This window comes from Sminthopsis crassicaudata, chromosome 2, assembly GCF_048593235.1.
Source record: "Sminthopsis crassicaudata isolate SCR6 chromosome 2, ASM4859323v1, whole genome shotgun sequence".
Taxonomy (NCBI): domain Eukaryota; kingdom Metazoa; phylum Chordata; class Mammalia; order Dasyuromorphia; family Dasyuridae; genus Sminthopsis; species Sminthopsis crassicaudata.
This window is the reverse complement of record NC_133618.1, coordinates 453,847,830-453,919,918: the sequence shown is the minus strand read 5'-3', so window position 1 is coordinate 453,919,918 and position 72,089 is coordinate 453,847,830. Positions and strand designations below refer to the sequence as shown.

General features: G+C 36.9%; 1 protein-coding gene across 1 annotated transcript; it reads left to right on the top strand.

The window, feature by feature from the left end:
* The first annotated feature begins 19,842 nt into the window (after nucleotides 1–19,842).
* On the top strand, nucleotides 19,843–49,878 carry NSFL1C (NSFL1 cofactor). The gene is made up of 9 exons (XM_074292881.1): nucleotides 19,843–20,001; nucleotides 21,496–21,593; nucleotides 27,341–27,415; nucleotides 30,745–30,910; nucleotides 31,254–31,346; nucleotides 32,809–32,918; nucleotides 36,329–36,466; nucleotides 47,470–47,634; nucleotides 49,205–49,878. The coding sequence occupies exons 1-9, from the start codon at nucleotides 19,900–19,902 to the stop codon at nucleotides 49,365–49,367; spliced, it is 1,110 nt and encodes a 369-aa protein (XP_074148982.1). The 5' UTR covers nucleotides 19,843–19,899; the 3' UTR covers nucleotides 49,368–49,878.
* The last annotated feature ends 22,211 nt before the right edge of the window (nucleotides 49,879–72,089 follow it).

Genomic DNA, 72,089 nt, shown 5'->3' with positions numbered 1-72,089 from the left:
ACCAGAGTCCAAATCTGGTCTCAGACACTTAACACTTCCTAGCTGTGTGACCCTGGGCAAGTCACTTAACCCCAGCCTCAGGGGAAAAAAAAACAAAAACAAAAACAAAAAAATATGCATGGGTAATTGTTTTAACATTGACCCTTGCAAAACCTTCTGTTCCAAATTTCTCCCTCCTTCCTCCTACCCCCTTCCCTAGGTAGCAGGTAATCCAATACTTGTTAAATATGCTAAAATATATGTTAAATCCAATATATGTATACATATTTATACAGTTATCTTGCTGCACAAGAAAAATTGAATCAAGAAAGAAAAAAAAAAACAAAAACCTGAGAAAGAAAACAAAATGCAAGCAAACAACTACAAAAAGAGTGAAAATACTATGTTGTCATCCACACTCAATTCCCACAGTCCTCTCTCTGGGTGTAGATGACTTTTTTCATCACTCAACAATTGGAACTGGTTTGGATCATCTCATTGTTGAAGAGGACCACATCCATCAGAATTGATCATTGTATAGTCTTATTGTTGCCGTGTATAATGCTCTCCTGGTTCTCCTCATTTCACTTGGCATCAGTTCCTGTGAGTTTCTCCAGGCTTCTCTAGAATCATCCTACTAGTCATTTCTTAAAGAACAATAATAGTTAATAGCATTCATATGCAATAACTGATTCAGCCATTCTCCAATTGATGGACATCCACTCAGTTTCCACTTTCTTGCCACTACAAAAAGTATTGCCACAAGCATTTTTGCACATACAGATCCCTTTCCCTTCTTTAATATCTCTTTGGGATATAAGCTCAGTAGAAACACTGCTGCATCAAAGTGTATGCACAGTTTGATAACTGTTTGAGCATAGTTCCAAATTGCTCTCCAGAATGGTTGGATTCATTCAAATCCCACCAACAATGCATCAGTGTCCCAGTTTTCCCACATCCTCTCCAATATTCGTCATTATCTTTTCCTGTCATCTTAGCCAATCTGAGAGGTATGTCTCAGAGTTGTCTTAATTTGCATTTCTCTGCTCAATAGTGATTTGGAGCACCTTTTCATATGACTAGAAATAGTTTTAATTTCTTCATCTGAAAATTGTCAGTTCATATCCTTTGGCCATTTATCCATTGGAGAATGGCTTGATTTCTTATAAGTTAGAGTCAATTCTCTATATATTTTGGAAATGAGGCTTTTATCAGAATCTTTGAATGTAAAAATGTTTTCCCAGTTTATTGCTTCCATTCTAATCTTGTTTGCATTAGTTTTGTTTGTACAAAAACTTTTTAACTTAATATAATCAAAGTTATCTATTTTGTGATCTTCTTTGGTCACAAATGGAAGAAGCATTTTTAACTGAGACTTTAAAAAGCCTTTCCAGGGCAGCTAGATAGTGCAGTGAAATAGAGCACCAGCCCTGAAGTCAGGAGGACCTGAGTTCAAATATGGTCTCAGACACTTAACACTTCCTAGCTGTGTGACCCTGAGCAAGTCACTTAACCCCAACTGCCTCAGCAAAATAAAATAAAATGGGGTGATAATAAGCATTTAACCCCAATTGCTTCAGAAAAAAAAAAAAAACCTTTCCAAGAGGAAGAAATGTAAAGGACCAGATTACAGGCATAGAACAAGCACCTAGCTAGAGACAGAGAAGAGTTGTTGTCAAAAAGGAGCAAAGTAATAGCATATTTGGTTAGAGAATAGAATATATGAGAGAATGAAATAATATTTCTGCAGGAGAGCATTTTATTCAGAGTCAGAGTAAGAACATTCACATAGGATTCTCTTTAAGTCAAAGTTTTACCAAATCAGTTGGGCCAAATCACATGGGTAACTATTGGCATTTAGGGTTAGGAAGAAGAAAGCTTTTAGACCAAAATTTTGGCTCTAATCCATATTAAGAATACTAAAGATGCTAAAAACAGAATCTTTTCCAGACAGTAGTATAGTCACAGGATCTGTTAAAAACTGAGTAAGTCAAACAGCAACTTGGTTACCTGAGTTCAAGGAAGTGTTTCCTAAGCAAGTTGTTCCTTCTGTGAGCTCAGTAAGTCTAAATATACTTATGTTAATGATTTTAGAAAATGTTTGTGCTAGTAATTTTCATAAACTAGTCAAGGGTTCAGGGTCAAGGTCAGCATGTCCCCTACAATATGGCATCAATCTGAAAAGACAAGCTAGAATTAGTTTGTTGTTGTTGCTGTTGTATCTGATTTATCATGATCCTATTTGGGGTTTTATAGACAAAGATACTGGAGTAGTTAATCACTTCCCTCTCCAGCTCATTTTACAGATGAGAAAATGGAGGTAAACTCGATTAAGTGACTTACCCAGGATCACACCGTTATTAAATATCTGAGGCCAAATTTGAACTCAGAAATATGAGTTTTCCTGACTCCAGACCTGTCACTCTATCCACTGTACCACCTAGTTCCCTGAGCTAGCTTGTAAAGAGCTATAAATATATAACCCAGGCATTGTTTAACTCCCTAAGGATAATATGGAGCTACTAAAGCTTCATTAGCAGTACAAATAAGTGCTTTAGGAATACCAATTTGACAGTTAGTTATATGGAAGATGCACTAGAAAAAGGAGAGAATAGACGCAGAGAGACTAATTAGGAGACTGTTACAATAATTCCAGAAAGTTTGTAGGCAACCAAAAAGAACCAATGGACAATGGAAGATTGAAAATTGGGGAGAAAGAAAGGATGACCAAATGCAAGGAGACAGAAAGGAATGAGATCAAAGGCATAATGAGAAAAACTAGCCTTAGTGAAGAGAAAAGCCAACTCATTCTCTGAGATTGGAAGCAGTCATGGAGAACATGGGAAATGATGCTGAGGACTTTTGAAATGTAGAACTGGACAGTAGAATCAGCTTGTTGCATTTAGCCTCAATTTTTTTTTTTTTTTTTTTTTTTTGCTCTGCAAAATATCTCTCTCCCAGAACCTAATCTAGTGTTCTGTACCTCCATTGTCTGCAACATTCTCTGCTAAATAAATATTCATTGTTCTTTTTTTAATTCATTCAATAAGCCTTTATCAAATACCTGTTTATGCGCCAGGGATTATATTAGGTTCTGGAAATACAAAGACAAAAATAAAAATGTTCTTACTCTCAAAAGGCTCACTTTCAAAAAGGTATTATTTAAAAAAAAAAAAAATTGGAAATCACTTTAACTGAAGCTTCCCTCATCTCCCAGTTTTCTTATCTGCAAAATGGGGAACATTTAAATTCACCATACTCACCAAAATTGAATCCTATTAAACAACCATTAAATTCCTACTGGAGATACAGATAAAAGTGAAGCAAAACTTCCCCCCTCTCAAAGCAAATATTCTGCTAGATGGATTATCATCCATGTACAAATAAATGCCAGACAGAGAGTGACAAGTGGTGTAGGGAAAACATTGATTTGGATGCCTGAAGGAAAACAAAACAAGGCCTCTGAACCTCCCCCAACAGTCTTGATAAGAAAATCTCCCATATAAGTATGGACCCAGACTAGTAAAAAGGACCATAAAAGAATTGAAAAGAATATACTAATCCCATCAAATTGAACAATTGGCTCAGATTAGTAATTTGGGCAAGAAAGTAAGAGTTCAAAAGACAAGGAATCCAAATTGTTAAACCTAATCTAGGGGTTTTGCCAGTCAAATGAATGAAGATGTGGATCTAATTCACCAAAAGAAAAAAAAAAAAAAAGTTGGTATAGTTCCTGAGGCTATGTATGGGCTAATTGAGGTGAGACATCTCTATTTTATAGAAGAAACAACATGGTGACTACAATTCAGCAAAAGAGCAGTAGGTATCAGCAGTTAGTTGTACACAGCAAAAAGATCTGCAGAGAAGTTAGTACAAATATATCATAAATATGTAAGTCTGCAGTGGGGCATGGTGTTGCATATTTCTAGTCCCTTTTTGGGGGGAGATTAAGACTGATGAATTGCACATGCTTTGAAGTTTTGAGCTTCAACAAGGCTAAAGTTTACCTGGCATCAGAGTTAAATCTAGGACTGATATGGTGACTTCCTGTGGAGTTGAAGCACCAGAATGCCTAAGATTGGTTAAACTATATTGTGTTGAGAAGACAGAGCAGGGTAAAGCTTTCTTATCAATAAATATCTTTGAAAATTATGCATGGATGATAATCTGGCAGAGAACAACTATAGCTTGCCACTAAATGGGAAAAGTAAAAAATTTAGTCTTTGGAGACAGAGAGGTTGCCACTGAAACTTAGCTCTAAGAGTCAGTTTTCCTCTATATGAATCCCTTTCCATGTATATTCCCAGACAGAACAGGCTCTCTTTCCCATGTGTCTCCTTTTCTCCTGTGTTCCATCTTCCATTAATGACATATGAATCATTGAGAAAGTATACTCTTTTGAATATGGTTTATTTTTCTTGTCATTTAATTAAATACCTTTTACTTTAAACTGTTTTCTCTTATTGTCCTGGTAAAAGAGAAGTAATGACAGAGATTAGTAAAGTGTGATTTTGAATTGAGATTGAGCCTAGCTTCAAAAGGTTCATATTTGAAGGGAATGGGCTGTAGGCTAAATAGAAAAAAGAAAGATCCTGCCAAAATGTTCTAATAACACTTGAGAAGAATCTGTATTATGAAAGAAAATAATTATGACAGTAGATGAGGAGGAAAGTTATTCTAGGAATGGAATATGATCTGTGCAAAGATTCCGAGATGGGAGACAGCATATTGAGTTCAGTGAGCAGTCCAGTTTGTCTGAAACATGAAAAGTAATAACGTAAAATAAATCTGTAAAAATGGTTTGGAGCCAGATTGAGAAAGATTTTATATGTCAGATTTATGAGTCTGTATTTTAACCTACAGGCAGTGGAGAGACACAAAGTTTCTAGATCAGACTAATGAGGTTTAGATTTGGGGAACCCAAATGAAATTAGGGTTTCTGGTGGTCAGGGACTTAAATGAGATCTAGTGGCAGGTTTGGGGTTCAGGGAATCAAAGGGAGCTCCCCTGCAACCCCTTGGGATTCAGTGCAAGAATAGGGAGTTTTGGGGACTCTCTTCTAGTGGCGCAGAGTTTCTCTGTAAAGTAATTTACAGACCCAAAAACCTAGATTGATAAAAGAGATTTATTATGGATTGGAAGTAAGGTTAAAGTCTAGTTAGGGAAATGGGTAAGGGTAAAGAGAGGACGGCACTGGAAAGAGTATTCCAGTAGGCAGATCTATGGAAAATGGAGTTTTGCACTGAAAATGCAGTTCTCAGTGGGCAAAAGATCCTGGCAGTAAAAAGAATTACCAATGTTCAGTTGGTGGAAGTTCATTATATTGCTTGTCTTGGTGGGGGTTGGATAACCTGAGCAGATCGTCAGAATGGGGGCTGGGAGAGCCCAAGTTGGCTCGGATCCAATGGGGGCTGGGACAAGCCCAGATCTCCTATTGGAATTCAAAGGGGTGCTTTTGACCAGGATTTATGAATCAAAGGGCCTGGAATGCCACAGCTAGGAGGGGCTGGGAATCTGAAAGGAATCACAGATCAATAGGAAATACAGCTTCTTAAAGGAACCATAACTCTCTTCAAGACAATAAACATGGGTTAAAAAAATAATAATAATAACTTGTATTTTAAGATTATTTTGGTAACTATGTGAAAGATGAATTGAATATGAAAACAACTGGAGACAGGGAGATTTATTAAGAGACTTTTATAATAATTCAGTCAAGAAGAGATAAGCACTTGAACTAGGGTAGAAGGTATGGAAGGAAAGCATAGAGGGGAAAACTGAAAAATGTTAGGGAGGTAGAATCAGTAAGTCATGAGGAAACATGGTGGGGAAGTAGGGCTAAGGAAGAGGATAGTGTAACAGAAAGACAAAAGCCAAAGATAATTCCAAGGTTTTGAACCTAGATGGCTACTTTAATGGTGGTGCCATTAACAGAAGATTTGAGAAAGATGATGGATTTGAAGATGAAATATTTGAGATATTGACAGGACACCTACAAACAGATTTGTATGTGTGCTGGAATTTATGTACACCTGGAATTTAGGAAAGAAATTACAGTGGAATATTTAGATTTGAGATTCACCTACAAATTTGAGAAACACCTACAGACACTAATGAGATCATCAAAGGAACAGAGGATGAAAACAAGATCTAGGACAGAGCCTTAAGAAGCATCCATATTTAGAAAATGATTAATAAGCCAACAAAGGAAAAAGACAAGGAGCAATCATAGAAGTAGAAAGAAAACCAGGAGGGAGCAATGTCATTAATGTCATTAAAAGTAAGTCAGGTGGGGAAGCTAGGTGGCATAGTAGATAGAGCACCAGCCCTGAAGTCAGGAGGACCTGTATTCAAATTTTATCTCAAACACTTAATATTCCTAGCTGTGTGATCCTGGCAAATCATTTAACCCTAATTAATTGCTTCAGCAAAAACAATAATAATAATTTTTTAAAATAATAAAATTCAAGAGAAAAGATGTTGGAGGCAGAAGGGTTGACTAGCTGGCATCAGTGGCAAAAGCTGCAGAGCCCAGTCAAAGAGAATAAGAATTCAATAAAGGTCACTAGATTTAACAATTAGAATGTTACTGGTAACTTTTGCCTGAAAAAATCAGCTGATATCAAAATGAGGGATTGAGGGAAGGAAATGGAGGCATCCAGTGAAGATTCTCTTTCTCGGAGTTCAGAAATGAAAGAAAGGAGAAGTATAGGACAACATTTGAGGAGGTGTCAGGGTCAAATGAAGGATTTTTTTAAAGATGGGGGCGACCTAAACATGTGGGGAAGTGGACAGTGGGGGAAGAAATCAGTAAAAGAGATGAAGGAAATAAGCATTTACATTACTTGGCCTATGTACCAGGTACTGTGCTAACTGCTTTTTACAAATGTGATTTCATTTGATCACTGGTAGGCAAGAAAACACCAAGGATGGGAGAAAGTCGTGACATCGCAAGTTACAAGAGGAGCCAAGAGAGGACTGGATTAGGAACACAAAGGGAGAGATTAGCTTTGGCAAGAAAAATCACATCATGATCTGAGACTGGAATCAAGGAAGAGATGTATGAAGACTGAGAAAGGTTTCTAAGGTTATTATGAAAATCATAAGTGAGATGATATGTGTAAAACATTTTGGAGATCTTATGAATGTCAACTATCAAATCATTTAAAGATTTCTACTAACTCTAACACTATGCTTCATGTTCTAACAGTCCAATTGGCTCTAACATTCTATCTTCTAGGTCTCCTTTCTGCTCTGATCTCTCATGTTCTTAAAACTTCTCTCTGGTTCTATTAAGAGAAAGGAAAGGAAAAATAAGAAGTGAAAGGAAAGGAAAAAGAGAAAGCAATAATAAAAATAGAGAGAAACCTTAGAAGTAAAATTGGTGCTTGCTTCCCCTCCCCAAGCCCAGTTTTGCACTGTTCATTTCTTGTTCATTTCTGAAGACTTATTTTAAGTGCCACTGGTTCCAGAAAGAATCCTCACTAGACTTCATTACCTGGGTCTTCATGCAAGTTGGGATTGCAGGACCAAGTTCAATGTAAATTGGGCCAGAAGAAAGACATTAGGGACATTGTCTTTGGCCTTGACCTCATTAGACAGAATGGTATAAGTGGATAGAGACCTGTTCTGGGTGTCAGAAGACCTGGAACAAAGTCCTGATTCTAAAAAGTTATGTGGTAAATAAAAAAGAAAGAAAAAATAAAAATAAAAAGTTATATGACTTTAGAGAAATTATTTAGTATTTTGGGTCTCAATTTCTCCTGTAAAATAAGAGTCATACTTGATTCCTACTGTTAGAACTTGGAGTTCTAATGTTCAATAATTCTGAGTTTAAGAGTAAAGAAGAATGTGATGAAGATATGATGGAGTTTCTCCTAAGCATTTCTTCTCTTGACCTTATGATCTCCTGTGATGCGAACGCAACCCAGTCAGTCCATCCTATCTCATTGTCAAGAATGATGAGAACTTTGAGTCCATCCTATTCCTATAGTCACCCACAAAAAGAGGCCAAATTCCTGGGACTATCTTGTTAGCATATCTAAAGCGTACTCAACTGTCTCATCATGCAGTTGCTCACACAGACAATGTGCATTCCAGTTTGTTCTCAATTATGACCCTCCCTAACTCCTCCCCAACTCTCTAGACCCTGCCCTTACTTCCCATCTCCCTCTTCTCTCTGACCTTAAATAGCCCCCCTTCACTCACAACCCACACTAAATCATTTAATTTTGCCTGTAAGCCTTTTCACATCAATAAAGGGCCCTTGTGACTATGTTCATTATGTTATGAATTCTTCTCATTCTCATCCCATGCTCCTACAACCTGGTTTTTCATCACATCTACCTGCTATTTCATCATCCAGGTCATATTTAAAAAGCAACTAAGTGACACAGTGGATAAAGTGCCAAACCTGAGTTCAAATCTGGCCTCTGATACTCATTAATTATGTGACCCTATACAATTTAATCTCTGTCAAAGTTTCCTCATCTGTAAAACAGAGATAATAATAGTAACTACCTCCTAGGATTGTTGTGAGGATCAAATGAGATACTATTTATAAACCACTTAGCACAGTCCTCCGCACTTAGTAGATACTATATAAATATTCGCTTTATTTTATTTTGCCATCCTGATACAGAATGCAGCAGCTCTAATTCTTTTTTGTTTCATTTTATCTTCCCAGAGAAGATCATTAGTGTGAAAAGTGATGGTAATGTGGTTCCACAAAACCATTTGATGAGGGTTGGGTCTGTAGAGAAGTGTGGCAGGGATGGGTGTGCAAGCCTAGTCTCCAAGGCTCAGGTGGGTTCATAGGGAAGGAAATTTGCTTACTAAAAGGCTGTGATAAAAAGGCTTTTATTGTTAGAAAGACACCAAGATAGTGCTCTTGGCAGACAATATCATTCTCAAGAGAGATGATTTTGCAAAGAGACATTTTCTGAAGGCCTACTTTATACAGAAATAGAGCAATAGAATAGAATAGGCAAGACCACTTAAGTTTGTATCTGAAAAGATACATTCTCTGGATATTTTTCTTCCTGGTTCTAGAAGGTATGGGACCATTTAGATTTGTATATGAAAAGAGTCATTCTTTGGAAGTTCTTCCCTGTTCCAGAGAATGTAAATCCATTTAAGTTTGTATAAATTTTGTTGGTGATTTTACATAACTTCACAGGGCTGTCTGGTTTCGCTCTCATCACAGTCACTGCCATCCACCTAATTAGTACAAGTTCCATCTCCATCTTTAAGACCTGATGAGTGAATATCTCCAGTCCAAGACAGAAGCTTAAATTTCCTTCCCTATATAAAGTTCCTTCTCCAACTTGGAATGCTGGATACACACACACACAGTCCCAGCTTTCATGCAAGGAATCATCCTACTCCAACCATAAAATTTAGCACGTGTTATAAACTGTCTTAGCTTGTTCCTTAATTACTGAATGTGTGTAAACTAAACTGTGAATCCCTTAATGGTAGGGAATAGAGAGTTTTAGGACTAGAAAGAACTTTAAGCAATATCAGTCAGCAAATCAACAAACATTTGTCAAGTGCCTACTATGCCTCAGACACTGTACTAAGCAATGGGATATAAAAAAAGGCAAAAGAATGCCCTCAAGAAGCTTACAATCTAATGAGGGAAATATCATGCAAACAAACACATACAAACAACAACTCTATATAGGACAAATAACAGATAATAACAGAAGGAAGAGAGATTGGCAAAGGATTCCTGTAAATGATGGAATTTTAGCTTGAACTCAAAGGAAGCCAGAGAAGTCAGAAACAGAAACAGAAGAGGGAGAGCACTCCAAACATAAGGAGTAGCCTGAGAAAATGCCCAGATCCAAGAAAGGGAGTGTCTTATTTGTGGACCAGCCAGAAAGCTCATGATACTGGGCACTGAATGGAGAAGCACACACTGGGGAGTAAGGTGTAAAAAGATTAGAAATATCCAAAGGAGGGTGCATGTGGTGCAGTGGATAGAGCACCAGCCCTGAATTCAGGAGGACCAGAGTTCAAATGTGATCTCAGACACTTAACACTTCCTAGCTGTGTGACCCCGGACAAGTCACTTAACCCCAGCCTCAAAAAAAAAAAAAAAAAAAAAAATGTCGGAAGAGGATAAATTATGAAAGGATTTGAATGCCAAACTACTTTTTGTATCTAATCCTAGAGATAATAGGAAGCTATTGGAGTTTATGGAAGGAGGAAGAGACAAACAGACATAAACTTTAGGCTGAATGGAGAATAACTTGACATGGGGAGAGACTCAGGCTGGCAGACCTATCATCAGACTATTGCAAGGGTTCATGTATAAGATGATGAAGATGTGTACACCAGAGTGGTGGCTGTGTCAGAAGAGAAAAGAGGAAGTATTCAAGAGTTTGGAGTTGAGGATGACCTCTAGATTTTGAGCCTGAAGGACTAGAGGATTGGTATTTCCCTCTTTGGTAAGAGAAAAGGTACAAGGGAGGAGGATTTATGGGGAAAGATCATAAATTCCATTTCCAACTTTTTGAACTTAAGATGTCTACTGGGCATCAGTTTTTAAATGTGTAATAAGCAAATGAAGTTGTGAGATTAGAAGCCAACAGAGAGTTTGGGACAGGATAAATTTGGGAGCAGCTAGATGGAGCAGAAGATAGTGCACTGTGCCTAAAGCCAGGGAAGGCCTGAGTTCAAATTTAACCAGACACTTATTATCTATGTGATCCTGATGAGGGAAAGGAAAGGGGGAACCTTGTTTGCCAGAGCAAAGATAATCCCATGAGGCGCAGTGTTCCCTGTAAATGAACTTACAGGTCCCCAAAACCTAGATTGATAAATAAAAGATTTATTGTAAAAATTTGGAAGTAAAGTTCAGTTAGAAAGGCCAGAGATGGCCACTGGGCGGGCAGGAACCCTTACATAGCCAGAAGGATATCATGTGTTGCTCCTGCAAAGAGAGAGCTCCAGTCTTGGCTCTTTTATACCTAAAAGGAGATTGGTGGTACCCCAAGTTCTTGGTGGGCTTTTCAGTTAGCTCAGATCCGGTGAGGCTGGGAGAAGCTGAGCTGATAGTGGGGGCTGGGCCCAGATATTCAGCCATGGGTTGGGCAATCAGAAAGGAATCTTAAAGGGACCTCAACCCCCATCAATCCTATTTGTCTCAGTTTCCTCCTCCATAGAATGAGCTAGAAAAGGAAATAACAAACTACTTCAGCATCTTTGACAAAAAATAGATCACAAAGCAACATATACAAGTGAAACTACTGAACAGCTACTAGTAGACTTGAATATCATCAGCATGGAGATGGTAATTAAATCCAAGGGAACTGATAATAGATCATCAAATGAAGTCATATAAAGAGATAAGAGGGCCTAGCTCAGAACCCTGAGAGATACCTTGGTTAGGGAACATGCTCCAGCACAGGAGATAAAGAATCTTTAGATTTAATGTTTAGCTCATTCATTCACAGAATCAAAGAATCTTTGAATTAGAAGGAAGATCAGAGAGCATTTCATCTAACTCCTTCAGTCAGAATCCACTTATTGTTACATGCTCTCTAAATGTTTATTTGATTTACTAAGCAAGTTATTTAAAGCCCTCTAGAGGCTTATTGGCTAAAAAGACTGTTTTTATTGTTGGTTAGGGCTGTATTCCACTCCTCTCCCATACCTCTTAATACTCCTATCTTTCCCATCACCGAATTCCATCCTGGTCTAGAAAAGTCTAAAAATTAAATCCACCAATTCAATGAAGAAGACCTAAAGATTTGTGCCTCCAATGTGAGTGGATTCAAAGGAATTTCCTCATTTAATAAATTGAGGATCATTAAGGGCCCTTCTAATTCTAGAACTACTCATTTATGGGCTTATGAGTGAAACTAGGAAGCAACCAAGCCACAAAAAGGGTTTAATCCAAGTATTAGAGTTAGATTACTGATAGGGCAATCCTTAAAGGCTGGGTCTGACATTGTATTAATTGCTGCCCCAATAAAAAGAAAAAAGAAAACAAAGTCCTTAGGAACTTGTGTTTTAATTGAGAAACACTACAGAAGTAGAAGAGTGGTGACCAAGGAAGCTAAGTGTTGAAAGTGGATAGAGTACCAGGCATGCAGTCAGGAAGACATGAGTTCACACACTTACCTGGGTAAGTGTATTGTGGGCAAGTTGCTTAATGCTGTTTACCTTAATTTTCTTATCTCTAAAATGAGCTGGAGAAAGAAATGGAAAACCCTTAGAGTATCTTTGCCAAGAAAACACCAAATAATATCATGAAGAATTAAACCCAGTTGAAAAAATACTGAATAACAACTGACCAAGAAGGAATCTAGTGAGCTAATGGGAAAAGAACAGAAGCAAATGAGTAAGGTGGGACAAGATGGCCTGGGTGATTAGATAGCATGTAAAAAAGAAGCATCTTCTGGAACTAGATGGACCAGTTTATATTTCATCATCAACTCAAGGGCAAAGAGTGCCATAGATGAATGGATGAGTTTTCCCTAGAGACTTAAGGTCATAAAACTATAGGAATAGATTTCGAGAACTAAATAGGGACCTTAGAGTTCAATCCTCCATTCTATAGTTTGGAAGATCACAAAGGCAGTGCATAGAAAAGGTATACTTCCAGAAGAAGAAATGTATTATCCAACTGTTCCTTGACCCAGTACTCATTGTACTGTCATGGCTATTGATCATTGAATTTAGAGATGGAAAATACTTTATCCTTACTCAGGAAATAGGTAAGTTGGAGAGGCACTGAATTACTAAATGCAGAGCTGAGGGAAAGTAAAATTTTAAATGGGCAAAGGAAAAGATTCTAAGAAGCCAGGAGGAAAAAAAATATATATTTTATGTCTTGCTTGTTCAAACCTCTGGGGAGAAACCCAATAAGTCCCTAGATGTATCTGCAAGCTTCTCAGAAGCTTTTTTAAAATGCTCAAAATTATAGAAGACAAGGTCAGTTAGAGAAAGAAAAAATTTGAAGACACTGGAAAAACTATTAAGATACATTTTGAAAGAGAATTGAAAACTTACATACTATCCACAGGAGAAACAAAAGAGTTCAAAAATCCCATTGCAATGAAGAGGCTTCTTTGAACTTTTTAAAAATTCTGCTCTGAGGCAAAAGAACTCTAGGAAATGACTATGAACCACTACATAGAATTCCCACTCCCTCTAATTTTGTCCGCCTGCATTTTGGATTTCCTTCACAGGTTAATTGTATACTATTTCAAAGTCCGATTTTTTTTTTTGTAAAGCAAAACAACTGCTTGGACATGTATACATATGTTGTATTTAATTTATACTTTAACATATTTAACATATATTGGTCAACCTGCCATCTGGGCGGGGGGGAAGAAGGGGAAAAATTAGAACAAAAGGTTTGGCAATTGTCAATGTTGTAAAATTATCCATGCATATATCTGGTAAATAAAAACTACTAAAATTAAAAAAAAAAAAATCTGTTCATCCAAAAATCAAAGCAGAAAATCCTGGTCTTTCTATTGGAAATGTGGGCAAAAAAAATTGGGAGACATGAAATAACATTGTTCCAGATGATGAGCAATATCATGAAAAGAAGGCTGCTAATCTGAAGGGAAGATATGAAAAGATTATCACTGCCCCTGCTAGTAGGTAAAACAAAGAGGAGTTGTCAAAGCTGAGAAGGCCATGAAAAAGCAGAAAAAAAAAAAGAAAAAAAAAAAAGAAGGAAAATGAAGATGATGAGGAAGATGAAGAAAATGACAATGAATAAGTTAGTTCTAGAATAGTTTTTTTCTTTCTTATTTATAAAGCATTTAAACCCCCTGTATACAAATCACTCCTTTTAAAGAAAAAAAAAAATGAAATTTAAAGCTGGATAAGATGTGTTTTTTTAAATTGCACAATGTGTTTTTTAATAGCTAACACACTACTATCCTTAGAGAGCCTTGTCAAAGTTTTTTGTTGTTTTTTTTTTTTTTAATAGCCATTAGCCTTGTTTAGTATAAATGGGGGTAGAGGTAAATTTGCATATGGAAATTTAAAGAGATTCTTATTGGTTTTTAGCACAAATTTGTTTACATATGAGGATATAAGTAATTTTCATCAGCATAATGACTTAACATGTTCTATTAACAGAAGAATATAAATAGATTGCAAATGAAAACCACTGTAGCTATTTTGTTGGTATTATGAATGCTTCTAAATAATTCTATTTATTTTTAATTTAAATAAAATCTTATGATGCTATAGTCACTATATTCATTCATTTATATAAACATCATCAGGCATTTGTGAGAGTTGTTCAGTTTTTTAAAATTCTTCATAATCCCATTTGGGTATTCTTGATAGACACACTGAGTGGTTTGCTATGTTCTTGTCCAACTCATTTGATAAATGAGGAAACTGAGGTGAATAGGGCTAAGTCACCTGCCCAAGATCACACAACTAGTTAGGGTCTGAGGCCAGATTCGGACATCAGGCCTGGTGCTCTAGCCACTGCGCCACCTAGTGGCTCACTTAAGAGAGCCGTGAAAAATTCACAGCTTGGTAGGGGGAAATAAATCAAGCAAGCAGGCATTTATTAAGCATCTGCAGCACATCAAGCCCTGGGAATAGGGCCATAAAGTGCTGTGAGCTCAGAGTGAGCTGCCATGGTCATTGCTGGCTGGAGGCCCAGGTCAGGAAGGGATAAAAGTGGAAAATTAAGGAATTTTTTTTAGAATTCTTCATAACCTCATTTGGGTTATCTTGATAGAGACTCTGGGTTAAACCTCTGTAATGCCGGAGAAACAGAGACAAGCTAGAGATTAGAGAGTTTTTAATATTTTATTTGGATTTCTGAGAGGGAGAGATTTTCTGGGACCAAAAGATCCATTTTAGCCCCAGGGTGATATTTCAAAGCATTCAGCAGCAGCAGCAACAGCAGCAACAGCAGCAACAGCAGCAGCAGCAGCAGCGTTGAATGTGAGATTCCAATGGTTTTTATACACGTGGCTCTAAGAAATATGGGTAGACAAAGGCAGGGACAGAGTCAGAACACTGAGAGGGGGAATTTCCAAAAAGGAAAACTGGTTCTGACAGGTTGGAGGTAAGACCATAAATTCTGATAAACTGGGAGTAGTTAGAGACAGAAAGTCTGGAACTTAGAGATAGAGGATACCAATTAGGACATCTGGAGTTTTATCTTTTGGAATGTCAGATCTCTATGGCCCTAATTATCTCAGTTCTAATGGTCAGGAAGGGGGGTTGCAACCAGGGGGATTTAGGTACAACAATTCAAGGAACTGAGGCAGAACAATTTAAGGAAACTGAGCAGGACAATTAGGGAAACTGAGGCAGTACAATAAAAGGAAACTGTGGTACAACACTTTGAAGATAGGTAGGAATTCTACATATGGGCAGGATGAGAAGGGATTCTAGACATTGAAAGTGGGTAGAGAAGATAGCACTTAGCTAGAGGAAAAGCTTTGCTGACTGATTAAAGCAAAGATGATGCAAGACTCCCAGCACTGGTCCCTGAAACCTTTTTGTGTCTTGGGAGAATCAACAGGAAGGAGGGAGAGGCACTCTTTGGGAAAGGTGGAGCTAAGATGGGAGGCATCTCTAACTGTCTCTGTTTGTCTGTCTCTCCCTCTCAATCTCTGTCTCTGTTTCTTTTTCTCTTTTTTTCTCTCTCCATCTCTCTGTCTCTCTCCCCTAAATTCTCCTTAAATAAAGCCTCTATGTTTTCACCTATTCACCCAGACTCCTGAGGACCTCCTGCCCCACCCTCTACAGGACAGAGGTCCCTTGCCCTCTCCCTTGAAAAGTGACACTGGATATACAACTTCTGTATTAAACTCCTTTTAGAATCAAACCATCTCTTCCTCCTCTTCCCTCTCCTTTACCTCCCCAGCCTCCCCATCACTTCCCTCCTCCCAAATCTGCTCCTTCCTTCTTACTTTTTCCCTTCTCTTTTCCCCCTCCTCCTTTTCTGACACCCCCACCTCTCCTTCCTAAAGTATTTCTAGGACTTGTGAAGTGAGGACAGAATTATATCCCTGTGACAAGGCACATAAACATAATTAGAGAAAATGATGTAAGGTTATAGTGAAGCACAGCATTTGGAGGCAGATGATCTGCCCTCTTCTTAGGTGACCATGAACAAGTCATAAAATTTTCTTGAGTCTCAGTTTCCTTCACTATAGAGGATAATAATACTTATTCCACTTACCTGGAAAGAATATTAAAACTATTACCTGGATGATTTCAGAAAGGCCTGGAGAGACTTACATGAACTGCTGCTGAGTGAAATGAGCAGGACCAGATCATTATATACTTCAACAACAATACTATATGATGATCAATTCTGATAGACGAGGCCCTCTCCAACAATGAGATGAACCAAATCAATTCCAATAGAGCAGTAATGAACTGAACCAGCTACACCCAGCGAAAGAACTCTGGGAGATGACTATGAACCACTTCATAGAAACCCCAGTCCCTCTATTTTTGTCCACCTACATTTTTTATTTCCTTCACAGGCTAATTGTATACTATTTCAAAGTCCGATTCTTTTTGTACATCAAAATAACTACTTGGACATATTCGATTTAATTTATACTTTAACATATGTAACATGTATTTGGGCAACATCTGGGGGAGGGGGATGGGGAGAAGGAGAGGAAAAATTGGAACAAAAGGCTTGGCAATTGTCGATGCTGTAAAATTACCCATACATATATCTTGTAAATAACAAGCTATAATAAGAGTAAATAAATAAATAGACAAAGAAAAAAAAAAGACTATTACCTGGAAAAGGCTGTGTCATCAGTCAGTAAGTCAATAAACATTTGTTAAGTACCTACTATGTGCCAGACTTTGTGCTAAAGGATAGCTTAGTTAGTAACAGAGTCTCATATGAAAAAGTGTTCCAAATCACTATTGATCAGAGAAATGCAAATTAAGACAACTCTGAGATACCACTACACACCTGTCAAATTGGTGGAACAAATAATGATGAATGTTGGAGGGGCTGTGAGAAAACTGGGACACTGATGCATTGTTGGTGGAGTTGTGAATGAATCCAACCATTCTGGAGAGCAATCTGGAACTATGCTCAAAAAGTTATCAAAATGTGCAAACCCTCTGACCCAGCAGTGCTACTACTGGGCTTATATCCCAAGGAAATACTAAAGAAGAGAAAGGGACCTGTATGTGCCAAAATGTTTATGGCAGCCCTTTTCATAGTGACTAGAAACTGGAAACTGAGTGGATTCCCATAAATTGGAGAATGGCTGAATAAATTGTGGTATGTGAATGTTATGGAATATTATTGTTCTGTAAGAAATGACCAACAGGAGGAATGCAGAGAGGCTTGGAGAGACTTACATGAACTGACGCTGAGTGAAATGAGCAGAACCAGGAGATCATTATACACTTCAACAGCAATACTGCATGAGGATGTATTCTGATGGAAATGGATATATTCAACATAGAGAAGATCTAATCCAATTCCAATTGATCAATGATGGACAGAATCAGCTACACCCAGAGAAGAAACACTGGGAAATGAGTGCAAATTGTTTGCATTTTTGTTTTTCTTCCCAGGTTATCTTTACCTTCTGAATCTAATTCTTCCTGGGCAACAGCAAAAAAAAAAAAAAATTAATTTGGTTCTGTATACATCTATTGTATCTAGGATATACTATAACATATCTAACATGTATAAGACTGCCTGCCATCTAGGGGAGGAAGTGGAGGGAAGGAGGGGGAAAATTCGGAACAGAAGGGAGTGCAAGGGATAATGTTGTAAAAAAAAAAAAAAAAAATTTACCTATACACATGTACTGTCAAAAAAATGTTATAATTATAAAAATTAATTTAAAAAATAAAAAATATAAATAAATAAAAATAAAAAGGACATTTCATGAAAAAAAAAAAAAAGTTCTTTCATCTGAATGGTTAAAAAGTCCTTTACCTATTAGGAAATTGTTCCCTCTTAGTTGAAGGAAGATTCCTTTAACTTTTACCTACTCTTCCAAGCATTCAACAAACATGTATGGTATGCTGAGATCTTTGCTGATTACTGGAAGAAAATTAGATTAGACATTGATTAGAGGAAGATCAAGCAGATAGGGGCAGAGTAGAGAGAGGGCCAGACCTGAAGTCCAGACCACCTAATTTCAAATAAGGCCTCAGATACTAGCTGTGTGACCCTGGGCAGGTCACAAGAATTCTGAAATGACTGAACAATAAATAATAGCAATAACAAAAAATCTGATCAGTGTTCAAAAGGAGGAAAACAAACAGGAATGCAGATCACCATAATACACATGCCTTCTTGAATCTGTTGTCAAGCTCCAGCTAGCTGACCTTCCTAACATCGCTCACATACAGTCATGCTATCTTCTGACATACATATCCTTGTCATCTCATGCCTAAGCTATTAAAATGGCCTCCTTTTTTACCTCCTGTCTCAAATCTCTTTCCACTCAGCTATTAAAACAATCTTCCTAAATTGCAGATCTAACCATGTCACTCTCTTATTCAAAAAACTTATTTGAGACACTAAAAGTATCTCCCTGTTGTTACTATGATCAGAGATAAAATCTTGTTCAGCTTTTAAGGCCCTTCCCCTCTTGTCCTGTTCCTGCCTTTCCTGAGACCTCACTCCTCTCCGCAGATGAATGATGCATTAGCCGGCTCCGCGTTGAGGCATTTTCACCGGCTGAAATTTTCATTCATTCATTGGCATCTTCCATTTCCGAAGTCCCAGCTCTTCTGCTTCCTGGTTTCCTTCAGGTCTCAGCTAAGATTCCACCTTCTGCACCCCCCCCCCCCCCGGGGATTATGTCCTGTATGTATCTAGCAATATAGTTTTTGATTGTCTCTGTGGTTGTGAGTTCTAAAGACAAGGGCAAAATTGGCCTTTCTTTGTATTCCCATGTGGTTGGCAAAGTCCCAGGCAGATAGAAGGTGCTTAATAAATGCATGTTAACTTATAAAAACCTCATTACATGTGTGCAAAAGTTATAGTGGATGGAGTGGCTGTGTTTGGGCTAAAAGCGAGGATCAAAGGGAATCGGGATTTTGCTGGGAAGGACGGTAGGAAAGAAAACTCGAGGAGAAAGAATTTGGGTTGATTTTGGAAAACTACTTGGATGGAGTCTCAGAGGTTTCTAGAAGGGTGACGGGAACCCCACAGGAGGATAAATGGACATATCCCGTTCTGGAACGCTGGCAGGCTTAATTCTTGATTCTTTAAGCGCGCTGGCGGGAAGGCTCTGCTTTCCTCAGTGATTCTTGTACGTCCCTCGGGGGCGGGGGAGGAAGGGGTTCTCATTTTGAAATGGGGTGCTTTCACCTCGAATAACCAGACTGAAGAGCAAGGGTCAGCATTAACCTTGCCCTCACCTTCCCTGACTGGACTTTCGTGAGCACGAGTGGAGCACTATCCTGGAGCACTCCAGGGTCCCGTTTGAGGACTTCCCGAATCATGCATAGAGATATTTCTCACGAGGAGGAAAGTTAATAACGCGCGCCGTGTCTGAGCTGACAGTCTAGTCCAGTTGGCTCCTTTTATAGGTAGGGAAACTGAGTTGGGGGGGAGGGGTGCCCCACAGAGGCAGGAATGAGTATTACGCTCGAGCTCTCCAAAGTCGCTTCCAGTTCTGACAGCCTGTGATTCTGGGATGCTCCCCTAAATGGAGAGGGATGCAATAACCAACCTAGCTAGGTCATCAGTGGCCTGGAGAGTACCACGAGACTGAAGTTACTTCGAGAGACCCACCAGGGGGCGCAGTGAGGTCCGAGAGACCGCGGGCGTTTCCCACACGGAGGGCATTGTGTGGGACACCACGCGCGGCCCAGGGCGGGAGGGGGCGGGGCTGCGGCCGGAACGCCGCGGCGGGGGCGGGGGCAGCGCGGTGCCGGCCGGAGCGGTTTGGGCGGCGCACCGAGGGCAAGATGGCGGAGCGGCAGGAGGCGCTGAGGGAGTTCGTGGCGGTGACCGGGGCCGAGGAGGACCGGGCCCGCTTCTTCCTCGAGTCAGCCGGATGGGACCTGCAGGTAGCAGCGGGGCTGGCGCGAGCGGGCGAGCGGGCGGACGTGGGGCCGGGGCGGGCAGGAGAGGCCGCAGCGACCGAAGCGCAGAGTCATCGGGGGCTAGGGGAGGCCGGGCCGGACTGGGAGGAGGTGATGGGGCGGGGGCGGGGACCCTCGGCTCCGGTCCCAGGCCCCGCCCCCATCCTCGACCCTCACCCTCTACTGGGAGCCCCAGGCCGAGCCGGCTCCGGGACAGCGTCTCCCCGGGAGACGGCGGGACGCGCCTGCCTGTGGGAGTGCTTCTCTGGGCTTCGTCTACGTCTAGGGACGAGCAGGCCTGACCCAGCCCAGAGACACACACGTACACGCCCCGACAAGGCCACGGAGACGCGGGGTGCATATGTGTGCGTGCGTGTGTGCGACACGAGCCGTGCACGAGGGGCAGAGGCACCCGTCTGCACTGACATTGCAGGGACACACACATGGACACTCGGGCGGGCGCCCACCGCCCTCCGGCCCACGCAGATGCTGACACACCGCAGCGTCACTGACGCAAACACAAACACTGACAGGCAGGAAAGCCGAGTGACAGGCCCTCGGGACCCCGACTTCCTCCTGGAGAGATCCGGGCTGCTTGTACACTCGCGATGATAATCCCCATGACCGCAGCGCTGTTACGTTGGCCGGTCCTTTAGCCCCAACCACCCTCTGAAGGAGGTAGTGCAAATATTCTCTCCATTTTGCAGATAAGAAAACTGAGGCTGACAGTCTATGACCTGCCCAGGGCGCACATCTAGTAACATCTTCCGCCTGAGTCCAAGACCGCCTCAGCCCTGATGGCCACCCTCCCCTCAGCCATGCTAATTCACTCACCCTCTCCTCCCCACCCTCCTTCGCTTTCTCACCTTTTACCACAGCCCTTCAAAGAATTCATACTGATTTCCAGGGTAGCTTTTAGGGGCTGTCCGCGTTTACCCCACAGCCTCAGCCTAGGCTGGCTTAAGGAGCTCCACGTAGTTCAAGGTTTTAGTTCAAGGTTTCTTCAGCCTTCCCCCCCCCCCCCCTTTTCTTGGTGGCAATTCCCAATAAAGAGACACAAAATTTCCTCCAGGAGTAGTTAGTGGGGAAAGCTGGCCCAGTTTAAATACCCATTAAGACAGTTCTTAAATTGCCCTGAATTGAAATATTTTCCTCCCCACTTCGAATTTCGAACAACACTGTTTTAAGTTTGATCTGGCCCAGTCACTACTGTCTGTGTCCTCTGTATAATATGTCCTATCAATTGGAATCTGTGTTTGTGATGATAGATTGTCGCAGGTGGTTGGCACCTTAGAAGTCTGTTTAGGCTTTTACAGAAGAGAAAACTTAAAGCTGCTTCTTAGTCTCTTCAATAAATCTGTACCACCAGAATACGAATTATATTTCTCTCTGGTGTTTCTGACTTACACCCAAGTAAATGAAATGAAAACATCCGGTAAATGAAGGACTGTTTCTAAGGGGCCCGTGACTCTCTTTCAGATTGCCCTGGCCAGCTTTTATGAGGATGGAGGTGATGAAGACCTTGTTTCACTTTCCCAGCCAACACCCAGCTCAGTGTCCAGAGGCACAGCCCCCAGGTAAGTACCAGTTTCTGATCTTATCAATCCATACTGAATGAATTAGTTTTACAGGTCACTTATTGTGTTCCTGATAAAGTCTATGTTCCTCATCCTAGTATCAAAGACTCTATAACTTACAGTCATTTCCAACATTGCTTTCTTAGGCAAACTCTGTGCCCAGACAGACTCTGCTATTTCCCATTCTTTAATATGTCCTAAGTTTCTCCTTTGTTTCAAACTGTCTTCCTTTCCTAGGAGCCTATTATCACCATGAATTGTTCCCCTTCCTTCCTCCAAACATAAAGATTTTCACTGCTGCCCATTAAAATTTTATCCCTTCTTTAAGTCTTAATTCCCCTGACACTTCCTTCATGAAATCTTTGCTGTCTTCAGCATGCTGGTATGATCTTTACGTCTCACTTATGGATTTTAACTCTTTGTCTTATTTTATTTAGCCTTTTAAACTATAACTCTAAAGAGAAAGAATGTGTTTTGCCAATCTCTTTTCTTTGGCATCTGCCCCTAGAACCTGTCAGAGCTTTGTAAATATTCCAGGCACTCAATAAAGACTCTTAATTATATAATTCAGTTAATGCTCTTAAAAGTATGGGTTGGAGCTGCATTATTAGAAACACCTCTATGGTATGGTTTGTAGATCTCCCTAAAGCCAGGAAGTTCAAACTGTGTCTCAAATAGTAGTGATATGATTAAGTCACTTATGATTTCTCAGCTTTAGTTTCTCATCTGTAAAATGGTAATAATAATAGTACCTACTTCACTGAAGTTTTTGTGACAATCAAATGGAATAAGGTAGAAAACTCTTCCAAAGCCTCACAATGCTATATAAATGATAGCTAATAACTGTTATAGGCTTTTAAAAGTTTTGTCATTTTATCTGTATTGGAATCAGTGAATAAGGGCAGAAAAATCTACAAGTTTTTCTTGAAGTTAATTAAGGAAAAACCCTCATCTACACAGGATTTTTCAAATTCCACATTTCTTTTAAATGCATTTATGACTGTGAATGAGGAAATGTTTAAGTACTCAGTTTCTGCTATCATAAAAAATAAAAGTGAATAAATTCTCTATCAGAGGAAATGTTACAGCAGAGACTGGAGTACAACCTGGTAACATGCTTACATTGGGGATTTCTGCACGCAGGGAATCATTTCTAAGGATGTCTTTGTATTTAGAGCTTCCCTGAAGTATGGTGCCTTTGCTTGGGATCAGTCCTAGGGTTTCTGGGATCAAGTTAAAATGAACAAGATTCCTTGAAGGGAGAAAAAAAAGTCTCAAAGAACACCATTTGTAGGCTGAAAATCATGTGTGTAGAAAGAAGGAGCTTCAGACATTCCTCTGAATGAGGAGAACTGGATTTTTGAAATAATTATGTGTATGAGCTTTCAAATGTTTTGAAATCACTAGTCAGCAATACTACTTTTGCCTATATCTATTCTCTTTTGATCTGATCCCCAAAGAATGATTTTGTGAAATACCTGTGGACTTCCTGATAGAAAGGAAAGAAAGGAATAAGCATTTGTATAGTACTATGTGTCTAAGTGCTTTTACAAATATTATCTCATTTGATCCTCTCAACAACTTGGAAAGTTAAGTGCTTTTATTATCCCTATTTTACCCTCATTGAGGAAACTGAGGCAGACAGGTTAAGTAACTTCTCTCCTGGGTCACACAGCCACTCTAAGGATAGTTTTGAACTCAAGTCTTGCTGATATTAGGCCTAGCACTTTATCCACTGTTCCACCAGTAAGAAAGTATTTTTAGTAGCTGTTTTGAAGAACAGATTAGCCAGATTCTGCTATGACTTCATTCACTTCTACTCACTACGGTTTATTTTGTACAGAAAATATATTTTTATTATCTGTCCTCTCTTCCCATGTATGTCTCTCTTTCCTTTCTTTCTCTCCTCTACTTCCCCCCAGACACACTTGCATACATGCATGCACACACACCCACACAATTTCTGCCTCTGGACATTTGCATTTCTTATTGCCAATTTTACCTCGCAGAAAGGAAAATTTATACTCTCTTACTGTCCTTCACTTCTGCCTCCTGAAGGTCTGAAATGTTCAATTCAGGACACATTTTCTTAAAGCACTAATATGTAGGAAATACTGTGCTGAGTAGGTGCTGGGTATAAAAGATGACCCAATAGCAATCTTCCCAAAGCTTATAGTTTCCTACTAGGGAAAAAAACAAAATTAGCATGATAAAAGAAAGTGTCATGAGAACCTGAAGAAGGTAAAAGATCACTTTCTTTAGGATTCAAGATTAGTCAAGATGTAAAGAGATAATCATTAAACCTTGAAAGAGGGGAGGGTCTCTAAAATACAGATGGAAATATTGAATTCTGTACCACTTTTAGAGAACAGTGTGAACAGAGGCAGAAAAATGGGAAAATGGAAAGTTGTCTAGTTTGACTAGAACACAAAGTACATGAAAGGGAGTAGGATGAGATAAGGCTGATGTTGCAGTAATCGTTTCCTGACATTGTTCTTTTTTCTAAGGTGCCCAGGATATTAGAATCAAAGCCTTAGTCCATCACAACTAATAACCTCAAATATAGTCTGGGTTGGAAATTTCATAAAATCTGAATTCAAATCTAGGAATTCAGATCATCCTTGCAAGTAGGGATCATTTCATTCTTTGTACTTATATCCCCAACACCCAGCTTAGTAATTGACATATAGATAATTAATGAATTTAGTTAAATTAACTAAGCCTTCTGGTTCTTCAGTATCTTTCAGTCTTCATCATTCCTGGCCCCCATCCTCTTTATACTCTCATCTCTGGGTTTTCATGACTGATCTGTCTTGGTTCTCCTATGTGGCTATTCCTTCTCTGTCTCTGTTCCTGGATCTTCCTTTAGGTGTTGCCAGAGTCTCTTGAGGTTCTGTTCTATTCTTTTCTTCCTCTATACATACATAGAATTAAGAGTCATCTGCATAGCAATGTGATGATTGTTTCTGCTGGAATGACTGAGCTCAAGTGAAGGAGTGTAAAAGAAGAAAAGAGCTTTAGCAGATATCCACATTTAGAGGTAGTAGGAGGTTAATGAAATAGAAGAACCTGGAGAGAGCAGTGATACCAACCCAAGGTAAGAGATAATCCCCAAATGGTTAGAGTATCAGAAGTTGTAGAAAAATGAACATGAAAGACCTTTGGATTTAGCAATTAGGAGGTCATTGATGACTTTTGAGAGAAGCCTTTGAGTATAGTACTTAAGGGTTGCAAGCCTAGATTACAAGAGACTCAAGAATGAAAGGTGATAAAGTGTATGAAACAAATGGAGACCTCTCATTCTTTCTAGTTTCACAATGACTGGGATAAAAGACAATATAGATTGATAATATGAGAGGATAGTAGCATTAGGGGAGAAGGAATGAGTAGTCAGTTTGAAGACTGGTTTTCTATTTATTTTAATAGATATTGTTTTAAGCCTCTTACTTTAAAAAAAAAAAAAAATTGACCTGAGGGATGGACTTAGGGACAGAGACCATTGGCCAAAGTAAGTGACTCAGAAAGAATTTGGATAACTTTAACATCACAGACACAAGATTTGTTCAGTTTTTTGAAGGGAGCTTGAATTTGAAATCTAACAAAACTTTCTTAATCATGAAATAAATTAGTGAAATTTTATCGCTCATGAAAAGTCATAGAATCATCATTATTGAAATCATTGGAATTGTCTTGGATGCAAGGTCTAGGGAACTCAGCCAGCCTTGGCAGGGAATCGACTTGCTGATTCAGTCCATCATTGTCCTCTTATTTTTAGAGGATGGAACCTCAGAGATTTCTTTCACCCAATTGTACAAATTGTGCATGTTTGGTCTTTTCCTCCCTCTTCCCTCCAATTCAGCTTGAGATTTCTTTTTAGTGAAACAGTTCCTTCTTTTGCATCTATCCTCATTGTTCTGTGTGGTTTGTTTGTTTTTGTTTGTTTGTTTGTTTTTCCCTTTTCCTATGTTGCAGTGAATCTGATTTTTTTTCTTTATTCCAAAATACCAAGGAAAGGTAATCTATCTGTAACTTGGCCATCTGAAAAACTCAGAATAATATTTGAGGACAGATTTATACTAGGAAAACTGCACCAGAATTATGGAAAGTGAATTAACTTTCTTTTGACTAGTCTAATTTAGTTTTACATATATTAATAGTGGTATTGTGGAGTATTTTTTTTTTAACATACTAGTAAATAATTCCAGCCCATTAAAAGTAAATTATTTACATTGTATATACCCAGCTTCTGTAAGAGCTTAAATGAAGGTATTTTTTAAAAAATATACTAGTAAATAATTCCAGCCCATTAAAAGTAAATTATTTGCCTTGTATATACCCATCTTCTGTGAGAGCTTAAATTAAGAGTGCCTATTTAAAAGAGATAATAATATTGCTTCCCAAATTAGCACTTCTTCGTTGTTTCTCTCTCATGTCCCTTGAGGAGAAAAATATACCATTGTTTTGAACAAGATAGGGATGGAAACCAGCTTTTTATTGATAAAGACAAGTCTCAAGTGAGGTAATTCCCTTTCTTCATTTTAGCTCAGCACCTTTAATGCAAATTATAGTTTTTTGAGAGTTGCCTGGAGCAGTGTTCTATCAAACTCAGATAGAAATGGGGACCATATGCAAAGATCCTATGGGTCACATTTTGACTTAGAAAAACACCTATGGGGCAGCTAGGTGGCACAGTAGATAGAGCATGAGTCCTGAAGTCAGGAGAACCTGAGTTCAAATCTAGGTTCAGACCTAATACTTCCTAGCTGTTTGACCCTAAGCAAATCACTTAACCTCAGATGCCTCAGTAAAGAAAGAAAGAAAGAAAAACACCTATTAACATTATCTATGTTTTATTGTACTTTTATTTATTTTGTTAAGTAATATATTTTAATCTGGTATGGGTTGGCAGTGTTGTAGGCTTGCATATGTCTGACAGCTCTGGCGAGAACTTAAAGGTTAAGTAAGTTGCTCATTGTCACAGCCAGTATATTGGGGATGAAATTTGAACCTGTGTCTTCCTGACTTCAAGGCCAGCCATAGCACATTGTCTTTTTGAGCTAACCCTAGATGTTAATAATGCATGGATACATAACACAAAAGTATTTCGGATAGCTCCATTGTATCTCTCAACTAGAGGAAACATGTTATAATACAAAGAGCACTGGATTGGAAGTCAGATCCTGGATTTGAGTCCCATCCCCTTTTTACTTACAAGCTGTGTAATCCTGGGGAAGTCATTTTAGTACTTCTGAGCCTCATCTGGGAAGTGAGGATAATAATTTTTGAACTACCTGATTCATAGAGTTATAAAGAAAGTGCTTTGCAAATGTGATTAGTTGCTGTTGTTATCTTTAGTAATATTAATTTAAAATAAAAAGTCTCTAGAACACAAGATTACTTTCATGTGTGTGCTATGGAACTCTTTCACAGTCTGGTTAAGCTTTTGGACCTTTTATTAGAAGATTTTTAAACAAAATATTTAGAAAAAAAATTACATATCCCAAATTAAGAATCCACACCCTAAGGGGAGCTAGGTGGCATAATGGATAGAGTAGCAGCCCTCGAGTGAGTTCAAATCCAAACTCAGATACTAGCTGTGTGATCCTGGGGCAAGTCTCAGTTAACCCCTATTGCACCCTTCTCACCACCACCCCCCCCAAAAAAAAAAACCCTAGCACCTGCTCTAGAAGTAGGAAGTTGGTATCTTTTGGTGCAGAAAATCACTTTATCTCTTTTTGATTCTCCAGTGACAACAGGGTGACATCATTCAGAGACCTTGTTCATGCTCAAGAAGAAGATGATGATGATGAAGAGGGTCAACGGTGAGTGAGTCCTTATTAAAATATGCTGTCAGTCCTTTGAAACTACGTTTGACAATCATTGAGATTATGAGAACTACAGTTAATATGGTTCCATTGACACATTCATAAAGTAATCCAGTTAATATAATTCGTTAGATAACCCTTCTCAATCCGTATTCCCCATAAGCTCCTTTGCCAAAAAAAATTCTTTATTGCTTTCACATTGGTCACAATCTCCTGTTTCTCGAGATTCTGAAATAATTTTATAAGGAATTCTATAACCTAGTAAGCAAAACTTCTTTAATAGAAGAATAACAACTTACTTAATGTTATTTATTGGTTCAGAGGGGACAGTTCTGAAGAAACGGTGCTGAAGCAGAAAAGAAAGGAGAAATAGAAGAAAGGAATAGTTTAGTTAACATCCTGAATCACAGGATTTAGTTGGGGGAAGAAGGGGAGTAATGAGGGGGAAATTAGTCTCTGCAGTACAATAAGCTGAGACTTTATTTAACAAATTATTCTTATACTTAAATATAGCAGTGAGTTAATCATATTACCTTTCATATACTTTGGTATGCTTATTTATTCAGTAAACACCAAACTACGAGAAGAAAACATTCTCTTACACTGGGGAAAATACAAAATATCTTTTAGGGAAATATTCTAGCTCCATGGTTATTCCTTAATTGAAAAATATGATGAAAAGTCATAACTTTAGATTTGGAAGAGACTTTAGATTCTACCCTCAATTTTACAAGTGAAGAAATTGAGATCTGAGAAGGTAGAAAGATGTTAAATGTCTTGGCCATGGTTATACAGGTAGCAAATGAAAGATTCACTTTGTGGTCTACAAGTTCACTGGAGAATCATAACCTTAGGAGTAGGTGGGATCTTAGGGACTTATGACCAACTTGTTCAACCTTCTTCCTTTTAGAAATTAGAAAACTGGAGTCCAAAGAGGAGGGAAAGGTTCTTTTCTGAGATCAGATACTGAATTACTGGTAGTGTTGGGACTAAAATCTTGACTCTTGATGCCTGCCTCTAGATTCTTTCCCTTTATACTAGTTACAAAATCTGTTTTAGAATCTAATTATTACATGATGGGATTGCAAAAAAAAATTGGATATTGAGACAGAAGGCTTCTGTTTCTTACCTTTACTGTTGTACTTCATTAATACTTTGAGGACCTTGAGCAAGTCATATAATGTGGCTAGAGAGCCACAGTTTGCTCAGCTATCAATTGAAGGGATTTGAACTAGATTACCTCTAAGGTGGTCTTATCAACCTTTGATCGCTCCAGACTAGATCTGCTGTCTTATTGGTGGAGTAAATTTGCTGGGGATAACAGCTTGTAAGAAGTCAGTTTAGCACTTCCTCTGCAGCTCCTCCTGTTAGAAAGTTGCCCTTGGAAGAAGTGAGAGATCCAGTGAATTTCCTAGGGCCATATATCTCAGAAGTGAGACTTGAACTAATCTGTATCAGAAGGGTCTCAGCTTGTCTGAGGCCAACTCTGTTATTCCATGACTCCACTTAAGCAGTCATAGATTTTAGGTTAACAAGTGAGCATTTATTCAAGGACTTTGAACTCTCTGAGTGAAAGTACATTGATTGTCAGTACCTACTTTTCATTCCCCTTGTCCATTTACACACAGTGTGCCTTCCTCAATCCATGACTCCTCCTCTCCCCCATCCCCCAAGACATTTCAGTACTCTGATCCTGACATCTGCCTTGTAGCCTCAGTATTTCACATGGGAAGTGAAGCTGATACTTTTGTATTAGGTTGGCTGAAGATTTTGGCCACACATCTTCACCACCAAAGGAACAAGTCAGAGAAATCATTTAGCAGCTCACATTACCAAAGGCAAAAACTGGTTTTCATAGCTAGCCAGCTATATGCTGTTGACAGAATCACAGAGTGGAACAGGATAGAGGAATGAAATGAGCTCTGGCCTGACAAGCTAGCAACTTTACTTTCCAGACCTTGGCACAAGGTACTGCACAAACTCAAATGTGACACTGCCTGCACTAAATCTGCCCCAATTTCACATCATGCTTTTTTTTTTTTCTTTTTTGCATCTCTAATGTTGATGTTGTATATTTAATCTGTGTGACTATGACTATGTAGACTATTAGCTCTTTGAGGACAAGAATCATATCTTATATAAGCTTATTGCTTCTAGTGCCTAACATGGTGCTCTGTATACTCAAGTCATTTAACAAGTGTTTGTTGTACTGCAAATAACAAGAGAAAACCTTACCCATTTTAAAAAAAAAAACCCAAAATTTCTGGATTATCCTTATTTTGAGAATGAAGTAAGTAAAATCAAGATATACACTCCAACCTCACTTAGCCCTTCTCTTCTTAACATCCCTTAGCCATACTGATCAGACCTAAAGACTAAGGTTAAAAAAATGTACTACTGTGTGACTTCACTGAGCCTCATTTTCTTCATCTGTAAAATGAAGACAATACCTGTGCTTCAGAATTGTTGCAAGGATGAAGATGAGATAACACTAATAAATTCCAGCTTATTGAAGGCAAAACCTACATTTATTACATCTTTGTATTTCCTCCCCCAGTACCTACCACAATGATCTGTTTGCCATGGCTTATGTACTGAATTTATATAGGGATTATAGTATATTTTCATATCATACTCTACGGTTTTACTATATCTTTTGTAATAAAGAAGCCTGAATTTTAAATCATAAACTTTTAAGCTTCAGTTCTCCCAATCCCGAGATTAAGAGTGATGTAGTACTTCCATCACAGGGTTAAAATGAGGAAAATGCTTTGTAATCTTTAAGTTTTGTTTAGATGTTAGTTATTGTTAGGTTATCTCATTTGAGTTTTATATTCCTGTCAGAGAAATAGGACATTCTACAAAGAAAAAAATGAGGCCCAGAGAGAGATGACTTATCCAAGCTCACATAACCAGACTATTTCTTCTGTACCATATTTGGCAATACCAATATAAAGCTGTTTAAAAGTTCTGAATCTAATCCCCAGTGGTTATTTGGTTTCCAAAATATACTCTTGCTAACTCAGCCCTGTAGCTGTCTCTTGGAAAGTTATTGATCAAATGAATAATTAATAATTTACATCTATATAATGATGGTTCAAAGACCCTTTCCATACATTGTTTATTTGGTCCTCATAATTGTCCTGTAGCTATGGAAGGAAGGGATTAATATTCCCATTTTAGAAACTTGAGGTTCAGAGAAGTAAAGGAAGTTTCCCATAGCCAGTAAGTGATACAGCTGGAACTCAAACAGGTCGGTTGATTCCAAGCTCCGGTGCACAATCTAATGCCAGACCTTCAATATCAGAAGCCTTTTTTCCATGCAGGTTTTATGCCGGAGGCTCAGAGAGAAGTGGACAGCAAATTGTTGGCCCCCCAAGAAAGAAAAGCCCCAATGAGTTGGTGGAAGATCTCTTCAAAGGTGCCAAGGAACACGGAGCGGTGGCTGTTGATCGAATGGCCAAGAGTCCTGGCGAGAGTAGCAAGCCAAAAGTGAGATAGCCACAGTCATGTTTGCTTTCTGCACTGTTTTCTTTTTGTAAAGGAATTCTTCCTGAAAATAACTATAACTTACCTCATGTTTTAATAGCTGCAAAACGTTCCATGTCCCTCACCTATTTGATTCTCAAAAAGAGTTCACTAGGGGATGCATGGCTGATTTTTTTTTTTTTTAGCCCTGATTTTCAGATGAGGAAATGGAAAGCTAAGAAAGATGATTTAATTTGCCCAAGTGACTGTTTCTACCACAAAAGTGACTTTCTTTTTGTTCCTAATTAACTGTTGTGATTACCCCCTTTTTCTTATTTTGCTCATAATTCTTATCCATCTCTTGTAGCCATTTGCAGGGGGTGGATATCGTCTTGGGGCAGCCCCAGAGGAAGAGTCTGCCTACGTAGCAGGAGAAAGACGACAGTTTGCTGGCCAAGATGTAAGTATGCTTCTCACCTCTGTAGGGACACCCCTCAGTATATTCTTTTTTATCAGAAGGAAATTCTCTCTTACTTAGACACCTCTGAAGGGAAATCTAGCAATGGAGTACAAGAAGCTTTTCTGAATTATAGAATGAGAGTTAATAAGAGAATAAAAATCTCCAAGGACTCATTTTAAACTTATCAGGCTGAGTCATTTGAGGAATAGGGTTGAAAGATGAAGATGAGATGGATAGTAGAAAAGGGGATATTGAATGTATTTGCATGGAAGGAGTAGAAGACAAGAGAAGTTGTCAGCAAGCATTTATTAAGCATTTAGTATATGCCAGGCACGGTGCTGAGTGCTGAGGAGATAAAAAACAGAAATGAAACAGTTTTGTCTTTGAGGAGTTTATAATCTAACTGAAGGAGACAGTATATATGTAGAAATAATTTGAGGAAAAAGCACTGACAGCAATGAAAATCAAGTAGGGTCTGTTGTAGAAAGTAGCACCTGCACTGAACCTTAAAGGAAATTAAGATTTCAAGAGCCCAGGTTGAGGAGTAAGTTCTCTTCTGCCAGGCATGTGGCACATATAACCTATTCAAAGGCACATAGGTGGGAAATGGAGTTTTTGAACATGTTGTGTTTAAAATGCATACCAGACAACTAGTTTGAAAATTCCAGTGGATAGTTGGTGAGGGAAGATTAGAGCTCAGGAGGAATGGATATATAGATCTGGATAGAGATGATAAGTTAATCCCATAGGAATTTCTGAGATCACTTGAGGAAGAATGTGTAGAGAAACAAGAAGACCAAGGACAGAGCTCTTATGGACATCCACATTATAAATCGTATAATATTGTTGATGACTCAGCAAAAGAGACAAGTAGGAGGGGAAGACAGAAGGAAAACCAAAAAACAATCCCAAAAACCTAGGGAGGAAGAAGTATCAGATGAGAGCTCAAAAAGGATGAGGGGGGGGAAACCGTGAGATTTGGTGATTTTAAGATCATTGATAGCTTTGGAGAGGGCAGTTTTGTTGGAGAAGGGAGATTATAGATGGTTGTATAGTGAAATTCTTGAAGAAAGAAGGGGAATGACCTGGAAGGTTAATATCTGGATGCTAGTCTCAGCTCTGCTGTTTCTTCTTTATGTAATCCTTAGTGAGCATTCATTTTTCTAGCCCTCCATTTCCTCATCTGAAAAAAATGAAAAATTTAGGCTCAAGTATTTCTAAAGACCCTTTCAACTCAAGTTATTTCAGTCTAGGAAGGTTAGTTGCAGCCCTGGTAAGACAGAAAGATAGAGGGCTGAATGAAACTAGTGTTAGGCACTTAAGAGTAGGGTGACTACAAAAGCTCTGGGAGATAATTTTGGCAGATTGAGTTTAAATTTCTAGTATGGAAATTAATCATCTAGATAAGCTATTTGGCTTACTGCTGAATTATTCTAAATGTGCTGTCTTCTTATAATTCCAGGTGCATATAGTATTGAAGCTCTGGAAGAGTGGATTCAGCTTGGACAGTGGTGAGCTGAGAAGCTACCAAGACCCATCTAATGCCCAGTTTCTGGAGTCTATCCGCAGAGGGTAGGCAGCAGCAGTCTTTGTACACAAGGGTGGTGGTGGTGATGGATATCTAGCTTTTTTCTTATGTATACATTCTTCTGTAAGGCATTTCTACAGCCGGTGTTTGTATAATCATTGGAGTTTTTCCTCAGGCTTACCTAAAAATATATAAGGTTAACCATTTCGACTTCTTCATAAATCCACCCTGGAGCCCTTACTTTCTTTCCATTTAATTTATATTGTTCCAAAACCAAATATCATGTCTAAAATGATACTTCGCATGTTAGATTAGTTTATGGGTAACATCCCTTTGAGAGTTTGAATGAATTCTGATTGAATCAGTTACCAAAAGTTATTTATTTATTTATTTTTGGTGAAAGTCTTATCTACTTATTTTGCCACCAAGCCATAATCGATTTCTATAAAAAGAGCAGAAGGGAGGTTGGGTTTGGGTAGAAAGATTACTATTAGTGGGTCTGTAGGGAGACACCATCTTTGCAGAACTATTTGTTACCTTAGATAAATCATTTGCCACAGTTTATTTCTCTATAAATTAGAAGTTTGAATTAAGTAATCTTTAAGGTCTTCTAGTTCTAATATTAACTGGAAGTCTAATACAGCAACCTTGAAACTAGTCATAGGGGGAAAGAGGGTAAATTCTAAATATAGACAAGTAGTAAGTTTAGTTGATTAATAAATATTTATTACACACCTAATATGCACTAGATACCATGCTAAGTGCTAAGGATGCAAAAGGAGTTCAACAACAGTCCTTACTCTCAAGGAGCTCACATACTAATGGGGAGCAGGGAACAACATGCAAACAAATACAAACAAGCTTTATACACAATAAATTATAGATAATTTTGAGGGAAGGCCCTAGAAATGAGGAGTTGGCAAGGGCATCTTGTAAAAAAATGGGATTTTAGTTGAGACTTAAAAGAAGCTAGGGAAGTTAGTAGTTAAAGCAGAGAAGAGAAAGCATTCCAGGCATGGAAAACAGCCAGAAAAAAAATGCTCAAAGCCAAGACATGAGACTATCTTACTCATGGAATAGCAAGGAGGGCAGGGTTTCTAGCTGAAATGGTAGGAGAATAAGGTATAAGAAGTCTAGAAAATTGGAAATGGATAGATATAAAGGATTTTGGATGCCAAACAGAACATTTTATACTTGATTCTAGGGAGCTGCTGGAATTCATTGAGTAGGGGAGCAGGACAGGGCAACACACCCAGACCTGAGCTTTAGAAAAATTGAGTGGCTTCACGGAGGACAGATTGAAATGGGGAGAAACCTGAGGCAGGCAGACCTACCAACAAGCTTTGCAGTTCTCCCAAGTTTGAGATGATATGGCTCTATAATAAAGTAGTGGCAGTATTATGAGAAAGGAGCTGTTCAGGAGATGCTTCAAAGGTGAAATCTATAGGTTTTGGCAACAGCTTGGACTAGGGTGAAAGATAATGAAGAATTGGGAATAACACCTAGGTTGCACACCTAAGGGACTAGGAGTGTGATGTTGTCCTGTATTGTAAGAGGGAAGGTCTGGGGACATTTTACCTTAAGTTGTCTACAGGACATCTAGTTCAAAATGTCTGCAGACAATTGGAGATGCAAATTTAGAGATCAAAAGAGAGTTTGGGGCAGGTAGGTTTGAGAAATGTTAGCCTAGATATAATAAATCTTTGGGACATTAATGAGAAGAGAAGAAAGTCCAGGTCAAGAACCCTGAGGGATAGTATCCTAGAGTCATGATGTAGATGAGGGTCCAGCAGCAGAGACAAAGAAAGGGTAGTCAGATAGGAAGGAAGGGAACCAGGAGAATGGTGTCATGAAAACTTAGAGAGAAAAGAATATTAAGGAAGAGAAGACCAGCAATGTTAGAGGCTGCAGAGAGGTCAAGAAGATTTTAGACTGAAGGGAAAAGGCCATTAGATTTAGTAATTATGGAGATCATTGGAGAGAGCAGTTTCAGTGAGATGATAAAATCAGAAGTCAGATTGTAAGAGTTAAGAAAAAAATGAGAGGAAAAAAAGTTAGAGGTACCTATTGTAGCCAACCTCTTCAAGGAGTTTTGCTACAAAGAGGAGATAAAGGATAAAAGTTAGGATGGAAGGATCAAGTGACAGTCTTTTCAGGATGGAGGAGATATGGGTATATTTGTAGGTGGCAGGAAATAAGGCAGTAAAGAGAGAGTTGGAAAATCAGGGAAAGAGTGAAAATGACAGAGGAGCAGTCTTGAAAAAGACAAGATGGAATAGAATTGCTTTGAACAAAAGAGGAATTATCCTTAGGAAGGAGTAAGGCTACTGCATCATGGGAGTTGAAGGAGATGGTGGCAGAAGGCTTTGAATGATAGGGTATAAAGAGGGAGCTCACTGTGAATGACCTCAGTTTTTTCTTTGTAAGATCAGGTTTGAGGCAAGGAAAGTAGAGAAGAGAGGAGGTACCATGAGAAGTATGAGGAGGAATGAAAAAGTTTAGAGGCTTTATTATAGAGAGTTGGATAGTGAGTTGATATGACAGATGTAGAAGAATCTTCTTGGAGCAGTGAAGAGCCAGTTGAGATTTTGTAACAAATTTGTAGCAGACCCAGTCAGAATGATTAGTGTGATTTTTATTTTTTTTTTCCACCTTCATTCAGCATGTGTGAAGGAGCAAAGATGCCGATTGGTGGGAGTGATCCAAAGCTGAGGCTTGGCTGGGTGTAAATGGATGGTAAGAGAGGTAAGGATTCAAGAGAAGAAGGACAGAATAGAATTACTTCACTAAGGAATCAAGATAGAGAAAAGAGTGGCTAGTTGAAGGGAGATGACCTAGGAGAAAATTCAAAGCTTCAAGAGTTTGGAAGTCACAGTGAAAACTTAAGAGTAGGTTTTTCTAAAGGAAGTCAGAAAGAGAGTTTAAAAAGCCAGTAGATTATAGTTGGGTGAAGAAGATTGCAGTACTCTTGAAGATGGATAGTATATTTGTGAGACTAATGACAAGATCAAGGATATGATCATCTTTATGTGTGGCTGGGGTAGAGTGGATGAGTAGTTCATGGGAAGTCAATAGGATCCACAGCAATGGCATTGAATAAACAGAACAACAATTCTTCATGGACCTTATAATATACCCCACTATTGCATTTTTTGTGTGTAGGATTGTATAACTAACTACATTTTTGTCTTATGCTCCTACTTGAGTGTAAAATCCATGAAGACAAGAATTGTCTTATCTAAATTTTATGTCTCCCCTAGCGTCAACTCACTATATATTGCACATAGTAGGTACTGATGAATGTTTGTTGATTTGGCTGAAGGAAGAAGGCAGAACTGTTACCTTGTAGATTAATCTACCCCTATAACTTTTCTCCCCCTTATATTTGCACTGCCATTACTATAACAATTGCTAACTTCTCTTTTTGAATCTCATTGCTGCCTTTCTTCTCCAGTGAAGTACCTACAGAGCTGCGAAGGTTATCACGTGGGGGACAGGTCAACTTGGACATGGAGGACCATCGTGATGAAGACTTTGTAAAGCCCAAGGGAACCTTCAAAGCATTTACTGGCGAGGGTCAGAAACTGGGCAGGTAAGAAAGATACAAGCAGGGTCAAGAACTGTAATCAGCCTTCCATCAGTGCTAGTTAGACTCTCTTTCAAGTGTCAAGAATTTGGGTCTTCGGTGCGCAAACACTGATCTAGGCTCATCACATAATGTGTTTTGATTGAATAATAAAATTCTGAAATTTAATGGGGCTTTAAAATTCCTATCAGCCAACTCCCTCTCTTCTCATTTTACAGATGAGGAAATTAAAGCTCAAGAGGTTAAGTGATGCTCATGATCACAAGCTTAGTAAGTGATGGAGCCAGAACTGAAACTTAGGTTCCCTAATAGAATATAAGCTCTTCATGGGCAAAGGTTGCTTAATTTTTCTTTGTAATTTCAACCTCTAACATAGAGCTTGACACTTAAAAAGTGCTTGATAAATATTATTTGTTGATTGACTTTAGTTTTATATCACCCTACCACTACAATATTGTTTCATGATTGAAACAAAAGCATTCTTCCTGAGAAGAACATAATTAATTGACATCCTCTTTAGCACTCTCCACAGCTGCCTGAGCTGGTCAGCAGCAGTTATATCAGTGATTTTCATTCTCAATACCTTTTTCCACTAGCCATCATCACCCTTTTGAGGAGTTCAAGAGTAGTTCCATGTAAGAAAAGGCTTAGAGATCAGAGTAGATACTGACTTTTCTACTTGTTAGCCTGGGCAAGTCATCTAATTTCTCTAGACCTCAGTTGACATCTCTTCAAAATGGCAACTTATATGTATATAGCACTTTTAAAGTTTGGGGATTGAGGGGGAGAAAAGATGATTCCTCAATTCTGCTTGATATATCTGCCTGATCATCTCTGATATAAAGATGAGGCCTGTGAGTGGGTATAGAGAGACAAATGTTTTTAAATATGTTTTTTTTTTTTTTTTTTTAATTAAATAAATTTTACATGTCATAGAAGGTTCTTTGCAGTTGTTAGATTAGGACCTTAAAAGACATGCAATCTAATAGCAAGAAAGCATTGGAAAGTAATAAGTACTTCAACTTTAAAGAAAAAGAAATAATTTTATTTCAGATTTATTTTTCTCTATCCTAATTGTGAGATATTTGCAAAGAGAGACAAAAAAGGCACTGAACCATGAAAATTGTTCCTTTTTTTTTTTTCCACATGTTTCCTCCTTTTGAGCCTATCCCACCTTTCCCGTGAAATGCTGTCAGTACTAAGACAACCCACCTTTTTAGAGAAACAGTTTACTCTGGATAACATGAAGCTGCTCTTGAGTAAAATGTACCTGGCTATTGGTAGTTTAGTATGATACTATTTTGCAAAATAAATAAGATTTTGAAAGTTGTATACAGCTGGGAACAATATAAAATAAGACTGACACTTGAAACACTAAATATATTCTTTTCCTCATCTCCCTTTGTAGCCTGTGGTAATAAAATTGATAAAGTTATGATAGTGATAAGCTTCTAAGTCTATAGTCTAGACAAAAATTTCTAAGTCTATATGAGTAAAATAGAATCCTAGTAAAGAACCTCTTGATGAGTAGTAAAAATTTGTTATCTGGTGGTTATTCTTCCTTAACATAAGCATCTAAACAAACTTAGGAAGAGTATTGTTGTGATATTTAAAGGAATACATTGCCAGTGCTGAGAGGTTGCTGCTTGGATGTAACAGTCATTCTCTAATCAGTGTAAATGAGGGAATAGTGAAATCCACAGAGCCTGCCAGATGACTCTAGCCCTCATTGATGTCCCTCTTCTCCTAACTTACAGAGCTCATGTCATTAGGAATAATTTTTATAGACTAAGAATCTTAGAGCAGAAATGGCCATTAAAATTTATCTGGTCCAATGGAAAGAGTGCTGTAGTTGAAACATCTATATTTGACATTGCTTGCCCAAATGCCTGGGCTCTCACACTGCTTATGTCATATACTCTACATTTCAACCAAATTGGCTTATTTACTGTACCTTTACATTGTACCTTACAATGTAAAAGGCTTACAGTAGCAGACCCCTTAGAACACAAGAATCTGTGGGTTGATGGCTTGAAGATAGACAAGAGCATAGAGATCACATAGTGCAACCAAATATTCTAAATGGAATGAGAAGACTGAGCTCTGTTATAAGTTATAGAGCTAAAAGTCAAACATTGGTCCTCTGGCTTTAAATCCAGTTCTCTTTTTGCTATATGTAGAATATTTTAGCTGAAAAGCACCTTAGAACATCTGTGCTAACAGAAAAGTTATAGTCTTAAGTTTAACCTCCCACTATTACCAAAGAATAGCAGGCTCAGAAACAGAAAGGGATTTTCCCAAGGTTATATGTCCTTTATTGACAGTCTCTCCACTACACAGTTCGGAACTTAATCTTGAACATGCTGTCTTGTAATTGCTTTGTCTTCCAAAATGGACTGAAAGATCCCTAAGGGGAGTAGCTGTGTCTTATACTCATTTTTTTTTTTTTTAATTTATTTATTTATTTTTATTTATAATATTATCCCTTGTATTCATTTTTCCAAATTATCCCCCCCCCTCCCTCCAATCCCTCCCCCCAATGACAGGTAATCCCATACATTTTACATGTGTTACAATATAACCTAGATACAATATATGTGTATAAATACCATTTTCTTGTTGCACATTAAGTTATACTCATTTTTTATCACTTCAGTACATAGCATATAGTAGATGTTTAGTAAATATTTGCTGAATTGATAAAAGACATCAAGTAGATTTTAGTTGGCTGTCCATCATAGTTTCATAGGACTGCCTATTATATAGTCCACTCAGCAGCACAAACAATTAAAAAAAGTACTACTGTTCAAAAATGGTATGCCTAAGTAAATCACACAGTAATTATTTTTAAAAATACATTTAAGAGTTTATTCTTTTCAAAGGCTGACATCTATGTAGAATATTAGAGCTGAGACTTGAAGGCAGCCTGCAGGCAGAGATGAGGAGGAGAGCATTTCAGGTATGGGGAACAACTATTAAAAACACCTGGAATTGGGAAGTGATAGCCAAAAAACCAAGGTTGCTGGCATATGAGGAAGGCAGTGAAGTGAAAGAAGAATGGAAAGATAAAAAGGCTTCAGGGTATAAAGGAATTTAAAAGCCAAATAGGATTTTATATTTGATCCTGGAGGTGATAGGGAGTTCTTAGAAGATTATTGAACTGTATGGTTAGGCCTGCACTTTAGAAGTAGTGAGTTAGAACTAGCATCTCTTCCTTCATGAATTGAAGCAAGGTCCATAGTCAACATCATAGTAAAAAATAATTTCTAAGCACCAAACTGAATCAAGAGACTTGATCCACACCATCACTGACTCTTTTTATCATTTCAGGCAAATTGCTCTGGGCTTTCTCTGGGCTTTATCTCCTTCCTCTACTTATGAAGGGATGTGATAAACTTCTAAACCTTTATTAGTCTATGATTCTGTTTCCAATCCTATCCACCTTTGCTCCTTTGAGGCCTTTGTCTTCTTGTTATTAGTTGGCATAAGTATTCTAGGTCCTGTGGGTGCTCTCCAATTTGTGGAAAGATCTGTGGCAATAGTGTTTTGTCATCTTTCTCAAAAGAGGATAGGAGCTGGAGAGATTATAGTAGGTAGGCTCTCCCTGACTCCCACTTCAGCTTTTTTCACTGCAAATGCTGGAGCAGGGGTCATAAATTAGGCACATTTGGAAATGATGACTCTTTAGACAATTTATGAGCATAGACTACTAAAAATTACAAGAGGAGGAATTTATAATCTATTGAGAGGCAAGATATACACATTGGAGCAAGATAAAGTAATAAAGTGCTATGTTGTACAATATATAGTAAGCACAAAAGGACTTAGAAAAGGAAAACATGTAAGCATTGTGAGCTCAGGTCATTAGAAATAATTTTTATAGACTAAGAATCTTAGAGCTCAAAGGGCCATTAAAATTTATCTGGTCCAATGGAAAGAGTGTTGTAGTTGAAACACCTACATTTGGCATTGCTTACCCACAATGCCTGGGCTCTCACACTGCTTATGTCATATACTCTACATTTCAACCAAATTGGCTTATTTACTGTTCCTACATTCCAGGACTCCCATTTCCTGCCTTTGCCTTTTTACAAATTATTCTCCATTCCTGGAATATATTCCTTGCTCATCTCTATCTTTTAGAATCCCTAGCTTCATGTGTATGGATTAGATTGCAACCTATTTTGTGACTTTGGACATACTACTTACTTAGCTTCTTAGTTATGATAACTATAAATGGAAATAGTACTTATACTTCATATCCCACAGGATTTTTATGAAGAAAGTATCTTGTAAACCTTAGTATGGAATTGTGAATTGTTTATCTTTATCATTCCCTCTTAATAACCCTTTACATATTTAAAGATAGATACTGACTTCTCTTCAATCTTCTTTTCTCCAGGCTAAACTTACATTTATATATTACTTCACATTTAAAAATCATTTTCTTCTTAATACTATTCAGTAAGCAGTACAGATGTTATAATTTTCATCATACAGATGAGGAAACTGAAATTCAAAGAAGTTAAAAACTTTCCTGTGGCCATAGAGCTAATAAATGTCAGAATTAAAATGATTCTTATTTTCTTCAATGATATGATGTAGACAAAGTTCAGCTTGTCAAAGTCCCACCTAAAAATTGATATCCAGAAATAACAGCTCTACAGATGACATCTAACCAGTGCAGAAAACCATAGGAATGACATCCCCACATTCTACACTTTTATATTTGTAAATCATATCTGACTCTTCCTCATCCCATTTGGGGTTTTCTTGACAAAAATACTGGAGTGGTTTACCATTACCTTCTCCACTTCATTTTATATATTAGGAAACTGAGGCAAACAGGGTTAAGTGACTTGCCCAGGATCATATACCTAGAAAGTATCTGAGACTGGATTTGAACTTTTGAAGATAAGTCTTCCTAACTCCAGAAAAAGCATTCAATCCATTGTACCCTCTGGCTGCCCTATTCTACACACTAGATTTCTGTTAATGTAGCCTAAAATTCAATTTTGCTTTGGCTTTCTTCTGATAGTCTTGTTCTTGGTGAGCCTACAAATCAATTAAGATCCCTTTTTTTAAAGGGGAATGCGGTTTAGCAATAATAATTGTGAAAAAAAAAAAATTTTGAAGCAGGTTTCTTTGATGAAGGCCTCATTTCTCAAATGCATGGGGAACTGAGTCAGATTTATAAAAAATAAGAGCCATTCCCCAACTTAAGGGAGAAGGACATATATATTTATAGTAGTTCTTTCCTCTTTGCCTTTGGATAAATAATTGGAAATTGAAAGGGTGCCCATCAGTTGGGGAATAGCTAAATAAATTGTGGTACGTGGAATATATTGTTGTTCTGTGGGAAAGAATGAGAGGATTTTCTCAGAAAAACCTAGAAAGTCCTCCATTAACTCAAGCAAAGTGAAATGCATTATGTACAGAGTAATAGTAATGTTGTAAGATAATCAGCATAATCAGCTGTGAATGACTGCTATTCTCACAGTTCAGTGATCCAAGACTATTCTGAAAGACTTATGACAAAAAATGCTGTCCGTACCCAAAGAAAGAACTGATTGTGTCCAAATACAAATTGAAGCTTACATTTTATAAACTTAATTTTTCTTGAGGGTTTTTTTGGGGGGGAAAATCTATATTTTCTTTCACAACATGATTTTTATGGAAATGTTTTGTATAACTCACATGTGCCTTCTTACTATGGGGGAGATCCAGAACTCAAAATTTTGACAAAGAAATGTAAAAAATCATTTCACATATAACTAGGAAAAATAAAAATTAAAAAATAAAAATTACAGGGAAAAAAAAGATCTCTTAAGGTCCACTTTATTATGGAAAAGGAACTAAAATAAATAGAAGAGAGACCGAATCTAGACAGAAGTAAAGGTTTTATTCCTCAATGAGGAGGAGATACTGATTGAGCAGGAGAGTATTGGGGAAGAATAAGTAGATATGTTAGGGAAAGTGGAGCGAGAATTTTAAGTCTTGTCTGCCAATTAGCACCTTTATTTTGGATGCCCCAGAGATGAGATTATTGAGCAGGAAAGTGATGTGATAAAAATACTCAACTAATCATCTTTGTCCTTCAGTTTCTTCATCTGTAAAAATTAGGGTATTAGATTAGACAACCTTAGCATTAAGCATTTTATTTGCTAAAGCTCTTTCGAGCTCTGATTTTAAGATTGAATACACATAGAGTAAAAAGTGTGTAACCCTTCTTTAGCATAAAGAATTGTACCTGTGTTCCAAAAATCACATAATCAGAGCATTAAAAGTGAATTGGCTGTTAAAACTTAAAAAGGGGGGGGGGGGGCAGCTAGGTGGCGCAGTGGATAGAGCACCAGCCTTGAATTCAGGAGGACCTGAGTTCAAATTTGGTCTCAGACACTTAACACTTCCTAGTTGTGTGACCCTGGGCAAGTCACTTAACCCCAGCCTAAAAAAAACTTAAAAAGGGGGACAGCTATGTGGTACAGTGGATAGAGCAACAGTCCTGAAGTCAGGAGAACCTGAGTTCAAATTTGGCCTCACACACTTAATACTTTGTAGCTACATACCCTGGGCAAGTCACTTAACCCCAATTGCCTCAGCAAAAAAAAAAAAAACTTACGAAAGAAGCTTATTAGTCTGTTAGATGATTGCTTGTCAGGGATACTGTAGAGCGGAGAAGATTCTTGTTCCAATAGGAGTTGGAGTAAAAGGCTTCAAAGATCCTTTCCAATTCCAAAATTCTACAGTTATGGGGGGGTGTTTTTTGTTGATGACATCTTATTGGCAAAAATGTGGTTCAAGATGAAGGCTTTCAGTTTAGAAGTGTAAAACAAGGAGTTAACCTTTTGGTAGTAAAGTGCTTTCTTCACAGTGCAATAAGAATGCAGACATTCCACGTGCAGATTCTACAAGTGCAGAAACTTAGGATGAAAGAGAGGAAATGACTTGTCCATACTTCTATAGCTAATAAGCATCTGAGGCAAAATTTGATCCTTGGTAGTCTCCTAATTCCCAGTCCAGTGTCCTTTCCACTCTACCATGCTGGGAACAGATTTGACTGGTATTGTTACCTGATTCTTTGACTATCATTATGCACAAAAAGCATAGCCATCCTAGAGATACTAGGCATGGATTTTGGAAACTTGACATAATTTTTCTCTTCTCTGTTGGATTTCCCAGTCAAAGGCTTCCTTTGTCTTCTGTACTTCTGATGGTTTCACAACAATTATCTTTTGTCTTTTTCTAAAAGAAGCCTGATGAAATATGCCCCATTTCGTTTTTATACTACCTCATTCCAGCTGTGGTTGCTGTTTCCCTAGATGCAGTTGTTGTTTTTATTCTCCCAGTATTAATGAGAACTTGATCAAATGTACCCAGAAGGTTTGCTTCTGATCACAAGAGAGAACATCGTGTGCACTTTTGGTAAAAATAAAATCTTAATATGAGTTGCAAGCTCCAAAGTAAGAATACCCTAAAAGAAGTTGCCCACACTGAAGTTTTAGATCTCCCACTTAAGAAACATTCTAAAATTTCCCTGACAAATGGTCATTCAGCCTCTGCTTGAAGACCTCTAGCAAAGAGAAACTTCTTACTTCCTGAGACAGCATATTTCCACAGTTGTAATTTTAGGAAGCCTCCACTGAGAAAAGTCTACCCATACCTCCTAGTTCTGCCTTCTAGAGACACACAGAACAAGTCTAAACTCTTTTTCACTTGACAGTCTTACAAATTAATTGGAAGACAACTATCATGTTTCCCTGAAATTTTCTCTTCTCCAGTCTAAAAGTTCTTAGTTCATTCAGCCTATTTTCATATGCCATAGTCTCCAGTTTTTACACTACTGTGAATCATCCTAAGTTTCAAGCTGTGTTCAAGAAATTTCAGTTTCATTCTCATATGAAATCTTCTTAGGCAGTTATATATTTCAAGTATTCCTTTCTCTTCTGAAATCTCTATCTTCTCTTAATTGCAGTGATGAAATAACATACGCTTAGTAGATCTCTTACCCAGGACTTCCAATTCTGAACAGGCAACTAAAAATGCAAAATATGAACTCAAGTGAGAAGTAGGGTTGGCTAAATAGATATGGGAATCATCTGATTTGAGATGATAATTGAACTCCTTGGTTTGATAAGATCTCCAAAAGAAAGAGCATACAGAAAGAAGAGAAGACAGATTTTTCATTTATGGTAAGTTGACATGTAGCAACCAAGTAACCACTATTTGTGTCGTTTTCTTTCTCTAACCATCATTGTGGTGGTTCCACATTTTGTATGCATATCATCATTTCTTGGACTCAGAATGCCTGCTCTGGCCCAGCTCTCTGTTCTAAAGGAAGATTCTCATAACTGTTAAGATAGTTCCAAGTGTTTAGTGGTCATTTTTCCCTTCCTTTTTCTGGTTACATTCTTCTAATCCTTCATCCTCCTTACACAGCTTAATGTTTTCATTCTGCCTCTACAAATACTTTCTTCTTGAAACATTTATTCTCTTCCCTCAAGGAATACTTCATTTTCTCTAAAAATAAAGGGAGAAAACATTTCTTTAGCTATTTACTTTCTTTTCTGTGAGGCAAATCAAACTGTGTTTTGTATGTATATTGTGGCTATTTGATACTGTCAGAAACATACTGCCTTCCCGATTTTTTTCTTCTTTTTTTCCTTTTTATCTTTTCTTAATAAGATGCTTTCATTGGCAGTTAATTCCAACTTCCTGTCCTTAATATGAGCAGAGGCTATCCTCAGCTGACCAGACATTTGAATTGGATCTTAAATGATAAATATATATAATAGTATATATAATAATTATATATATATACATATATAAATAAATATAACAGTTGAGATAGGGATAGGCATCTCAGAGATAGGGAACAGCATGAGTAAAAGCAAGGCATCATGAGAACATAAGGCATGTTTGGTGAGGGGTTAGAGGAAAAGAGCTCAGTTTCATCAGAGTAGAGTTCATGGAAGTATATAATATGAAATAAGGCTGGAAAGGTTTAGAGTGGTGATAAATTTTAGAAGGTCTTGAATTCCAAAGGTTTTTAAGCAAATAAATGATATGTCCAAATCAAGAATGAGAATGATTATTCCATTAGTGGTGTGACTTAAATTGTAGTTAGGAGTAGCTGTGGGAAGTTTAAGTGGACTCCTATATAGTCTAAGCAAATGGTAATGAAGGTCTGTATTAGGTTGATGTTGATGGGAATAGAGAAGAGGAAAGAAATGCAAGAAATGTTATAGAATTGGAATCAGAAAAACTTGGTAACTGTATATGAGAAGTGAGAAGGAAGGAGAACTCTAAAATAACTTGAAGGATTAAACGTGAGAGACTAGGTAAATTGTGTAGAAGCACAGACAAAAAGAAGAGTTCCGTTTTTCTATCTTGAATCCCATCACCTCTGTCAAGACATGTCAGAACTGTCAAGTCTTCATGGATAGCATGTCTTATTCATTATCAGTCCTCTGGTACTGTAATTGATCTTTGCCTTGATGAGAGTTAAGTCCTTCAAAGGTGTTTATTTTTACCATGTTGCTATTTAAGTGTTTTCCTGGTACTGCTCACTTCCCTATGTATTAGTTCATAAAAGTCTTGTATTTCTGTATTTCTCGGAAATTATCCCATTCCTTATTGTTCAGTGCACTTCCATTACATCAATATAATGTAATTTGTTTGGTCATACCCCAAATTGAGAGGCACATTATTATCCCTGACTTAGAACAGATATAGAAATTGAGGCACAAAGGTAAAAGCCATGTACAAGGTCACATAGCTACTGAGCAGTTAGAGTAGGACTTCTGACTTTACATCTAGCATTTTTTTCACTGTAACCAGCCTCTTTAACTTTGTTTTGTACTGTTTCCTTGATTTCTAGCTGCTCCTCCATCTGTTCCAAGGAAGTCTTTATTTTACCAACCTTGTCTGGTTATGTGTCTAATTCTATTGATGTTTATATTTTGTCTTCCTGACTAGACCTATCTCTTTTATTCTCTATTGACTATGACACATTAGCCATTCAAGAAATATTTGTGATTTGATTCATTGCCTTGGTATCTCAGTATCTTGTCCTTCAAGTTTCAGCCTAGTACCTGAGAAGCCAAGGGATATAGATTTGGTTGGGCATAGTCAGGTTTGAGTCTACTTTCTGCTACTTAACTAGCTAACCTGGAGCAAGTCAATTTAACCTTCTTGCTCTCAATTTCTTTGTCTCTAGAATAAGGATAATAAGATTTTCTGCATATATAGTGTTTTTTTGAGGATCAAATGAGGTGTGTGTGTATAAAAAGTATTTTGTAACCAAAAAAGTGCTGTTTTGTTGTTATCAGTACTCAAAATGGTCTGTTTTCATTGATTTGGACATTCCCTCCTACAATACAGATAACACTCCATCCATATCTGCCCATCTTATGCTACTTTTAACTATGCCTTAAGTAGATCACAGAGATTCTATCAAATGCATTTCCCTGAAGACACATTTTTTACTCCCCTTCTTCAGAATTCCTAATTTGTTGAAGCTTTTTCATACTCACTATCTCCTTTTTCACTGCTGTTGTATGGAATGCTCATTTTTAATTCCTTAGTTCCATTACTTATAGCCATGCACTATCTCCTTTTTCACTGCTGTTGTATGGAATGCTCATTTTTAATTCCTTAGTTCCATTACTTATAGCCATGCAACTTATGTTTCTAATTATAGTCTTAGTAATCATAACAATTATTAAAGTGAAGCATAGCAGCTAAGTTGCCAAGCAAATTATCACAAGCTCGAGACTCAAAAGGATTAAGAGTAGAAATTTTAAAAGAAATTAAATGACAAGCAAAATTCAAGGATGGAGTGCTAATTTGACCTACAGCATAAAGATATCTGGGTCATTGTGAAAATACCAAAAACTACAGGAAAGAAAACATCTCTGTAGAGCTGATACGAAACTTTAATAAGAATTTAAAATGCATTATTATTCCAAAATATGAGTGTTTCTGTGCAAAAATTTCTCCTTCCCCAGCACTACCCCCCAGGTATTGAACACAAGCTCTCCAGCCCAGCAGGCTGAAAATGAAGCCAAAGCCAGTTCCTCCATCGCAATTGATGAATCAGAGCCCACAACCAACATCCAAATCCGGCTCGCTGATGGCGGGAGACTGGTGCAGAAGTTTAACCACCGTCACAGGTAAATTAGTAGTTTTTTTTTACCCAGAAATTATCTTTGAGAGTGGAGACCACTTTTTTCTTTTTTCCTTTTAATTTTATTTTCAGTTTCAAATTTTCTCCCTCTCTCTGGCCTCTCCCCTACCAATTGAGAAGATAAGAAATGTAATACCCATTATACATATGAAATCATATAAAATGTATTTTTACATTACCCTGCTAAGGGGGGAAAAGATAGAAAAATAAAGAAATCATATAATGCCCTACACTCCAGAGTTCATCAGCTCTTTCTCTGAAGGTGAATAGCATTTTTAATTATGAGCCCTTTGGAATTGTCATGGATCATTTTATTGATCAGAGGGAATAAGTCTCACAGTTGTTTATCATTATAATATTGATGTTACTATGTACAATATTCTTTTGGTTCTTCTCACTTCATTTTGCCTCAGTTCATGCAGGTTTTTTCAGGTTCTTCTGAAAACATCCCTTCCATAATTTCTTATAACACAGTAGTATTCAATTATAGTCATTTGCTACAATTTATTCAGACATTCCCAAGTTCACAAAAAGAGCTGCTATAGATATTTTTGTACCACTTTTAATAGAATCAGACAGGCATCCCAGTTCATTAACAGAGTTAGTATAGAAAGGGATGCCAGTCTGGGCAATCTAAGAGGCATTTGGCTTTTTATTTCTTCAGATCAGGGAACATTTCAACCCTGAGAATATGTACCCATAAATGTTGACCTTCCTTTATGAACTGGAACTATTGAATCTCTGTTTCATCAGTCTGTGCTCTGTGCACAGACATGTAAAAATTGATATTGTGGACCCAGGGGGAAAAATATATTTGCTGTAAAGTTTTTATTTTTTTGATCTTTAAAGCATGAAGCATATAACTTCTCTACTAGGAATAGTAGTAGCTAAGCAATGAAGAAAAAAGAAGCAGCATATATTGGATTAAATATTCATATGACTTGGGTCAGGTCACTTCAACCCTCTGAGATGATATTTTTATCACCTACTTTAGGATTGTAAAGGAAATGGCCTGATGCCCATGTACTATGTTCTTCTCTAAGGTCAAAGTATTTTATAACATAAATTTCACCTGTCTTAAATGGGAATCTGAAACATATCTCCTGGAGGAAAGGGAAAGAGGAGGAAAGGGTCCAGCTAAATCTGATAATCATTACAACTACTAAGGCACTTCTGTCAAGAAAGTACTGGCCTGGATCATAGTGTCAATTCTGCCACTAACTTATGTGACATTAAGCACATTGCTTTTTCATACTTAACTTCTGTTCCTTCTTTGAAGGTCTTTCCCAGGTCTAGAACTCTGATCCCATGGCTGGAAAAAAAAACTTAAGTATCCTTCTGGCTCTAATATTCTGTGGTTCTTTTAATTCAAAAGTTGCTATCCTCATTAGTATTCATAGGTGATGGTCATGTGTGCTGTCCCCATTTTTAGGCAATAACAATGGTAGGAGGACCCTGGGAAGAGGATCAAAGGGTCTCTCCATTCTTTTACTACCTTCCTTGAAGCATCAGAAAGTGTACCAGGGTGACATTCTTGTTTTCCTTTCTTGTACCAGGATCAGCGATATCCGGCTTTTCATTGTCGACGCCCGGCCAGCGATGGCAGCCATGAGCTTTGTCCTTATGACCACCTTTCCAAACAAAGAGCTGGCTGATGAGAGCCAGACCTTGAAGGAGGCCAATCTGCTCAACGCTGTCATTGTCCAGCGGTTAATATAACACCTGCCCTCTTCCCCCACCCCATTCCCCTACACACACACTCTCTTTTTCCTCTTGTTTCTGTCCACAGCTGTCTGCTGCACACATGCGTCACTTTGCCCTATGTGCGCACCGTGCAGCACAGTGTCATGTCTCCCCTTAGCTCTGGGTTCTTAGATCTTGGTTGGACATTTTGTTTTATCTTTAGTTGCATTTACTGGGTTTTTGTGATGATCAGTGAACTTTAAAAAAAATTTAATAAAAACGAACAAAAAAATTTGAAAGAACATCACCAGCCTGTTGTGGGAAAAGCCTTTCCCACTGAAGTAGGTCTCATTTGCTTTAAGATTACTTAGCTCCCTATCAGAGAAAGTGAGTCTCCATTATGCTGCATGGAAATTTTTGTCACTATCTTTCCTCCACTGTTCATCTAGGTATTATGGCAAGATTTTCCATCATCAACCAACAAGCATGTATTAAGTGCCTACTGTGTCCTTGGTTCTGAAGATACAAATACAAAAGAATGAAACAATCTTCCCTCAAAAGGAGCTTACATTCTGGAAAGGGAGGGAGGGAAACACAAATACACATAGACATTAACAGCATAAGTATAAAATGAATAAAAGGTAATGCTTGAGCTGTATTTTAAGAGAGGGATTCTGAGGCAAAAGTAAAGAGATAAAGCATTGCTGCCATGTGGAATGGCCAGTGCAAAGGCAGTGTTGTGTGAGAAGATGCAAGAGAAGGCCAATTTAGCTGGATCACAGAGTGCTAAAGGTAGTAATGTCCAAGGAGAATAGAAAGATATGTTGGGACATGGCTGTAGAAGTCTTTAAAGGTTAAACAGGGTTTATATTTTATCCTAGAATAGAAGTTGATTAAGTAAGGGAATCACATGGTCAGATTTCCTCTTAAAATCATTTGGACAACAGTATGTTAGTGGCCCAGTGTGGATGAGACCTCAACCAAGGATACCAAATAGGAGGCCCTTGCAGTAATGTAGATGGAATTCAATAAAGGCTTGAATATAACAAGTCACACTTTTTTCTTCCCACTTGGACCATTCTCTTAGTCCCAGAAGAATTTGATCCTCTTTTAATTTTCTCTCGGAAGCATCATACCCATTTCTCTTGTATTCAACAGGTTTCAAAATATAGCTAACAATGTAAACATAAGTAGCTAAAGGGTGTGTTAGTCACGGACTAATATGAGTGATCCTAAGGTTTTAATCCTAACTTATATTTACTGGGAATTTAGCCGAGTAGATCAGTCCTACCTCAGTTTTCTATCTAGGCACTTCAGTTTTCTAATCTGAAAAGTAGAAACAATATATCATCTGATAGGGCTGTTGTGAGGCTTTAGTCAGACCAAAGAAAAAAGCCAGTAATGAAAACTATGCCTTAGGTATTTGTGCAAAGATAGATCAAGCATGGACCAGAAACAAGAAGAATCAGATCCTAGTACAAGGAAGCAATTTGATTTCATAGGTATAATTAGGATTTGGTTGGATGAGATACATAGCAATTATGGCTTCAGAAAGGCATACCTTATTCATAATTTTAAAATGAAAGTATGGTGAGGCAGTATATATTAAGGCATATGAAGAAATCAAAGAAGAGGGAATGATGTAGGACATTTTAAAACAAAGGGGAAAAAAATTTTGTCATCAGTGATATGAACCAGCCACCTCTTTGGAAAAAGAATATAAGCCTAGCACTGAGTCAAGATCAAGGAAGGAAGAAACAATTTTGTGATCAGCAATATAGACCATATGTCTTCAGAAAGAGATGAGCCTAGTGCTGAGTCATGATGTATTAATGGAGATCTTTGGTTATCATGACAAGTGCTGGTGGTCTTGGCTCTGTCAAATGCAGAATATCTAAGAATGGTCTTGCTTTCACCATTTAAAAGGCTAGTAAGTCTAAAAGGAAAAAAATTCTGTTTTGAATCAAGTTCTTACCAACAGGGAGAAACTGGTTGTTGAGGTGAAAATGAGAACTTCAAAAGATTCCATCTCCAAATATGTGATAGTGAAAAGTCAAATCTGACATTTCATTTTGGGAAGAGCAAATTTAAAGGCATCAGCAAAAAAGAATGACGATGACACAAACCATTCCCTGGAAAAGGAGAAAATATCTGAAGAGTGGATGTTCAGGATAACTTACCAATTTAGTTTTTAAAAGAAACATGCATAGAAGACTAAAACAAGAGCAGGTAGCATTATAAAGGAATTTTATTCACTCAGATGGAAAAGACAGTTGCTCAGGATGGATGGGATGATAACCTGACCACAATGAGGAGGCAAAACTGCTGAATTCTTTACATTTTTCTATGCCAAGAATAATTTGTGTAATGGAAAAGAGACACAGTTGAGGCCAAAAATAGAAATTGTAATAAAGCTAGCTACTAAAGATAAGCTTAATTCACCAAATGAATAACATTTTTTAAAAACCGAAAGAATTGGCAACTGGAATGATAGTCTGCTTAGATTTTTAGCAAAGTCTTTGACAAAATCTCATGCTATTCAGCTGAATGAGATGGAGAGATGAGCACTGGACAACATATTTGGAGCTGGTTGAATGGGCAAACCCAAAAATATTCAGTATCAATTTGGAAAAAGATCTCCAGTGGAGTGCCCCCAGGGATCTGTGATTGGCCCTGTTATTTAATATTTTTGACAATTGGGATAAAGATACAGTTGATGTGTTTGTCAGATTTATAGGTTACTGAAGCCAGGAGGAATAACTAAAGTATTGTTTGCCAAGATTTTTATAGATCTTAATCATCTAACACTGGGCCAAATAAGATTAACAAGGGCAAATGTGAATTTTTATATTTGAGTTAAAATTAATTTCATAAATACAAGATGAAAGAGACATGAATAAATAGTTTGAAAAAGTTGGGAGGATAAGAGATGGTAAAGTTAGCAGTTACAAGCTCAAAGTGAGTCAATTGTATAACATGGCAGCCAAAACAAAAACAAAAGCACAGTTCTAGGTTGTCTTAAGAAATGCATACTGTTTTGGAATTTCCAAGGTGATAGTCCTACTGTGGGCTCTGCTCTAGTCAGACCACAAATGAAGTATTATGGTCATTTTGGGCTGCTACAGTTTAGAAAGGATGTTTGTTAATAGACTGGGAGGCACCAAAAGGGAGCAAAAAAAATTGAAAGACCTCAAGATGATGGAACTAAGGAACTAAGACTCTAGTTGGAAAAGATTTAAGGTGGGCAAAATATCTTGAAGCATTTTGAAGGTAAGTTATTTAGAAGTATTAGATATGAACTGTTTAACCCCAGAAAGCAGAAGCAGAAGCAGTGGATTAAATCTAGACTTGATCAGAGAATTTTTCAGTAAGAAATAGAGCTGTTCAAAAGTGGAATAAATTGCCTTAGTCCTCCTTTTTGAAGGGGGCAAATTGGTGACTGGTGTATTTATCAAGGTGGTTCCTTTTCTTGTATGGGTTAAATTAGATGAATTCCAACTGAAATGATATGGTAATAGAAGGGAAATCATTTTGTGTGGCATTTTACAGGATATGAGAGCATTGAAAACAACCAAATCATTTTACAGATGAGAAAACAGAGCAGAAGGGGAAAAGGCTAATGAGTTATAAAACCAAGAATGGAACCCAGAACTTTTGGTTCCACAATACTTTTTTCACCATATTGTACAGGTTTAGTATAAATAACATCTAAGAAAACTATATTTCTTGTAATCATTAATAACAAACATTTACATAGTGCTGTAAGTTTTTAAAAGTGCTTTTCTCATAATTACTCTATGAGATAGGTACTGTATTCTCATTTTAAAGGGGAGGGGAAGTAGAAAAGGAAAAGTAATTTCTTTGTACACTCAATAAAGGAAATAGCTGAGATTTTAACTCAGATCTCAAGAGTATTTAGTTCAAGGATAAGCACTTTTTAAAAATATTTAACAATCAATTTTTCTCCCACCACTACCCCTCATTGAAAATAAAAGCAAACCCTTATAATAAATGTGCAAGCAAAATGAATTCAAATACTGGCCATGTACAAATTATACGTCTAAATCCTCTGGCAGAATATGGACATTTTTAACATCTCCCCTCTGCAATAGTGAATAGGCATTGATCATAGTTCTTAAGAGGAATTACTTGTCTTTAACATGTTTGTTTTATAAATTATTCTATTTCTTCTCAGTTCACTCTACATCAATTCATATGTCTTCCCAGATTTCTATATAACCATAATTATCAATTTTTATACCAAAATAATATTACATATTTGTATACCATAATTTGTCCAGTCATTTCCCAATTTCTGGGTATCCCATTAGAATCCAGTTCTTTGCCACCATAAAAAAGGGCTATTTTGAATGCTTTCTATATATAAGTCCTTTTCCTTTTTTTTGATCTCTTTGGGACAAAGACCTAAAACTGCTGTCACTGGGCCAAAGGGTACACAGTTTAGTAACTTTGGGGGTATAGTTCCAAATTTCTTTTCAGAATGACTGGGCCAATTCACAGCAACAGAATAGTACATTAATGTGCCAGTTTTCTCACAGTCCCTCCAACATTTGTCTTTTTTTTTTTTCTTTTGTCTGCCAACTATGTGAAGGATGTGAGATGGTTCCTTAGACTTGTTTTAATCAGCATTTTCTAATTATCAATGATTTGTAGGATTTTTAAAATAGAACTTGGAATTCTTTCTTTGAAAACTGCCTTAATCCTTTAACCTTTATATCAATTGAAAAAAACGGCATTTTTGTCAGTTTTAGTCAGCTCTTTAGATTTCTTAGAAATTGGACTTTATTGGAAATACTTGGCTGTAAAATGTTTGTTTTTCCCCAATTACCCACTTCCTTTATAATTTTAGTTGCTTTGGTTTTGTTTGTGCAAAAACTTTTTAAATTTTATATAATGAAAATTGTCCATTTTATCATTTTAATTCTCTATCCCTTGTTTGGTCAAGAACTTTTCCCTTCTTCATAGAACTGACAGGAAATGTCTTCCTTGCTCCTCTTTATAATGAATGTTATTCTTGAATGCCATCTTCTGTGTGTAATTCAAGTATCTATTTGGAGCTCATTGATATATGGTGTGAGAGTTTGATCTATAACCAATATCTCTCAGACTGTTTTTTTGTAAGTAATCTTGAAAGGAGTGGAGAGGGAAATATAGCCAAGACGGAGAAACAACAGGAAATACAAGCAATTAAGCCCTATATCCCTTTCAAACTCCTCCAGATCTAGAATATGCACTAAAATAAATCCTGATTAGGATATGAAAGAAAAAAAGTAACAGTGAGTTATATTTACAATGCAGATTGACAAAGGAAAATAAATAGAGGTATGGACCCTAGAGATGGGTCTGACCAAGGGTATTCTAACAGAGCATTCTAGCACAGGAGGAACCTATATGCCACAGTAAGAGAAGGTCCCAGTTCCAGCATTTAGGAACCTAAGCTTATATAAAATACAGGAATAGGTGCCAAGTGTCAACTGTTGCTTATATTCAATTCTAGGTCAGGGATCCAGTTGAACTGAGAATACCTGTGCCTACAGGTGACATTCCATAGTCAGAAAGAGTCATTACTGTGAACTGAGGGCAAAGAACAAGTTCAGAAGCAAGCAACAGCTTAGTGTTCAGATGCCAAGAGAGGAGGGAGCAGTGTCAGTTTAGCTGCTTGTCCAGTCTGAAGCCTGAAAAGGAATAATTATAGCAGTAATCCTAGAACAAAAAGGAGCTTACAGTTCTGTCATTCTGAACCAATAGAGCTTTCCAGCTGGCTAATAATGACTAGGTCCAGCAACAGTCCACTGTTACTCAGACTCAAGCCCAGGAACTTGCAGAATTCAGAGCACGAAGGCAACAATCAGATTGTGCTGGATCAGGTCACTGCGAATTCTGAAAGCTCACAGGTCCCCAGTTAGAACTGTTTCTAAAATATTGGAATAACATCACATTCTATCTCCAAGAAAGCAGCAGTCAACTCAGACCTTGCCTATAGAAATGCGCAGACTTTGGCCCTAATATCAAATTAGAAAGTAGGCTAGAAAGAAGAGAAAACAAGAAAAGAATACCATAAAAAGGCTAGATTAAAGGTTAAAAGAATGACTTTAAAATACCTATAAGCAAAATCTCAAAGAAAACTGCAACCTGGTCACAAATTCAACTAGAATGTCTGGAAGATATAAAGCAAGTATTTCTCTTAAATTTAAAAAAATTAATGAAATGAGAATAACAGAGAAAAACTGGGAAATTGTAATTAAGGAAGAAAGATTTGGAAAAGGAATAAATAGGTTGGAATAAAAGATACAAGACCTTGTCTCCAAAAATAATTCCCTGAAAATTTTGATGAAGCAAATAGAAGCTAGTAACTCCATGAGGCAAGAAATACTAACATATCAAAAAACTGAAAATAGAAGAAAATATAAATTATCTCATAGCAACAAGAAATTACCTGGAAAACAAATTAAGAGAAAATGTGAGAATCATTGAACTACCTGAAGACCATGTCCCCCCAAAAAAGCCTAAACATCTCTTTTCAAGAAATCATAAAACTCCCTAAAATACTTAGTACCACAGGGCAGAGCCCACTGATCATCTTCTCAAAGAAATGTCAAAATGAAAATTTCTAGGAACATTATAACCAAAATCCAAAGCTTCTATGTCAAAGAAACAATATTTCAAACAGAGAAAACAAGATAGATGTCAAGTACTGATTAGCCACCTTCAAGATCACACACAATTTACCAGCCACTGCTATTAAAATCTCAGAATTTGCTCTTACAGCCAAAAATTTGCCCAGCAAAACTCAGGATAATAGAGAGAAATTGATCTTTAATGAGGATTTCCAAGCATTCTGATGAAAAAATAATGATCAAAGTGCAATCAGTAGAGTTAAGAGAAACATTAAAAAATAATCATGAATAAATAACTATAAGGGACTAAACCCTATCATCATCGGGAATCAAAGAGGAATCTAGTTAGAAGGCCTTGGAGTAGTTCTGTTATGTCTTAAGAATCTTCAAAAAGAACAGAAAGGGAAAGAAAGAATTATAACCCAGTATAATAAGTTTATAGAACATAAGTGCTGAAAGAAAACTCAGAGAATGGCAGTGATTTATCCCAGGTCGTATGTGGGTAGAACTAAAGCCCACCATCTCTAGCACCACATGCCATTGCCTTTTGCAATATTAAACTTGGGTGCATGTTGCAGGTGAATGAATTATTTTAAAACTAAATTTGAGCTAATTTAACTTCAAATTTTGGGAAGAAATGTGGATTATATACCTGTTCTTGTATTTGGTTTGTTTCCCCCACCTTCCAGGCCTGATACCATTCTAAAAAGTAGCCTATCAAGATGTTGCACCCCGTAATATGTTTATTATCCCTGTGTTGACTGAGGTACCACATTGTGGGAGGAAGCAGTTATGTTGGGTAAAGTTAGAAAAAATTGGTTTTCCTCTGCCTATTCGCTACTATTGAATCTCCCCATTTCTAAGGAGCTTATTCTTCAAGAATTTATTCCTTATTGAACCATAGGGGGGCATCATTCTCAAGCAACATTTCTATCATTGGCTTCAAATTCTTTCCACGCTGAAGCCATGATTGTCAAACATGGAAGTAATTTTGGAATATAAAATATCAAAGTTAAATGGAACCTTAAAGATTATTTTAGAAACCCCTTCACTTCTAAATGAAGAAACCAAGACTCCAAGAGCAAAGTTGGAGGCCGCCTCCAACCCAGCCCTGACCTCTTTTCCCCTGCACCACATTTTACCTCTCTTTTAAAATAATTTCCATAGTATCTTGTTATTGGTATGTATGGTAGGTGTAGAGACAAAGACAGTCTAAAAGCAAGTACAAGTGTGGGAGGAAAATTTAGATATTTCATTTCCATAGCTAATTCAGGTTGAGTAATAGAAAGTTTCAAGCTAGCGGCTAGTTGAAGGTATCTGTACTAGGTTTAAAATAATCCCTTATTCTAAAGCACTATACTTTCCAAAATTTTATACCACATATTTTCAACCACTTTGTGACAAAAGTAGGGAAAACATTATCACCATTTTACAGACAAGGAAATAAAGATTTGCAGATTTTTAAGGTAAACTTCATGAGATCACGAAACAAATTAAACTAGAGACTTTGCTTTCCTTCTTCCCAAACCAATGCACTTTCCGCTATGCCAGGCTGTTATCCATGCTACAAGAAGATTATAGGAGGAAGTGAAAGAAAAATTCACTATCCTTGGTGTTATATACAGAATTTATTTGGATTAAAAAGAAACAGTTCTCATAGAACAAAGATGAATACAGAGGGCAGCTGGGGGCAAAATGGACAGAGCTCTGAGTCTGGAGTCAGGAAGATCCAAGTTCAAATCTAGCCTCAGACACTTATTAGCTATGTGACTCTTGAGCAATCATTTAACTTCTGTTTGGCTCAGTTTCCTCATCCAAAATGAGCTGGAAAAGGAAGTGGCAAACCACTCCAATATCTGCCAAGAAAACAACAAATAATGTCCCAAGAAGTCAAACGTGACTGGACTGAACAAAAACGAAATACAAGGTGGGAAGCTGATAAGTGTGTAACAATAAAGAGTATGTGGGGTTTTTTGCAAATGTACATGATATTAATGGTAGAAAATTCCACCCTCCACAGCCCATTGAATTTAACTTTTGTTTTCAGGTCCCATGTATCACAGTGAAGGCTTAAAATTTCCTGTGAATAATAACTTACAAATAGAATAAGTTTCAAGCTTGACTTGAAGCATCCAAATGAGGCACCATGGCTTGTTTGTTTGTTTATGTCAGTCTTATTTTGTTTTCAGTTTCATGTTCTCTTCCCATTACAGATATGTATAAAGTTCTCTATTAACTCTAACATTTGTAATTTGTTGGGGCAGTTAGGTGGTGCAGTGGATAGAGCACCAACCCTAAAGTCAGGAGGACCTGAGTTCAAATCTGGTCTCAGACACTTAACACTTCCTAGCTGTGTGACCCTGGGCAAGTCACTTAACCCCAATTGCCTCAGAAAAAAAAAAATTTTGTCATTTGTCAACTTGTCATTCTGATTGATGTGAGATGGTAAGCTCAAAGTTGTTTAATTTGCCTTTCTCAATTAGTGATTTAGAGCATTGATTTATATGGTTCTTTATAATTTGCATTTTTCCCCTTAAAATTATCAATTCATATATTTGACCACTTATCTATTAATAAATGGTTCTTATTTTTAAAAATTTGAATCAATTCCACATATATGTATATATAAATACAATTTATGTATACATATGAAACAAGAACTATCAGAGAAACTTGCTGCAAAGATTTTCCTCCTATTTACCTGCTCCTTTCCTCATTTTACCTACTTTGGTTTAGTTTGCACAAAAACTTTTAAAAATTTTATATAATAAAATCATCCATTTTATTTTCTACGAGTCTGTTCTTTGTTTGGTCATGAACTTTTACTGTACCCATAGATTTAAAAGGTTTGCTTATTCCTTGCTCCTCTAATTTATTTATGATATCACTATGTTTAAATCAAGTTCCTATTTGGAGCTTACCTTAATTTATATTGTAAGATATTAATCTATATCTAGTTTCTGCCAGATTGTTTCCATTTTTTCACAATAGTTTTGTCCAATAGTGAATTCTTGCCCCAATAATTGGAACCTTTGGGTTTATCAAACACTAAGCTACTATGTTCAATTGCATCTGTAATATTATATATCTAATCTGTTTCACTGATCAACTGATCTATTTCACTGATTCACTAATCTCTTTCTTACCCAGTACCAGAATGTTTCAATATGTATTGTATTGTTATATAGTTTGAGATCTAGAATTTAGATCCCTTTCTTTCCCATTTTTTTTTCATGATTTCCCTTGAAGTTCTTGACCTTTTGATGCTTCAGATGAATTTAGTAATTGTTTTTCTCTTTCTATAAAGTAATCCTCTAGTAGTTTGATTGGTATCACACAGAATCAGTAAAGTAATTCAGGTAGCATTATCATTTTTGTTATCTTAGCTCATCCTATCCACGAGCAATTTTTATCAATATTTCTCCAGTCATTTGGATATCTCTTCATTTGTATAAAGAGGAATTTGTAGTTGTATTCATGTTGTTTCTATGTGGGTTTTTTGTCAAGTAGACTCCCAACTATTTTATACTATTTTAAGTGGAATTTCTCTTTCTCTTCCTGTAGGATTGTGTTGGTAGTATTTAAAAAATGCTGATGATTGTATGAGTTTATTTTAGATCCTACAATGTTACCAAAGTTACAAATTGGTTTGATTAGCATTTTAGTTGATTCTGTAGGGTTCTCTAGGTAAATCATATCATCTGAAAAATAAAAAGATCATTCTGCTCCTCTTTCTCAATGCTTATAACCTCAATTTATTTTTCTTATTGATATAGCTAGCATTCTGGCACTATCTTGAATAGTAATGGTGATAATGGACATCCTTGCTTTGTACTGTTAAGGCATATAATTTATCCCCAATGTAGAAATATTGAGTCTTGGTTTTACATAGATATTATTTATTATAATTAAGAAATTTATATCTATGCTTTCTAGTATTTTTCATAGGTTATTATATCATGCTTTTTTGTGCTTTTGCTGACATAATCATATCATTTATTTTTATATCAATGTGATCAGTTATGATTTTTTATTTTCCAATATTGAACTAGTCTATCATTCTTGATAGACTTAATAGACTTGTTAATAGTATATAATCTTTGTTATATGTTATCATAATCTCCTTCCTAATATTTTATTTAAAATGTTTGCATCAATATCCATTAACATTGTTCTATAGTTTTCTTTCTCTGTTCTGAATTTTCCTGGTTTAGGTATCAAAATCATATTTGTCCAGCAATACCACTACAAGGTCTATATCCCCAAAGAGATCAAAGAGTAGGGAAAAGGACCCATGTATACAAAAATATTTATAGTAATTTTGTGATGACCAAGAATTAGAAACTGAAGGATTACCCATCAGTTGGCTTAAACAAGGTGGGGTATATGATTGTGAAGCAATACTATTATACTGTAAGAAATGACTAAAGAATGCATTCAGAAAAACCTGAAAAGACCCATATGAACTGATACAAAGTGAAATGAGAAAAACATCATATATAGTAATAGCAACATAGTAACATTAATAAACTGAAAGTCTTCACTACTATGATTAATACAGTAATCCATGACCATTCCAAAAAGACAGATGATGACAAATACTATCCACCTTCAGAGAAAGAACTGATGAATTCTAAGTAAGACTGAAACATTCTCTTTTACTTTATTTTTCTTGCAATGTGATTTCTGGAAAATGTACTTTCCTTGACTTCATATGTATAATGGGGATCATATTTCTTCCCTTCTCAGTGGGATGGGGGGTAGGGGAGTGGAGAAACAGATAAAGGAAGAAAATCTTAAACTGAAAATAAAAAAATTTAGATAAATTTTTAAAAAGAAAAGAGGCCATATTTATAGCACAGGAAGAATTTGACAGGATTTTTCCCTATTTTTAAAAACATTTTATGTAGTGTTAGAATTAATTTTTCTTTAAATGCATCATACAATTCCTTTTTAAATTCAAGTCCTAGGTTCCCCCTCTGTTTTTTTCAGAGTTCATTTATGATTTTTTCAACTTATTTTTCTAAAATAAGGTTATTTAAGTCTTCTATTTCCTGTTGTGTTAATGAGCAATTTGTATTTTTTTAGTTTCTCTTTTTTATTATAGCTTTTTATTTACAAGATATATACATAGGTAATTTTTCAGCATTGACAATTGCCAAACCTTTTGTTCCAATTTTTCCCTTCCTTCCCCCCACTCTCTCCCCTAGATGGCAAGTTGACCAATACATGTTAAATATGTTAAAATATAAATTAAATATAATATATGTATACATGTCCATGCAGTTATTTTACTGTACAAAAAGAATCAGACTTTGAAATAGTGTACAATTAGCCTGTGAAGGAAATAAAAAATGCAGGTGGACAAAAATAGAGGGACTGGGAATTCTATGTAGTGGTTCATAGTCATCTCCCAGAGTTTTTTCACTGGGTGTAGCTGGTTCAGTTCATTACTGCTCTATTGGAACTGATTTGATTCATCTCATTGTTGAAGATGTCCATCAGAATTGATCATCACATAGTGTTGTTGTTGAAGTATACAACAATGATCTGGTCCTGCTCATTTCACTCAGCATCAGTTCATGTAAGTCTCTCCAGGCCTTTCTAAAATCATCCTGTTGGTCATTTCTTACAGAACAATAATATTCCATAATACTCATATACCACAATTTATTCAGCCATTCTTCAGTTGATGGGCATCCACGTAGTTTCCCGTTTCTGGCCACTACAAAGAGGGCTGCCACAAGCATTCTTGCACATACAGGTCCCTTTCCCTTCCTTAAAATTTCTTTGGCATATAAGCCCAGTAGTAACACTGCTGGATCAAAGGGTATGCACAGTTTGATAACTTTTTGAGCATAGTTCTAAATTGCTCTCCAGAATGGCTGGATCTATTCACAATTCCACCAACAATGTATCAGTGTCCCTGTTTTCTCACATCCCCTCCAACATTGCGCATTATCTTTCCTTGGTCATTCTGGCGTGTAGTGGTATCTCAGAGTTGTCTTAATTTACATTTCTCTGATTAATAATGACTTGGAGCATCTTTTCATATAGCTAGAAATAGTTTCAATTTCTTTGAGAATTATCTGTTCATATCCTTTGACCATTTATCAATTGGGAACAATTTATATTTTTTAAAAATATTCATCCTTGGGGCAACTAGATGGGACAATGGATAAAGCACCAGCTCTTGAGTCAGCAGGACCCGAGTTCAAATCTGATTTCAGCCACTTAATAATTACTACTAGCTATGTGACCCTGAGCAAGTTACTTAACCCCAACTACCTCTCAAAAAAATTCATCCTCTATGAATAGAAAATTTTCAGACAAAGAAATTAAAGCCATTCCTAGTAAAATGAAAAAATGCTCTAAATCACTATTGATTAGAGAAATGAAATTAAAACAATTCTGAGGTACCACTTTGCACCTCTCTGTTTGGCTAACATAACAGGAAAAGATAATAATAAATGTTGGAACTGAATAAGTTACAGTATATAAATGTAATGGAATATTATTGTTCTATAAGAAATGATCAGCAGACTGATTTCAGAAAGGCCTAAAGAACTTACATGAACTGATGCTAAGTGAAGTAAGTAGAACTAAGAGAACATTGTACACAGCAACAATAAGTTTATATGATGATCAACTATGATGGACTTGGCTCTCTTCAACAATGAGATGAGTTAGGGAAATTCCAATTATTTTGTGATAGAGAGAGCCACCTGCACCAGAGAGAAGATTGTGGGGACTAAATATGGATCACAAATAGTATTGTAACCTTTTTTTTGTTGCTGTTTTTTTGCTTGCTTTTTTTTATTATTCTCATTTTTCCCCCTTTGATCTGATTTTTCTTGCACAGCATGATAAATGTGAAAATATGTATAGAAGAATTGCACATGTTTAACATATATTGGATTTTTTACTATCTACAGGAGGGAGTAAGGGAAATGAATGTTTTGCAAAGATAAATGTTGAAAACTGTCTATTCATGTGTTGTGTTTTGAGAAATAATTATAAAAATATTCATCCTTTTTATTTAGAGTATCAGTTTTATTGGCATACAATTATTCTAATAATTTTTTCATTTTTTCTTCACTAGTTGTGAATTTCTTTTTTTCATTTTTTATACTAGTAAATTGGTTTACTTATTTATTTTAAAGTAAGTTAACAAAGGCTGCCCTGCAACTCCTTCAGATGCTATGATCCACAGTTGTTAGGAGGAAAATATATGTTTCTAAAGACTCACCAATAAAAGAAATAAAGAGCAAATTAATGAGTTGGACATGCAACTGAAAAAATTAGAAAAGGAGAGAGGTCAGATAACGCAATGGCCTCTCAGACAGAGAGGTCAGAGAACAGCAACTGCCTCTCAGTCTCCTTGTATCATTCTCTCACAAGAGGAGATCCATTCTGGGTTGGATCTCCAGCAGCCAGTGTCAGGTGGCTCCCATGTATTTCAGTAGCTCTCCCATGTATTCCAACAAAGATGATTTTATGTAATCATACAAAACAAATTTCCTTATTAGTCATGTTGTGAAAGAAGACAGCCTATGAGGGTTTTTTATGCTCTATAACATGATCATTGTTTTAAAGATGCAAAACAGCTGAGAAATAAGCACACACCTTTCTATTCTCATTAATAATCTCTAGAAGTCTATCACATCTAATTTTTCTAAAATTCTACTTTGGTCTTTCTTTTTTGTTTTCTTTTGTTTTTTCATTAGATTTAGCTATCTGGACCTGAAATGGGTAAAATGAGGTCCTCCACTATTATAGTTTTTCTATGTATTTCTCCTCATTATATAGACTTCTAATTCCACATCCTAATTACATAAAATAATTTTCCTCATCCGTCCTCTCTGCCTCTCTTCCTTCTATTTCCATTCTTCTTTTAAAATCATTAAAATATAACAACTACTTCCATGCCTCTCTCTAAATCCTGACACTAATATAATTCTAGTGAAATATATGTATCATCTCTCCATCTTAAAATATAAATATTTTGTCACTGTTTAGTTCCTCATTCATATTTACTTTTTAATGCTTTTCTTGACTCCTGTGTTTGTATTTCATATTTTTTATGCAGCTCTACTCTTTTCAGTAGGAATGCTTAGAAATTTTTTTTCATTAAAGAAACATTTCTTCCCTTTCAGAATTATACTGAGTTTTGTTGGATAAGTTATTCTTGGTTGTAAGTCTAGAAGTTCTCAATTTCTTTACAATGCTGTCTATTAGATTATGTGTGATAATCTATATGGTCCAAAGGCACATATTTTTGTTTGCTTCTGAATTGCTTCCTCATTAAATGTGTAGCCTGATGTCAGTGAGTACTTTTCACTCCAGAGATCCCTGCCTCAGCCTGCCCTAGATCTGTGACATAAAACTAGGTGATGAGCAACAGATCTGCCAGAATTATAACTACTCCTGCACCTTGCTCTGGTGGCCAGACCTCATCCCCCAGTGCTCTACAGACCTCTCTTTCATGGCAAACTTGGCCAGATAAATTACTCACGGTGATTTTTTTCTTAGATTTCCCTAACAGGATTTTTATTCTGGTACATTTTCTAGATTTGTATGGAGAAATTTTCTTGGGGGACCTTGGTAGAACTTCTTGTAACTATCATCTTAGCTGCATTCTCTATATTTCTTGATTTTTCACAAGCCTTTGGAACATCAATTAAGTTTAACTTTCTGATAATTTCCTTGATTTAACTTCTAACATTGAAGCTCGGGGGCTAAGGAAGAACATAGTGTTCTCTTCCCCAAACTTTAGTAGTAACTACAGTTCACATTCCTGTGATGCTTTGAGTTTTTTGCAAAGAATTTTCATTACAACACCACAAAAAGATGAAATAAAAGTGTTGTGATCTCCATTTTTCAGATAGGATAACTTAATCTTAGAGAAAGGAAATGATGGTTCACATGGCCTGAAAATGGACAATCTAACAATGGAACTCAGATTTCCTGATTTCCAGACCTGTGCTGTTTCTATTTTTCTTAGGAAATGTGACAAAATAATTCTGGTTTTCTAGGTCCTCAGGGGAGAGCAGGATATTTCCACTGGAAAGGCAACTTCAGGATGGCTAAATTATCTATTTCTATTCTTTGTGCAGTGCATTTTCCAATACAGTTTGGTATGAAAAGCACTGGATGTAGTCAGGATAATATGTTCAAAACCTACTTCTGATACTTGTTGCTCATCTGTAAAACATATTAGATAGTTTCTGATATCCCTCTAGATCTATGAATTAGAAGACTATGTTCCAATCCCAGATCTGTTTAGGAAAGTCATTTAATTATTCTGGGCCTCAGTTTTCTCATCAATAAAAGGAGGGGAATTGGACCAGATAATCTTTAAGGTCCTTTCCAGTTCTAGTGGTTCCTGTTCCTCTATAATTCTAACAACAAGAGGGAGGCATACAAAGTAATTTATTCAGTATCACTAGTCCTATGCCACCTTTTTCTAGGTCTTTAAAACTAGATATAAAACAAGCAAAGACTTTGCCCCAGAGGAGAAAAGTAAGACTAATGTGAACAAGTTGCAGGGAATAAGATTTCACATCTCTATCAGAAACAATTTCCCAACAAGTTGCCCAACAGGGAGCAAATGGTAGTGATCTCTCTGAGACTGTAAGTCTTCAAGGAAAAACTAAATAACAACTTAGCAGAAATGTTGTAGAAAAGTCTCTCCTTTAGTCATGAAATGGCTTCAATGACTCTTTTCAACTCTACTTCTATAATTCAAGAGCTATGATAGGAGTTACAAAGTCCCAAACAATTCACATGCCCAATCTTCTCTGACACCTTCAAACAGAAATGTGCTAAGGCCAGCTTGAACTGGCTTCTAAGAGTGAATTGTTAAATTCTCAATGGTGAGAAATCAGCAAAATCTAGGCTACAAATACTATAAATCAGAACTTGATTTGTTATTTTGTTGATTATCTAGACTTAAGAAAGTGAAGAAAATGTTAATAGTTCCAATTAAAAGTGTGTTGTGTATACATATTCCCCCTTCCTCCAGGGAATAGGATATTAAACAATCACCAGCACACCACTGCTTTCACCCCAATATTTTCATAGAACTAGACAGACATCAGAACAGGAAGGGATCATAGCCAAACCCTTTATTTTATAAAGAAGGAAACAAGGCAAAAAAGGGAAACTGACTTGCCACCATCACCCAGTGAATTGGTGGCAAAGCCTGGAAGATTTGTTATATCTACTGGTTTCCAGTCAGTGAGAGAAGTTTGCTATTTACTACCCATTTTCCTTTCTTCTGTCATTCTTTCTCCATTATCCCATGTTCTTCAGTTCAATGTTATTATCAAACTAGTTTTCCTTTTCAGGGATATAAACATGTTTTAAAGAGAGAGACCAGAGAAAGCAATGCTTCAATCAAAGGAAGGAAAGCAACTTTTAAGTATCAGTGAAGGAGACATTCTGATATAGAAACAGCATTCTTTCCGTCTTCCCTGTGAGACAGATGGGGCTTAATTAGCAGGTAGGTCCAGCAGGGCTTGATTTACAAATGAACTTGATTTGAACTATTGTCAAGTTTATGTGGCTTCTGAAACAGAACACTAAACCCTCCTTTCTGCTTTTTCTACTCTACCCATAATATTTGGGAGGTAAAACTAAGACTCTAACATTCCCACCTACCTCTCACAGTCCAGAAAGAGGCTGTGACCCCAGAGTTTTGTGCTGATCTCTCCCACTACACCTAGTTTGTGTATTATTGTTATTTTTGGTGAAAAAGTTACTCCTTCCTCAGCTCATTTCTTTCAACATACAGCTATTTAACAAGGAAAAAGATCTTTGGGAGACACTACAGAGGCACTATGGAGTCCAGATTTCATATATATATATAAACTCAATCACTACATCCTACATTATTTCTTCAATCTTTTTGGTCACGTCTTGCCCTCTTCCAGAAATTCAGAAATTCACTTGTTTTTGGCGATGCAATTTGGGTTAAGTGACTTGCCGAGTCACATAGCTAGTAAGTGTCAAATAGTTGATGCCAAATTTGAACTAGGTCCTTCTGACTCTAAAGTCAGTGTTCTTTCCTCTGTGCCACCTAATTGCTCCAGCAAATCCCACTGGGAGGAAAAAGATTTTATTTCTTCTGTCAGACTTAAAGCAGGCAGGGCAAAGTGAGGGAAGAAGAAGGGTCAACCTAAAGGCCCCATGAATCAGAAAATTTAAATATTACATAGATATTGTGCACAAGGATCTGAACTAAGGTTCATAACTAATTCATAATTCAGGTCACTTTCCACTACCCCATTCTTTCTTTCTCAGTTAATACAGTTGATTTCATCATTTATCCAATAGCATAAAGAAACATCCGTAATACAGTATTTTTCAATGAGAGCCCAGATCTGGGAATGTATAAATGAGGACCCATATGGATGATTGGTGAGCCTACTTCTGGAAGTTCATGACAATGAGGAGGCATAAATATTCTCTGATTGTTTCCTCTATGCTTATGGCAGAGTGATAGTCTGATGATTTGAAACTGAGAGTACATAAACTATATCTTTCCTTTCTTCTGGTCGCAAATTAGTAAGAGGGCAATCCTTTAAGCCCCAAAGAGCTAGTTAGGAGATGCCCTTATCCCAATGAGTCAGCCTATGATTTCCTAATCAAGCCCATGTCTAGGATGAGACCACCTCTTATTTGTGTTGACTTTTGTACACAAGCCTTATGAGATCTCAAAAAGTCAAAGAACTGAAGTCCACACTAAGCTCAGAGAAGAGAGACCACTAGGACCAAGCTCAGTAGTGAATTGAAAACAGCCAAGGCACTATGGTCTTAAAACAAAGAAGTAATTCATGTGATGGACTATTATTGTTCTATAAGAAACGATCAGCAGAATGATTCTTTCCAAAGCACAAATACATGGCAGTCAAAGGTAATTCTAGTTCAGAATACAAATAATTTGTAAAATGTCTTAGAGGAGAATTAGAGTCTGAAAATATTTTCAACAGAAAATGAATCTACAGAAAATTTGATAAGAGACCCAACTAGGTCATATTATCCCAACAGAATTTATAAATAAAACTGGGAGGAGGACATCACACAGAAGGAAAATGGAACACATTAATTAATATTTAGATGATGATTTATTTCTTCATTGATAACAGTGGAACTACCATATTTCAACTTTGATACCCAGTATCCTACATGAATAAGCAGAAATGGCAATTAAAAAGATGAAGTCAGGAAAAGAAACTGGGCCAGACCTAATACACACAAAAGAAATTTCTTCTGGAGGTGATGCAGTTTTGAAAGTTCAAAGGAATTAATTTTTAAGATATCTGAAAAAGTGCCCCTGGCCTCTCATTTACTAATATTCTCCCAAGTTCTCAAATAATTTATGGGCATATTCAGATATCTGATTTCTCATTAATGAATTTTAAATCTCTTTCTTCTTGGCTAATTAAATAGTAATTATTTTATGAACTTGAGAAATATCCTATCTCAATACTTATTACTCCTATCTGTAATTAATCAAATATTAAAATTAGTAAATATATATAATGTATTAACAAATGAAATTATTATAAAGTTACTACATATATAACTGTTTGCAATATTTTGGGTGTACTTGGAGTCATGTCAAATCCTCAACATAACAGTTGATAACTGCTCTGCTTTTATTTGAAAACTGAGTCTCACAACATTCAGTTCATTCTACATACTGATTAAAATCTCTTTAAAAATCTTCTTCATATTTCTTCTCAAGATAGTAATTAAAATTATCTATGGCAATTTGGAAGGAGTCATATTGAAAATGTTATCTACTTCCAGTTCAACACCTGATAAACTTTGAGTACAGATTGAAAATTTTTTGTTCTCTTTATTTCTCTTGCTTTTTTATTTTTGACAACAAGGCTAATGTGGAAATATATTTTGCATGACCTCATATATATAATGGGTATCATATTTCTTGCCTTTTCATTGGATAGGAGTGAGGGGACAGAGAAGAAGAGAAATAGGAACTAAAAATAAAGGGGAAAAAATAGTTAAATTAAATTTCTCCAGAAAAGAGATTATGAAGTCAGAAACAATTTTTTCCAGAATATATTCCACTTGCCAGCTCCTCACATATAATTTCTTTACAAGACCACAGTCAAAACAGGTCCAAAAAGGAAAATATTTCTCCTAACCTTCCTCTGTCTTCTCCACAAATTCTTAGCTCACAGACAGAATAAGCCCCTTTTCCCTAACTCCATAAAGAAGCATTTAATAGTCAGATATTTCTCAAGTGATCTCTAAACTGCCGGCTTAAATTGCTTTTCCTCACATTGTATTTGGTTTTTCTCTGCTCTTAAAGAGATAGTCACAGTTTCTATAGCGTGTTGAGGAATGCATTCAAAATTGGAATTATAACTGATTTCTCATCTCTAAAATATGAAATTGAGTTACATGTATATTGATGAAAATATGAGAAGGGAATGCATAGATTTTTACACAAGATTTTCTACTACAGACATAATTTCACTGTCATGTGAATGTATTTGGAGCAAAAGAACTTGTTGTGTTTATTGTTTGTTAATTACCAGAGAATTATTGGATGTAGTGATCATTTATAGCCCCAGAGAAGCAATATTGGGGAAAAAACCCTCTCTTTTCTTGGTAGAGAAGTGACGAGGAAAAGACTTCAGTTTAAGATGATAATAGGAAAGATTATATAAACGTTCAGATCTCCCACATACAGAACTCAGCTCTCCCATTAGACTGAGGGCTTCTCAAGAACAAAGATTATCTTTTGCCTTTCTTTGTATCCCTAGTAATTGGCTCTAATATAGTAGTAGCTAATAAATGTTTATTGACTGACTGGCTCAATCCAGCAAATATCTGAAACAGACTCCAGACAGAGCAATAAAAAAGAAAACTGGAAAACAGAAATAAACTCCTCCATTCAGTTCAGAATTTTGCCAAAAAAAAAAAAAAAAAAAAATTGCCAGAATCCAGTGAAAGTTAGGCAAGAGGTCACATGGGGAAGCCAATACAACCCCCAATAAATGGGTTGACGGCCAGCCGGAAATCTGAATAAAACACTCCAGGGGAGATCATAATCTATCAAAAGCTCTAGTCATCAAACCTGAAGCCAGACATCAGTGCTGATTTGTCAGAAGTGGAGAACAATGAGCTGGGAGACAGGTTTCTATGGTCTACCTCTCAGAGTCCTGGGAGTCACCACTCTGAAACCAACTGATCTTTCCAACATCTGACTCAGATCTATCACATCTATGGCAAGAGATGAAATTACCTCCTAACTGGGGACTGTGAAGGGAAAGAAAGAGATTCCAAGAGCAGCACTCACTGGATCACTAGGAGACTGGCAGAGGAAGGAGGCTTAGGGCTAATCATCTCATCTAGCTCAGGGTAATTGCAGCAACTAGAATACAAAAGGTAGAGGACTAATAGCCTGCTCAAAAAATCCAGGAGAGCCAGAAGGGGCAGCACTGGGCCTGGCACAAAGTCCCAAACCAAAACTTAAAGTTTAGATTATGAGTAAACAGAAGAAGCCACCAATCACACTATGGTTTTTTGGTTTTTGGTTTTTGGAATTTTTTTTTTAAGTAGGCAGGGTCCAGTTTCTGTGAAATCCTATTAGACATGGTTGCTGTGGCAGTCTGGTTTTTTCTATGTTTTTTCTAATCAGCCAAGATCTGACTTCTCATCCTGCCACCCCAACCCCACTCCTACCCCATTTAGAACACAAGAAATACAAAACCCCATTACAAATATATATTTAGTTAATTAAAACAAATGGCCACATTAGTTATTATCCCTTTCCTCCTCTCTCCCCCCAAAATTGTCTCAATCCATACTCCAAACTCTTCATTGTCCTTTCAGAAGGCAAGTAGTATGGATCATCACTCATTCTCCAGAAAGCTAGTTGGTTAAGTTGATAAGAGTTCTATTGTACTCCATTATATTTATATGACATAATTTCTTCCTCCATTCCCCCGTTTATGAACAACCCCTCAAATTTCCATTCTTTACCACATCAAAAATATCTATAAATATTTTTTGGTATCTTTAGAGTTTGTTTTGCTTAAGACTAATCCCTCCCTTAATCTACCTTCCATCTAATTCCCCCTCCCTCCCTCTCCTTTTCCCTCTTATTTCTGTCCTGAATGAAATATATTTTCATACTCAGTTGTACGTGTGTATATGTTTTTCTTCTTTTGACCAGTTGAGATAAGAGCAAGGTTCAGTTGTCAACAACTTTTCCTCACCTTCTTCTATGAGTTGTAAAGATGTCTATTTTTACACTGTTTTTGTGAGATAGTTTTCCCTAAACTTTCTTTCCTCTCCTTCCAGTGTATTTTTCATCTCTTTTTATTTTTTTCTTAAAATCATTAACACATAACAGAACTACTCCCAGGCTTTGCCTAGTTGGTCCTTCCTCTATAGGATTATCACTGATGATGATAGAGTTCAACAGAGACTCATGTATCACCTCCCCATATTTGAATATAAATAATTTATCCTAGTTTAATCCTTTGTTCTTATTCATTCATGTTTACCTTTTAGTATTTCTCTTTACTCCTATATTTAAACTTTAAAATTTCTCCATAGCTTTAATTTTTTCATCAGGAAGGCTTGAAGATCCTCTACTTCATTATAAATCCTTTTTCCCTTATACCCTTATTCTTGGCTATAATCCCATATTCTTTGCCTTCTGGAATATTGTAATGCAAGTTCTGTGCTCCTTTATGGTAGTGGCCTTTAAGTTAAATCATGGGTAATCCTGAATAAGGCTCTTCTTTCTTTTTGGCTGCTTTTAGTACTTTTTTCTTTGACCTGGAAACTTTGTATTTTGGCTCTAATGATCCTGGGAATATTCATTTGGGATTTTCTTTCAGGATGTAACTAATAGATTCTTCTATTTCTACTTTGCCCTCTGATTCTAAGAGTTTGGGAAAATTGTCTTTTAAAATTTCTTGAAATATGACATCTATGTTCTCTTTTTTGTCATAGTGTTCAGATAATTTAATGATTTTTTTAAAAATAAGTTTGAGGGCAGTGTCAAGTTGGCGGAGTAGAAGCATCAACTCAGCAGAACTCTTTCAACATTCTTCTCCAAACAACTTTAAAA

Bases quoted from the DNA above. Each gene is read 5' to 3' on its own strand.
- NSFL1C (XM_074292881.1), top strand. From the start codon at position 19,900: ATGGCGGAGCGGCAGGAGGCGCTGAGGGAGTTCGTGGCGGTGACCGGG. The intron at 30,911-31,253 runs GTGAGATAGCCA...CATCTCTTGTAG, and splicing joins GCGAGAGTAGCAAGCCAAAA to CCATTTGCAGGGGGTGGATA. The intron at 32,919-36,328 runs GTAGGCAGCAGC...TTTCTTCTCCAG, and splicing joins CTGGAGTCTATCCGCAGAGG to TGAAGTACCTACAGAGCTGC.